The sequence below is a fragment of the Eulemur rufifrons genome, chromosome 28 (genome assembly GCF_041146395.1).
Source record: "Eulemur rufifrons isolate Redbay chromosome 28, OSU_ERuf_1, whole genome shotgun sequence".
NCBI lineage: Eukaryota > Metazoa > Chordata > Mammalia > Primates > Lemuridae > Eulemur > Eulemur rufifrons.
Window position 1 is genome coordinate 19,461,518 of NC_091010.1, and position 65,684 is coordinate 19,527,201.

General features: G+C 52.3%; 1 protein-coding gene across 1 annotated transcript; it reads left to right on the forward strand.

Moving 5' to 3' along the window:
• The first annotated feature begins 15,327 nt into the window (after positions 1-15,327).
• On the forward strand, positions 15,328-55,008 carry SLC29A3 (solute carrier family 29 member 3). Its single transcript, XM_069460257.1, has 6 exons — positions 15,328-15,339; positions 18,449-18,747; positions 38,246-38,328; positions 44,002-44,228; positions 48,410-48,572; positions 53,583-55,008. Coding segments are annotated over exons 1-6 (1,428 nt in total). The 5' UTR covers positions 15,328-15,338; the 3' UTR covers positions 54,238-55,008.
• Positions 55,009-65,684: the final 10,676 nt, after the last annotated feature.

A 65,684-nucleotide genomic window follows, 5' to 3' on the forward strand; every position in this document is an offset into this window, starting at 1 on the left:
CTTATTGTACCCGCTACTTGGGTTAGGGTCTTGGACTATCGTCTGGAACCTGGGTACTTGTGGGTTGTCCCAGCTCATTCATGAGCTGTGCGACAACAGAAGCAGTGTCACCCTCATCTCTGGGTCCTCTGTGCCTGGCACAGGAATGGCCACAGTTGAGTGAATGAACCATGTGAAGACCCAGACAGTACATGAAGGCTAACACCAGCCACGTTCAAACAAAGGGACTGTTCTAAAGCAGCTTCAACGTCCTGTATTTTAAAAGGCCATCTATGTCATTGTAAAAAGCAAAGCATAGTTCATTCTAGCAATAGCTTGTAGGACAGCATGACATGCAGAACTGCAAAGCCAGAGGTGACTGGTTTGTGACGTTACCACCGTTAACACCAACAAGAAAAGGACCGTGTGGGGCCGGGCACGGTGGCTTACGCCTGTAATCCTAGCACTCTGGGAGGCCAAGGCGGGAGGATAGCTTGAGCTCAGGAGTTCGAGACTAGCCTGAACAAGAGCGAGACCCCGTCTCTACTAAAAATAGAAAGAAGTTATATGGACAGCTAAAAATATATATAGAAAAATATTAGCCGGGCATGGTGGCACATGCCTGTAGTCCCAGCTACTCGGGAGGCTGAGGCAGAAGGATTGCTCGAACCCAGGAGTTTGAGGTTGCTGTGAGCTAGACTGATGCCACGGCACTCTAGCCAGGGCAACAGAGTGAGACTCTGTCTCAAAAAAAAAAAAAGAAAAGAAAAAAGAAAACAACCGTGTGGTCTCAGCAATGCTATAGAACTCTGCCTGGCAATGCATGGACTGTGAAGGTTTAGGGTCACGTGTTTTGACAGAAAAAAAATAGCTTTAAAGCATTGACTCATGACTGTGGGATCGTATGTATTATGCTTGCCATTTCCTAACCTGCGGAATACAAAGCCAAACCAAGAGCCACATCCAGACAATGTTGGGACTGAATAGACTTTTCTTCCCTATTACTTTGTTCTCTTAGAGTTAAGACATGTAAACTTTAGAAAAATTGTTGATCAAGAACAAATGAGGTCCCAGCCATTTTTGGGTAAATGCTTCATGTCCCTTTAATAGGCTGCCAAATATGTGGACTCAGGAAAACTCAGGATATGAACAAGTGCTGCTTCCACTGAAGACCTCTCTATTCTGGAGAGGAAATACTTGCTTCACTACAATTCTTAATAGCCTCTCTACAGATTTCTCACCTCCCCAGATTATTTCTGCTTTCATTTCCTCCTTACATCTTTCTTGTATCCTTATCCTCACTCAGGGCCAGCTACATCATTTGAGAGGCCCTGTACAAAAATTATTAAGAATTTCAAGACAGCCACAGAAGAGCATTAAACCAAGTGTGGGCCCTTTTGAGTGCAGGGTACCGTGTGACTCTGTACGTTGCCTGCCCGTGAAGCTGGCTCTGCCCCCAATCATCTCATGCATTCACTGAAAGAATTCTGGATGCCAGGGTCTGCGCTCCGCACTGGGGCTCCAGCAGAAACGAGACATGGCCATCCTCTCTAATAATGATAATAACAAATGTGGGGATGATATGGCCCTGAGGACAAAACTATCAAATGCTACTGAGTGCTTACGTGCCAGGTGCGGCACCAGGTGCTTTCTGTGAATCACCTCCATCACTCTCCACACGGTCACACAGATGCGGACACTGGCTCGGAGAGCCTAAGTGACCTGCTTGATGTTAAGAGCAACTTGGCAGGGGACTTGGGTCTTAAACCCAGGTCCATGTCTCTTGTGAGGTTTTGGCTGTCTGTAAGTTTGTACCCCTTCTTGCCCTTGCTCAAATGATTTCCCCCACTCTGGCGATCTGGGCTTTCCTGGAGAATTGTGGCTGTTTTCCTTCAAGGCTGCTCACCCTCTTTTGTAGCCTCTGAAAGCCCCTTCCCAGCCTCCTTCATGAGGCCACAGCTCCCTTTGGTCTCCTCCTGGATGGTGAGTGCTGCTGCAGAGAACATCGGCTTGGTTGACGCTCATGTGCTGCAGCCACTACCCAGGGCCCCACGCTTTGCCTTTCTCCAGATTCTGGACACCTTGTAAGCAGTGGCTGTATCAGCTTGAGTTGAGCGAGCAGCTACCGCCTCACCCAGACCATTCTCTCCACCCCAGGGCTCTCTTCTCAAGCCATGCTCAAGCGTCGTGAACACTTTTCTGTCCACCTTCAGGGAGAGGTGCACCCAGCGAGTGCATGCTCCCAGAGCTCTGCTGCCTGGTCCCTGGGACATCCCCCTGCTCTTTCTTGCATACGTCCTTTGCCACACAGGTAAACTGCACACTTTCAGCTGTTTCCAACATATGTGTCTCTGAGAGGACGTATTTACATTTTTACTCCAAAATCCATGTTTACATAGTGGGATAAAATATTCCATGGTGAGAGAGAGAGAGATGCTTTACAAAAGACTTTCTGGAACACTTTTATGTTAGAAACAGCTTAAAATGTGCAGGTTGTTTGGGTAGCAACAGATGTAAGTTTCACATAACACCTAGCCAGCAGCTCCTGCTGGGAATACCTAACTAGAGGGAAGCTGTCTCTAGGAGTTGAGAGAAAGCAAGCTCCTTTCATTGAAGGATAGTATGCAGTTAGGGATGTTCACAGTTAGTGGCATGATGATTTTTCTTCTTTCTTTGCTTCTGCCAAATGAAAAAAGAGAAGAAGAGTAAGAGGAAACCAGAGAATAGACACTTTTCTGTCCTTCCGATGGTGGCTTCTCATGCTAAGGAAGGAGACTGGGTGCAAAGATGTTCTGAGCAATGGTAGGACCCGGCTCGGAGGGGCTTCTGATGCATGTTGCTCTGAATCCTCAGAAATGTCACCCATTCCTTGATGAAACTTAATTTCATAATAAAATATAGGCTAAATTAGAAAGGGGCTGTGACAATACTTCCTCTACAGATATGGCCTCATTACTCCTTCCTTAGGTGCAGCCCCACGTCCCTGGTTTTACGTGCGGACTCTGTGCTGCTCAGACCCTGGGTTGGTCCACCCCAATAAGAAGTATGTAAAAACCCTCAGGTTAGGCCAAAAATACTCTTTATGCTCTTGTTGTCTGCTCTTTCTTCTGTCTGACTGCCCATTCTGACTTGCTGCCTGTCCTGCGGGCCCCTCGATCTCTGTTGGGCATATCTGGGTCTCTGAGTGCCAAGGGGCAGGTTCTGCTCTAGTCAATGGCAAAAATAGCCCAGAAATGCGTTGGAAGACATTGGAGCTGATTTCTTAAACATCCTCGTCAATGATCATTTGTGCCATTAATATGTGCTATATTTAGCTGTTTAATTTAATATATAGTTAAATAAAAGGGAAGAATGGAAAATCTGTAGTCAGGTTCTTACATCTGTAAGCCCTGTGATCACAGCACACTACTGGGGGATGCTAAGAGGTCAAAGTGCAGCCTTTTGAGTAATTCCTCACATGACTAATGTTTGGAGATGTCAGTGACATGGCTCCTACTTCCTGTCCAAGCCACTCATTCCGCGTATCCTCTTGAGCCAATGTTTTCCTCTCTGTTCTCCATGTCTTCAGTCTTCCCTCTTTGCTACCTTGTTTACTCACAGTTCATACTTCCCAAAATACCACTTTTATCCCCGTTACTCCTCATCAACATCAGCTTATGCTCTTTCCTATCTAAGGGGCCAAGCTGAACCCTCCAGGCTGTGGCCAGGACTTGCTGCATTGTGTGTCCAAATCAATCACCTCTGTCTCCTGTATAGGAACTGAGCCCTCAAGAGCTTCGAGAAAACTCGTGAGATCACCAGGCCTGCTGATTGTTCTTAGGCAGCCATGGGCTCCAAGTCTTTTTTACAAAGATTTGAATAATGCCCAGGAGGTTGAGCGACTTGTTTGGTTGAGCTGGGAAAAGTGTGAAAGGACCAGAGATTCCCTCAGAAGGAGGCTCGATGCTCACGTGCTCACAGTTGCTCAAGTGGCAATGGTCTCCTACAGACATTTTCCCCAAGTCAGCGCCTCTAGCATGGGTCCCCAGCAGGTGGCATGAGTCCTGCTTATCCTGACATCCCCTCAAAGAGTTAGGAATGCCCCGAGGGTGCCAGTCTTTCTCACCAGATCCAGTGAAGCCCTTTGAGCCACTGCTGTGGTCTGGCCAGTTGTCTTTACATAGCATAACCCGTAAATGCCATCACGCCTGCCTTGCTGCCTTGTGCCCCTTTGTGGCACCAGTGTCTGTCCCCACCTCTGCAGATTCAGATCTGACAGGTCTGGCTCAGGCTCTTCTGGGAGTGCCTCCCTGACCACATTAGCACACACTACTTACTCCTGGCTCCACATTCCTATAGCAGATCAGTCCGTCTCATGGGTCTCTGTGCTAGGGTACAGCTCTGTTGACAAAGGAAAGGGCTTGGGTTGAAGTTAGAATGACCTGGATTCAGAGTCAGCCTCTAACACTTACTAGCTGTGTGACTACTGACATGTGGTGTAACCTCTGTCTTCTCACCTGTGACCGGTGGATAATCCTGACACCTCTAATGAAAAGGTAATTGTTGTAAGCGTCAAAATGGGATAATCTATGCAAAGCAACCAGCAAGTGAATGGGCTTAGTAGCTATTTAAAGGACCAAAACAGTCTGAGTCAGTTAGGCTGTGCGGATCTCAAGTTGCTTTGTGCATGCAAGCTTGTCTCTTTCTTGTGTGTGCGAAGTGCTAAGAAAACGCTTTTTAAATAAAATTAGGCCAAATGCTCCCCTCAGTGTCACTTTCCCTGCCTTGCCACATAGGCACTTAACAAAACGCAAGTATTAACACTCATTTACTATTGAAAACATTTCCTTAGTTACACACAAATGATTCTTTATGCAAGCTCCCAAGGCAAATGGGGAAAAGAATGTATTATTCTCATTTTTCTGGTGAAGAAACTGAGGCATCAATTAAACTTACGCCCCTCAAACGATCACATGAAGGTGTGGCAGAGTGTGGGTAGAGCACAGATCTCCCTGTCCCCAGGCCATGTCTGATCCTTTTAACTATGCTGCCACTCGAATTAACTTCTTTGTCTGCCCATCAGCTCTGCCCACCATGATTCTTGAGATCTGGGCACTCCCAATGCAGGGGCGTCAGACCCTGTAGACCTGCTTGCTCTGCCCTGCCCTGGGTCAGGAATCCCATCATCTTGGTGGCAGCTCTATGACATTGGCCAAGCTGTGACCATCTTTGGGCAGGTTGCAGGGAGCAGAGAGGGAGACAAAATGAAGGTGCCAAAGGACTGAGCCATAACCACATCCTAATGAAGCTGCTGAAGACACACAGCCCCTTTCCTTGGGGGCCTCCATTCTCTAATGCCACAGGCCCACCCTTCTCCCTTGTCTGCTATTCTTCCCCCTGCCTCCCTCCCCCCACCCCCATTTAAGGGACATTTAATGATTTCCCATCTTTTTTTCCCCTTGGCAATGACAAACAACATTGTGATGATTATCTTTATAATTAGATGTCTGTGCATGTTTTAAATTATTTTCTTAGCCACATTTTCCACCTGTGTTGTGTTCCATTCCCATTTGGAATGGGGCATGGATCTGGGACAGGCATATTCAGCAGTCCTGTGCAGTCCTAAGGATGAAATCATGATGGGGACAAGCAGTGGGCATAGCAGGACTGAAACCAGTAACCAGATGTGGCCAAATGGTCTACATTGCCCACAGTGGGCAGTACAGACCAAGATCCAGGTGCAGGAAAAATACCACTCCTTCACCCCTGACTCCCACGCCAAGGCTGTAGGAACTTAGGGCATTGCAGAAAAATAGAACAGAAAGAGGAAGGAGGGTGTATGAGTTTTCTATTGTTGCTGTAACAAATTTTTGCTACAACTTCGTGGCTTAAAATCACAAATGTAGTGGCTTAAAACAACACAAATTTATTCTTTTATAGTTCTGGAAGTCAAAAGTCTAAAATCAAATATTGACAGGACTGTGTTCTTTTTGAACTTTAGGAAAGAACCAGTTTTCTTGCCTTTCCTGGTTTCTAGAGGTCACATGCATTCTTTGGCTTGTAGCACATCACTGCAACTTCCAGTTGTATCCTTACATCTTCTCTTTGATCTTCCTGTCTACCTTTCATATGGACTTACGTGGTTACATTGGGCCCACCTATATACTGCAGGATAACGTCTCCATCATGAGATCCTTAATCACATTTGCACAGTCCATTTTGTTACATAAGGTAATATATTCATAGATTCTGGGGATTAGGACATGGGCACCTTTGGGGGACCCTTATTCAACCTACCATAGTCCACCTTATGGTCACCCAAAATTCATGTCCATCCCACACTCAAAATACATTCATCTCATCCCAACATCCTCCAAAGTTTCAACCCATTACAGCATCCACTCATAGTCCAAAATCTCATCTAAATATCATCAGCTCGAAGTCCCAAATCTTGTCATCTAAGCCAACTAAATCAAGTGTGAGTGAAATACTAAGTACGATCCATCTTGAGTCAAAATTCCTCTCCATCTGTGAATGAGAAAACTAGTTATCTGCTCCCAAAACATGATGGTGGAACAGTCATAGGCTACCAGTTGTAGACATGGCTGGGGGATCCACCGTTCACACGCCTAATCTCTTCAAAGAATCCTCTGTGTAATTGAAAACTGTTACTTTTTGTTCTTTCTGAGGCATGAGAAAAAGATTGTCTAGGCCACTCCTGGCTTTTCCTCCAGAGTGTGCTTTCCTGATGGTGAATCTCCTAATTGGCGTTTGCAATCTAGACAGGCTGAGAATTTCCCAAATAATCAAGTCCTGGTTCCTTTTTCTAAACAGTTCTTCCCTCAATTTTTCTCTTGCACTTTACTATAAGACACAAGAAGAAACAAAGCCACACATTCAATACACTTTTGGAAATTCTCCTCAGCGAAATATCCAAGTTCATTACCTACAAGCTCTGCTTATCATATAACCACAAGGCACAATTCAGCTAAGCTTCGTGTCACTAGGTAATGGAAATCTTCCTTCCAGTTTCCAATAAGATGTTCTCATTTCCTTCTGAGCCCTCACCAGCAGCACATTTAATACTTACCTCTCTACAAACGTTCTGTTCAGGAGTTATGTATTCTCTAAGATGACATACGTTTCTTCTACCATGCTCCTCACTTCCTTCTGAACCCTTGTTGGCGGAGTCCTTAGTACCCAAATATCTTCTAACAACTTCTTCAAGGACAGCTAGCTTGTTTCTATCATGCTCCTCCAAATTCTTTCATCTTATGCCCATTGCTCAACTCCGAAGCTGCTTCCACATTTTCACATGTTGGTTACACAGCACCCCCCTTCCAGGGTCCAAAGTCTGTATCGGTTTCCAATTACTGCTGTAATAAACTACCACAAACTCCATGGCGTAAGACAACACAAATGTATTCTCTGACAGTTATGGAGTCCAGAAGTCCAAAATCAAGTTATTGACAGTGCTATGCTACTTCTGGAGGCTTTAGGGAAAAATCTGTTTCCAGTTTATAAAGCCCACATGCAGAGGGGAACCCTGAATTTGATAAATTTTCTCCTCAAAGGGTTGAGTTTTAAATTGGAAGTCACTGGTACTTTGAATTGGCGGGTGTAATTTTCTCCTACTGAGTGAAAATAGAGGCTCAGCAGTCACGTTAAAATATAGATAAATGAAGGTTATACTACTATATACCTAATTTCCCTTATTATTGTGACTTTTTAAATATCTGCTACATGCATACTGACAAATTGTCCTCCAGAAAGATTGTACTAGTTGGTGCTTTCTGCAATTGTGAGTGAGTAACCCTTTCTTTTAACATTTGCCAAAAATGCCCACTATTATTATTTTTTCTTTATTTTTGGCAATTTAATAGGAGAACATGATATCTCATTGTTGTTATATTTGGCGTTTATTGAATTACAAGTAAAATTAAATATTTCTCTCATAGGTATTTGAAAAATTTTTGAGTAGGATAGGTATTTCCTAATTACTCTCTCTTCTGTGTTTATATAAAACTTTGTACTTTGTACATGTCTGTTATTGTCAGAGATGGCTAATGTTTCTCCAAATTCTGTTACCTCCCCCTTTCTTGGCGGTAGGATAATGGCAGAGTGTATGGGTGCCCAGCTGTTCTTCTTTTCCTAGATATTCCTTGTGGGAAGGTATGGCCATGTGATTAAATTCCTTCCAGTGGATGTGAGTGGAAGGGCGCACGCCACTTCCATGTCTGGCCCATGAAATCTCCCATAGAAGAGCAGCCACTGTGACATGGCAGCCATATTTTGAAGATGGCAGACTTTTTAGCATAGTGGAGGGCTACCTGTCCTGGACTATTGCATGGGCAAGATTTAGCATCTGCTTTGCCTCAGCCAACTGCAATTTACTGTACCATAATATACAGCTATAACACATTTAAATCTTTATTTTAAATGAAGCTCTTCTCCTTTATTGCACTATGAACAGAGTCCTTGCTTTAGTCATCTCTGTAGCCTCATGACACGGAGTGTATTTCCAATAAACATAATTGAATGAGCAGATGAATGAATGAGTTGCAGGTTTACTTGAAAAGACTCCTGCTGCTTCTCCTAGTTCAGTTCTCAGAGACATTGTTTGTTCCCATTACCAGGGGAAAGAAAGGAAACTACATATGTGAATTGCATGTTGACACTCAAGCCAATCCCAAGACATGTTTCCACTTACAAAATGTGATCTGCTTTCTTACCTGACAAGTCAGAGATCAGAAGGTGCTGATTTTACAGTCTCCCGACCTCTCAGGAGATGAGGAAGAACATCTCTCTGGATGCTTGTTCATTGTGGCATGACCATTACCGCTGCAAACTGAGTTCATGTGAAACTTCAGGCCTCCTACCTGGAGGAGAACAATCTTCTATCCCATGCTGGAAGTTAAATGGGCCCAGTGAAATCTGAATTTAGCTTCACAAATCCTCTGCTTTGTCATAGTGGAGAACTTTCCCTAATGCAGGGTGTTCTCCTGCAGATGGCTTGGGGCCAGAAGATAGGCTGGGTAATCTTAGCTGCTCCTACTGCCCTACAGTGTTCACTGAACTGGATTTTTTGTCTGTGAAAAAAATGGACCAGAGCTGGGTTGGTTGCCATGGTGACTGTATCAGGAGCCTTTGGGCCCTCTATCATCCTCCACTGACAGCTCCTGTGCGATGAACCCCCTGTGGGGTGTGGGTACCTCAATCCACAACCTTATGGAATCACCTTCCCAGGAAGATACAGTTCATTATGAAAAGATGGGCCAGTTTGCAAGGGAAATGGGTTCCTTGTTACCCCTTCTGGGACATGGTTTTCCGGTCACGTGAAGCTTGCCCAGATTATGATCTTAGGAACCCTCATAAATTAGCTCTTCAGCCAAAGTCCCTCTGGACCAGGGATCCAGCCTTTGACTGCCTCATCTTCTTCAGCCAGCAGCTGTCAAGGCTTTCTGAGTCTGGGATTTGTTCTTTCTTAGTAGATTTGGAATTATGAGTCCAACCACACAGAGGCAAATTCCTTCCTCTTGGGCTCAAGGGCACTATGGCTTCAGCTGTCCCCTGGTGACAAATATGTCTTGCCTCCTTTGATCTTTTCCAGGGTTCAACTTGTGGCTCACCAAGGGCTTCCTGGAGGGGCCTCCGGGGCTCTTGGCTCAGCCTTCTCGTACTGATGAACGGGTCAGTGTGGTAACACCCTAAATGTTCCATCCACATCCACTCTTGCCCCTCCAGTTCATTCTTCACAGAAGCCATGGAGCCTCTGAAACGTACATGCGATTATGTCACAGGCTGCCCAGCTCCCGGGGGCCTCCCCTCGCTGTTGGGATAAGGACGGGGCTGGCAGGGCGCAGTGCCTTTTGCAGTGGTGTTGCACACTCTTCCTCTTGTTCTCTGCACTCCAGCCACGCGGGCCTGCAGCTGAACTTTTCGAATGGGACTCACTTCTGCCACAGGGCCTTTGTGCAGGCTTCCCTCCCAACGGATTTCTCTTGCTTCTCCCTTTATCTGGTTTGCTCTTAGACATCTGTCAGATCTCTAAGTGTTCCTTCTCAGGATTCGCCTCTGCGGGTAATGACACACCGATGTGTGGTTATCTCCCTGATGCCCACTTGCTTACTAGGCTGTGAGGGCCACAAGAACAGGGTCTGGGACTATGGAGTGAGTACAGGCGTCTTCACAATCCCTGGCAAACACAGATTATTATACTCATTGTACAGATGAACAGATTTACGGCAAAAACCTCTCAATCTCTGTTGACTGCCGATTAAAGACCACAAACATTTCTCTGACGGTAAAGCTCAAGGATCAATATTTGATAATTGCTATTTCCATTCTGTTCGTGAGATTCCAATGGCCAGAGCCCAGTAGGATGATACAAAAGAGCCACCTGGTGGCAGGTGAAGATCAGTGTGGCTGGGACCAGGAAGGACCTGGACTTCCCAGGCTGGTGAGAGCCGCAGATGCTGGCCTCTGCCCTAGTGCCCTTCAGACTGTGTCTCTCTCCAGGGAGGGGGAGGGCAGCAAGGCCAGCACCAGGGCTCACTGACTTTCCTGGACCGACTTTACCTTCAAAAGAATAACAACAAGATTTATAGCTAGCTTCTTAACAGAAGCCACAGAACGTAAAAAATAATGAGATGACATCTTTAAAATGCCAAAAGAAAATAATCACCCATCTAGAATTCTAGATTTAGTGAAAATATTCTTCAAAAGCCATTTCCAGACCAACAAGAATTGAGAAAATTTGTTGCTAACAGACTGACATTAAAAGAAATATTTAGCTGGGTGCCTGGAGTCCCACCTACTTGGGAGGCTGAGGCGGGAGGATTGCTTGAGCCCAGGAGTTTGAGGCTGCAATGAGCTATGATCAATGATCGCACCTGTGAATAGCCACTGCACTCCAGCCTGGGCAACAGAGCGAGACTCTCTCTCCACAAAAAAAATTTAAAAATTAGCCAGGTGTGGTGGCGCATACTTGTAGTCTCAGCTACTTGGGAGGCTGAGGCAGGAGGATTGCTTGAGCCCAAGACTTTGAGGTTGCTGTGAGCTATGATGATGCCACTGCACTCTAGCCTGGGCAACAGAGTAAAACCCTGTCTCAACACAAAAAAAGAAAAAGAAAGAAAGAAAAGAAGGAAAGAAAAAGAAAGTAGTAACACAAAAGTTAAGGTAGAGTAAGTGGAATTAAAGTGTTCTAAGGTAACTACAGTACTTGAGAAAGTGGAAAATGTACTAATTGATATTAGAGCCTAATAGATCATGTATGGTTAAATATAATCTCTAGAGAATATTTAGCATATAGAGATGAGAAAGAAATAATTGTTAAAATTGATCAATCCAAAAAGAGACAAGAAAGGAGAAAAAGGGAACATAGACCAGGTGGGCTAATAGGAAAAAAATAGTAGAGTTAAACTCAAATATATCTATCTACCAGTCGTTACAAAAGACTGCAAGGAAAAGGTAAGGGACATGGGGATTTAGGGTACCACTGAGGTCTTACTGACGTGATGCCCTGGGATCCCAGCTGGCTCAGGATGGAAGGAAAGACATGCTTGATGGATGGAGAGGAGACAGAGGGGGCGAAGGCTGGGGTCTCCAGGACGTTCAGAACTTTCCCAGAGGGAGCCATCAAACGAGCATGGAGAGGTCAGAGTGGGGCACTTGAATTAGAGTTAGTGATATGGGGGTAGAGAAGTTATGAGTCAACAGTGATATCTTACCTCCGATTCGTGTGCCCTGCTTGGTACCCAGTAACCCTGGAAGGGAGAGTCCCAGTGAGTGACCCCAGCCTGCGAGTGTGTGCAGTGAGAGAGAAGTGCCACGAGATGGCAGCATTGGCCCACAGTTCCGTGCACAGCACCCTGCCATCTACAAGGCTTACTGGGGCTGAAGGCACTGGGGTGATTAGCACCCTGCATGAACGGAGCCTGTGCAAAATCTTCACGCTCTTCCTGATTGTTTCATCGCTTGCAGGTCAGCAGACTCGGGTAAGGGGAGACAAGGGGAGCTTGCAGACCTCCAGTCTTGGAAGATGGAGGCTTGTACGACCCCTTACTCCAAACCCCTTTTAACGGAGACCCTGAGTGGGCTCTTGAAAGCAAAAAGGTATCAATTTGAATTTTGGCTCTGACGCTTACTAGCTGTGTGACTCTGAGCAAGGTACTAACCTCTCTGAACCCCCGTTTCCTCATAAGCAAAATGAGGCTGACAACAGTACCATGTGGTGGATTCACTGAGATGGTTCCTGTAGCAGCGGCAGAGCCAGAGTGGGAGCTTAGTGTCCCCAGGACTCACTTTCTTTAACAGCAGTTGGTACTATTATTGGGCACCTACTCTGTGCCTCATAGAAGGCCATTAGTTTGGTATTATCACGCCCTTTTACAGATGAGGAAACTGAGGCTTGACTTCCTAAGGACACACGAACAGCATCCACGCCCAGGTCTGTCTGGCTCCAGAGCCCAGTTCTGCCCACCAAGGCAGGGGGCTCCCCTGTCAGGCCTCCCAGGCCAGCCCTTGGCATCACATCCTCCAGTTCCCTGGGGCCAGGAGCAAGTCCTTCTGTAGCGGCAGGGCGCCTTCTGCCAGCGCTCAGAACCTTTCAGGGCATTCCAAACCAACGAGGGACACGGTGCTTTTTCAAAGAAAAAGAGAGCTGTAAAATATCAATGCAGTGGAAAGTGCTTTGGATGTTTGGGCTTTTCCTCCCTTTCCCTTTCTTCCTGACTTGCTTCCCTTCTCCTTCTTCTTCTTATCCTCCTCCTCTTCCTTTTTCTTCTTCATGTGTGTTTAGGGATAAAGATGCCTAATGGGTGTGTAGTACTTTACCATTTACAGATATTTTCCCTGACAATGCTTGCCATGCAGGTGGTGGTTGTCAACTCGACTCTGTGGCAATGCCCCACCCCGGCCCCATCCCAGATGCAGAGGTGGTGACCCTCAAGGCCACTCCATTCCTAAGCACTGATGGGACTCAGGACATCTCACCCCAAACTATGACTACAGGAGACCAGAATATGGCACCCCAAAATATGCCTCTTCAGCATAAGGAGTATTTTGAGCTGGTTATTTTGAGAAACTGCAGGCACAGAAGAAGATCTGACAGTAAGAGCAAAAGTTACCCTTTTGTAAGAGAAGTTTCTATCCATGGAAGAAATTTCCATTTGTCAGGGTGTCTCCAATTTTGCACCAGGAAGAGGAGGGCACTAAATTATCAATGGAGAAGGCACTGACCTCAATCTGTGCAAACCTTCCCCTTGTCCGCCTCCCCATAGCTGGCCTTCCCCACACCCTTCTTTCTTTGTTTCAGTTCAAGACTATGTAAGTCTGAACTCAAACCCATGGCTTTTGCAGATTTACTCATTTCTCTGAGTGTCTCCCATGTATACATGAAGTAACATGTTATTAAACTTCTGTTTTTCTCTTGCTAGTCTGTCTTTTGTTACCAGGGTCCATCCCAACTACAAACTCATGAAGGCTAGAAAAAATTATTTTTCCTCCCCTACAGCACTTATCAAAAGGGGCCTATATGGCCTGTCCAGGACAAGTCCAGGTGAGGGACAGAAGCCCAGCCAATCCTGGGGCCCACTCGCTCCAGCCCCCACTCCCACCCCACCCTGGTCCCAGCCCCAGAGCCTGGCTGCTGCCAAGTCAGCCTGGTGCAAACACTTGTGCTCTATCTCCTGCCGTCTTGACCCTGTTTCCCTCTTCTCTGATAATCTATAAGGGTGGATGTTTTTGTTATCTTGTCACTGAAGTGCCTGCAGGGAAGAGATGTGCTCAAGGTCACTCAGCTGGCCAGGGGCAGAGGTAGACTCAGGGCTCAGGGCACTGACTCCCACTTTCTCATGCTCTGCCTGTTTGCCACGTGGCGTGGAAGAAACAGACTTGGCTCTGGGGTCTGCCACCCCATCACTGCCAGCTGTGTGCTGTGAAAAGCCACTTTACCTCTTTGAGCCTCGGTTTACTCATCTGTAAAATGGGGACAACAGTCCCATTTCACTGGGTTGTGGGGATCAAATGAGAGAAGATTCATGAAAATGCTTTTTATATTTGAGGATGTTTTTTCAAATATAAAGAAGGCTAAAATTAAGGCCTGATAAATAAACTACCACATATAAACTACCACATTTTGGGGATGGGGTAGCTCTTCCTTGAATGTGAACGAAATTTGCAGTGAGGGCCTGGCATGAGTCTCCTCGTTTAATTCCCTCAATAGCCCTAAGTGGACCCTGGGTTTCAGAGAGGTTTAGTAATTTTACCACTATCCCTCAGCTTACAAGTGTGAAGCCAAGATTCACACGGCACCCCCTCCTCTCCGCTGCTGTTCCCTAAACTTGCCTGCTGGGGGAGCTTGTTAAATAGATCTATTTTGGAGCCCCAGCCCGGACCCACTGAATAACGACTGCATTCATTTCATCATGTATGTATTGAACATTTATCATGTGCCCAGTGCTGAGTGAGAAAGAACAAGCAAGGTAGCTGAAGCCCCACCCGCAGGGAGCAGCATTCTGGAGGGGCCTGGAAACTGGGTGTGAGCCCCGGGGCCTTTGTGATCAGGCCAGTGTTTGCGGGATGCTGGTGATAAGACGAGATGCTGTGGGATCCAGTGGGACGCTCCGACAACCCGTCCACACTACCACGGGCACGGCCTCGAGGGGCACGGCGGCTCCTCTGAGCCCTGGGTGGCCACTGCAAAGACCAGGACCGATGGCCGTAGATCTTCCTGCGCTGTCGAGTCATCCAGATGCCTGCCGCTTGGGCCAGGCGGGACCAGGGGTCAGGAAGGTTCCCGCTTTCTTACCGAGAGTACACAGCAGCGTTACGTCCAGGGGCCCGAGGGCAGGGTGCAAGTTCTGGGTCTCCTGAAAATAGCCGCCTGGCCTGGGAGGCCCGGCTCAGCCTGGGGGTGAGCCCTGTTCCACCGCTAGAGAAGGGGATCAGGGAGCCATGGGGGGTGCATCTGGAGGGGCGCCTCTACAGGGCACTGGGGGCGAGCTGAGAGCTCCTCAGGCTCCTGGGGCGAAGGCTGCGGGAGCTGGAGGAGAGGGCTGAGCCACTCCTGGGTGGAGAAGCAGCGGCCGCAGCACCCGGGAGGCCCGGCTTCACCGCGCACCCCACCGCAGGCGCGGGTGCCTCCCTTTCCCCACCTGTGAAATGGGCGCATGCTGCCCCCGCCCAGCGCAAGACGGGGAGGTGACATCGGCGCGCAGGGGGAAGACAAAAGGCGACCAGCGAGCTAGCGGAGCGGGAAGCGCGGCCGGGGCGGGGCGGGGCAGGGCGGGCCGGGGGAGGAGCCGGGCCTGCGGGCCGCCGAGCCCGACTGGCAGTGGCCGTGCGCCCGGAGGCAGCGGCGGCGGCGCGGCGGCGACAGTAAGTGCGGGCTCTCCCGGCTCCGGCTGCCCCCTGCCCTGGGCTCCCAGCGGCTCCTTCTCGGGCCCCTCGGGGCTTCCGCGGGAGCCGCAGGACCCCAGCCCCTCCACGGCGCCTCCGAGGTGGCGCTTCTCGCTGTGTGCCTCTCCAGCGTCCCTCCTCTCCCTCGCTGCTCTCTACCTCCACCTTCTCCCCCAGATTCTCTCCCCTCCTCCCTGAGACTGGACCTCACCGCTTGGATGTGGGGGCCTGAGTATGTTCAAGTCAGCCCAAAGTATCCGGAAGGTGGATGACTCGGTCCACATTAGGAAGCCCCAGGCTGGGGGTGTCTGTGGCCTCTGGGTGATGCCCTGTGCTTCCCAGCTGTGCTTTCCCTAGGTTAGCTTCACCGGCTCCCTACCCCCATTTCACAGATCGGGACATCGAGGCACAGAGTGGAGATTGACTTAGCCAAAGTCAGAAACCTCTTGGAACCAGCACCCAGGCTTCCCCGGCCAGATGGTGTTTTACGGTGGCCTCAGAGCCCACTAGTTTCTGCCTGTTTGTGCGGGGGGGGGGGGGGGGGGGGAGGGGGGCTGCCCCTTGCTCCGTGTCACCCATGGAGGGAGCTGGGCCAAGCCTATGGCGGAGGACTACACTCCAGGCCACAGCCAGCTGTCTTGGGGAAGCTTGAGCTCTTCCTTGCCTTTCTTTTTCTTTCTTTTTCTTTCTTTTTTTAATCCAAAATCCAGCCGCTAGCTTTTATAAAGACTAATACGACTTTGCTCACTCCAGTGCCCTGGCCTGTGACCCGGGTTAGAGAAAATTCCTGGCTCCTTCTTCCGAAGCTCAGTCAAGGCTGAGTGGTTCTCAACAAATAGATGCCAAGAGCTGAGAAGGGGCCCTGGCCAGGTGTGGTCCTGAGTGACCCAGGGCTTGGCCCCTGCACCCACCCCCATAGCTGGAGCCTCTGGGAAGAACCACTTGCCAGTTCTCTGTTGTCCTGTATGGGTCATGATTATGATTTATACTTTTAAACGCTAATTTTATAAGTGTGTGTGTGCGTGTGTGTGCACGTGCTGTCTGGTTAGCTTGTGAACACTGGTCTCCGCGTGGATGGAGGCTGGGAAGGGAGTTTAAAATAGACTTGCTGACTGGATGCTCTGGCTTGGGCATCCGGCAGCCTCCCGCCTGCTGGCTCCGGGGTGCGTGCCGCCCTGGTGGGGAGGATGTCCTGGTCGTACAGAGTCCACTCATTCAGCAAACATTGACAGGCAGCCCTACATTGCTGCCTTTGCCTCTGCCCACGGCTCACCGGCGTCCAGGCCTGCAGGAAGGGTATCTGTGCTTGGAACCAGCAGACACGGGTTCACACTCCCAGCTGGTCCGCCGAGGAGCCGGGCAAGGGCCCCAGACTGCTTAGCAGTGTAATTTCACTCTTGCTATCTGGTAGCTCTGTGACCTTGGGCGAGTTACCCAACCTTTCTGAACTCAGACCCCTCATCTTGAAATGGGTCATAGAGTAGTAGCACCTAACGTGTTAGGCTGTTGTCAAGCTCAGGTCCGACCTATGCCAACCACAGACCTTGGCATGTGTTAGTACTGGACTTAATTTTAGTTATTGGGGAATTCTTTCTATTTGAATGTGGGACAAAGCAAGGCCTCAGTCTTTCCATCTGAAAAAAGGGGCCAATAATTTCTGCCCTGTCTAATGGCAAGGGATGCTATCAGGTTCTCCTGAGATAGTAGATAAGGTTCTGCACCCATATGAGGGTGTGTTCCCATCCTATCAGGAAGAAAGGTCCCGTTGTTGAGTAAGGCTCAGCCTCCTATAGGAGCCGAGATGCATGTATTTGTTGATTTATTGGGTAGGGAGGAAGCTACTGCAGATGTGACTCCGGAGTATCCCACCCTCAGCATTATGGAAATATTTCCCATTTATCAAGCTGCTGCCATACCCCAGGTGCTATCTGGAGCATAGAAGTGGGCATGCTACTTCACAGCCAAATTCGGCAGTCAGCCAGCCAGGCGACAAGCCCAGGATGCCGGGGAAGATGCTGACGTTTGTTCAACAGCTGCTACAGGTCAGGCATTGCCAGCCAGTGCTGTTGCATAACCATTGTAAGAAAAGGCTTCCCTGGGTTTCTAATTGGGGAAATCGAGGCTCAGAAGCCTGGTAACTTTGCCCAAGGCCATGTAGGAAATAGTTGCTGGCAGCCCAGAGTCCTCAGTTTGTGTTAGGTGCCACCACGGATCGGGAGTGGCTGTCTCCTGGGGTGAGCCCCAGGCAGGAGCTGCAAACCCAGGCTTGGCCGATTTCCCAGCCCATGACCTTCCAGTCTTTGGACCTCTCTTTCCCCACAAAGGGAACAAGGGAAAAGAGGCCCCACGCTGGGTTTGGAGACAACTCTAGACACCATCAGCTTTTTAAAAATTATTGTTTAATTTGGATGCTTTTATTTTTATTTATAATTTTAATTATCTTTGAACAGGTAATAAATTCACATGTTTCAAAATTCAGAAGGCACAGATGAGTACGCAGTGCAGCCCCCCCATCCCAGGCTCCCTCCTCAGAGGCAACCACTGTTAGAGGTTTCTCATGCATCCTTCCAGAGCTGCTCTGTGCACATACGAATACATATGTGTGTAGATTCTCCCCTCCCCACTTTTTTTTACATAAATAGTAGCATATTTACACCCTATCCTGCTCCTTACTTTTTTTACATAAAGTTGAAAAGAGCTTAGAGGTCATTCTTGGCCCATCAAAAGTCCTAATTCCCTTTCCTATGGCTGTATAGAATTTGAATGCCTTTAGACCACGTCTCAGGCCCCACTATGACACAGTGTTCTACACCTAGCCTATCCCTCATGTTTATGCTGCCTCCATTGCTATTTCCTGGTACGGGTGACCTCTGGGTCACTTATAGTTCTGACATCCTGTCCTTCAAGTCCGATTTTTGTCTTTCTCCCTGATCCTTAAAAATGATGTTCTCCAACCAGTCTTTGGTGGCTTTGTGGACCCCAGGGTGTAGAGGTATAGTCATTTTGTGGGATAGGTGAGTCCCCAGCTGTCCCCAGCCTCAGTTTCAGCTCACCTGCCCTGTCTCTGTTTCCCTCCCTGCCCCAATAGTGGCCATTGTCCCTGAGGATGACTTTCATCACAGTTCAAACTCCACCTACAGAAGCGCAAGCAGCTCTCTCGGAGCTGAGCAGGAGGCCCTGCTCGGGAGGCAGCGGGACTGCCTGCCGCCTGGCCTGCAGAGGCCCGAGGACCGCTTCAACGCCACCTACATCATCTTCTTCAGCCTGGGCGTTGGCACCTTGCTGCCATGGAGCTTCTTCATCACTGCCAAGGAGTACTGGATGTTCAAACTCAGCAATTCCTCCAGCCCGGCTACAGGGAAGGACTCTGAGGGCTCAGACATCCTGGTAAGGGCATGTTTCTCCCTCGAAGCAGGTGGGAGCAAGCAGCTGTACAGGTGGGCTGTACTTGGGTGCACCATCCCGGGGAGGTTTGCAGCATGCTGAGATTATGGTGTGGATTAGGAAGCTGTGTGGAGCGTAGTAGAAAGAACTCCATTCAGTTCTAAGTGCTTTGTGTTGTGTATGAGGCCTCCCGCCTCGAGTGCCAGGGGAGGATGGGGACGGATGAGTCACAATCCCAGCCTTCATATTGCTTACTATTTAACATGGGAAGAAGACACAAATGATGGTTCTGTGCACTGTAGTGTGGTAAATCCAAGAATCCAGAGTCCATGCCTCCAGGGGTTTGAAGGTGTGGATTTAATACTATTAAGTTCAGCTGTGAGTTACAGAAAATTCTGAAAGAGTAGTAGCTGAAACAAGGTGGAAGGTCTTTTTTCTCCCTCATTAAGTCCCGTAGGGCCTGCCCGGGGCTGGTATAATGGTCTATGGTGTCAGGAACCCAGTTGCTTCACCACGTGTGGCTTTTACATCCAAGGCCACCTCACAGTCCAAGATAGCTGTCGGAGCTCCAGCCATTACATCAGTAGGCAGAAGAGAGGAAGGAAAGGCCTGTCACCTAAGAACACTTCCTGGAAGTAACGCACATGGCTCTGCTTACATTTCACTGGTCAGTGCTCAGTCATGTGACCACATCAGCGGCAAAGGAGGCTGGGAAATGGGGTCTTTCGATGTAGTTTTCTCCCAGAGAGCCACATGCCGGCTAAAATGCGAGGTTCTGTAGTTACGGCAGACTGGGGAACATAAATTCTTGGGGATAAGTAGTGTGGTCACCAGGGGAGAGGTTGCCATGACTCAAAGTGGGTAGACTTGAAGAATGTGGAGGAGAAATTCCAGCTAGAAGAAAAAGGCTGGGCAGAGGCAGGATGGGAGGGAAGTTCAGGTGTGTGGGTGGCACAGCCTTTGGTTTTGCTGCGTGTGAGGCACAAGCAAGAGAGAAATAAGGCTTGAAATCACGGCCGGGCCTTGAAGTCATTGCCTGGGCCTTGAATGTCAGGGTGAGGAGGCTGAACTGCGTGTGGTTGACAGGCTGCTCCCTTTGCCAATGACTTTTCCAAGGTGGGGGTGGCGGGGGAAGAGTGTTAAAGAGAACGTTATTCTGACACTTGTTAAAACAGTAAGGAGAAAACGCTGTTTAAGAGACATTGTAGGCTGGGCGCGGTGGCTTACGCCTGTAATCCTAGCACTCTGGGAGGCCGAGGTGGGTGGATCGTTTGAGCTCAGGAGTTCGAAACCAGCCTGAGCAAGAGCGAGACCCCGTCTCTACTAAAAATAGAAAGAAATTATATGGACAGCTAAAAATATATATAGAAAAAATTAGCCGGGCATGGTGGCTCATGCCTATAGTCCCAGCTACTCGGGAGGCTGAGGCAGAAGGATCGCTTGAGGCCCGGAGTTTGAGGTTGCTGTGAGCTGGGCTGACACCACGGCACTCGCACAGACAACAGAGTGAGACTCTGTCTCAAAAAAAAAAAAAAAAGAGAGAGAGACATTGTAGTAGGGGAGGGAGATGGAGATGGAGCTCAGCTCTGAATGGGGATTTACAGCCAAGGAGCAGGGTGGGGGTCAGTGGAGAGAAATTAGCAAGAGGCAGCTTGGGGGTGGTGGTTCTTGCTGAACTGGCCTAACAGGATTCTTGCTGAAAGCAGGCCAAGGCCTCACACAGTTGACTCTTAGACAACATGGGTTTGACCTGCGCAAATTCACTCATATGCAGATGTTTTTCAACAAACAAGTATCAAAAATACAGTATTCGAGGGATGCAAAACCTGTGCCTATGGAGGGCCGACTTTTCGTATACTCAGGTTCTGTGGGGCCGACTGCGGGACTTGAGCATGCTCAGATTTTGGTATATGTGGGGGGCCCTGGAGCCAGTTCCCCGTGTATAGGAGAGAGGACTATACGTCAAAGGTGGGGGACAAGGAACTTGATCAGATGTCAAGGGCGGGGGATTCTGGCTAATCTGACTTAGCAGGATTCTTTGCTAAGACTGGGTTGGGCAGGCTGCAGACAGGCTGGGAGGGGTCAGGGCCAAGGTCGAGGCCTTGCTGAGAAGAGGGCTCAGAGGAGCCTGACTGAAGTTTTGTTCAAGGAGAGTCTCTGTCAGGAGCCTCAGTTTCTGCAGCTGACCCAGGATGGGGTGTTGCCTGCCACCCTGGCTGTGCCCCTCTTCTCCAGGGGTGCCTCAGGGACAAGAAGCGAGTGTGCTAGCAGACCCCGCTGTACCCCTCACGTGGCCCAGGAGGTGGCTCACCACTGATTCCCTGAAAAGCACCTTGGACATCCCTGGCCTAACCCCAGGGACCTCTCCTCAATTCTGTGGGTATGAGTCAGACACACCGAATGAGGCATCTCTTATTGCCTGTCTCCAGGACTCTCCTGTGGCTACACATCGGAACCACCCAGGGAGCTTCTTAAGAAATACCAATCCAGGCTGGGCTTCCCAGCACTTTGGGAGGCCAAGGTGGGACGATCGCTTAAGCCCAGGAGTTCGAGGCTGCAGTGAGCTGTGATTGTGCCATTGCACTCCAGCCTGGGCAACAGAGCAAGATCCTGTCTCTAAAAAAAAAATTAAAAATGCCATTCCAGGCCACACCCCAAGGATTCTGATTCAATTAGTCTGAAGGGGGTGGGGGCATTGGTGGTTTTGACCCTTGCGAGGGCCTTCTCTGTTAACAGAGGAATTCGTAGCTGCCTCCAGGGGCCGCAGCAGTGGAGTACAAACCATTTCTGTAGCTGGAGAAGTACCACAGGAATGCAGTGTAGCAGCTGAGAGCCTTGCCACTCAAGGTGTGGTCCTTGGACCGGTGGCATCCCCCGGATCTCTTAGTGACGTCAGGATCTGCATGTTACCAAGAACCTCAGGTGTCTGGCAGGCACAGTCGAGTTTGGGCACCACCGTCCAGGTGCTCTATAAACACTACTATTGTAATTATCGTTTGAGGGGTGGGGCCCACGCTCCTAAGTGCATGCGGATCTGTGTATTTCCAGAGGCACTGGCTCAGCTGGGTGCTTTATGATCCACCTTTATTTACCAGTGACTCAAGCGTCCCAGCTTTCTGCTGGCCTCTGTAAATCACCCAGCCCATTGGGCCTCCCCCAGAAGATCCCTGCCTGTCTCGGCCAGCGCGTGTGCACCTGTCCACCTCCTCTGTCCACCGCCTGGGCCCGGGGGCAGGCTGCCTCGGGAGGGAGGGAGGCCCAGGCCAGTCGCTGGGAGCCGTGAGCGGCTCCCCCCGCAAGGCCATCCCTTCCCAGCTGCAGGCACTTAGCATTCCAGGCCCTGCTGCAATGCTTTATTGCCTCTCCGAGTGCTGGCAGGTGCGGATGTAGTACCTGCGGCTGCCCGGAGCTCCTGGCTCTTGGCATCGGAGATGAGAGACCTGTCACCCCTCGATTCATGGGCTGGGTTTGGGAAACAAGCATGCTGGGGCGTTTCTGCATTTTGCGGGCCATTTTTCTTTGCCTCGTTCCTCATTCCTGCCACCCACCTCCCCAGCTCTTTCCCCCTCTTCCTGGCTTCCCTGGGAGAGGTGGCTGGTCTGCCCTGTCACCTGAGGGCAGCTTTGGGGGAAGGAGGGGAAGAGTTGGATGGGTCTGTCTCTAGTCATTACCTGCGACTCAATTAGCTGTGGGTCTGGATGTTTAGTTCTTTTCTGTTCTTTCCTTTGAATGTTTTCCAGGGATGGATACCATTTGTTGGGGAGTTTGACCCAGTAGCAATGTTTACCCGGACACCTCCCCCCCAAATTATGTCATTTTCAAGGTTATTCCCTTCTACCTGGACACATTTTGGGATGGTTTGGAAAGCATCCTGCCTGCCGTGCCCTCTCGTCTCTGTTCTCTGGAATAGGAACCTTAAATAAAGCCACCACAGGTCTGTTGGCCCAGGGCCCAAAACTTAGAGCACGAACGGGGAAGTTGATGTGAAAAGATGGCGCAGGGGAGCCACAACAGCCGCCAGTTCCTGAGCCGACTCTGAGCCCGCCAAGCTGGCGGGCGGTGCTGACACATTGTCTCTCATTAACCCTGCAAGGCAGATCTTAGTAACCCTTTTCTTCAGTCAAAAAGCCAGAGGCTCAGAAAGGTTAAGTAACCTGCCCAAAATCACACAGCGGGGAAGGGCTACAGAGAATTTCACAGGGCATTGAGGTGGATAGATGATTACTGATTACAAAATTGGAAACATACTCAGAGAGTGGTGAGTAGGCGACTGTCCTGAAGACCGGGCCGCCCCACATCCTGACTCCACGAACACCAGCTTCCTCCTATGGAGAGCCTGCCCTTAGTCTGGCCTGCTTTTCTAGCCTGAAAGCCCAGGCGCTGGCTGGGGGGAGATGCTACTCTTGGCATTTTCCTTGCGTTATCCCATTTAGCCCTCCAGCACCCCCGTAAGGCAGGAACTGTTATCATCCACCACAACAGGTGAGGATGCCTCCCCCACTAGTGAATACAGCTCTCTTACTGTACATCCCTAGATGTGCCCCCAGAATGTAGTAGCACATAATAAATATTTTTTGTATTAGTTATCGAATGGCTCCATACACCAATCCAAGTGATGGCATGGCTCTGCAAGGAAACAGAAGAAGATCTAGGGGTCACAGTGGCTACCTTGAAAGGAATTTTGCTCTTTCAGCTGGCCTGGCACAGATAGGAAGTGAGGTTCCTGCTGTAGGGAAGGAAGCCAGGTTAGCTTGGTTCAGCAAGTGGGTGGCCTGGGCATCCCCTCCCCTAATTTACAACCCGTTGGTCCTGGCCCAATCCCTCCGCCCTCCAAAGAAGCAGGATAGCATAACTTGGGCGCTGTCCTTACGACTAAGGGCAGGCATCCCAGTCCAGGGAGGAAGGTTAAAAGGAGTGAGGAAGAAATAGTTTGAAGAAGAGGAAACCAGATGACAGGTTATCAGAGGTCTTGGCAATGACCTGCTGACTTTACCGAATCCCTGCCACGCATCCCGAACCCACCCACCACTTGACCCAGCATTTTCTTTCATCCACAGGATGTCCTGGTGAGTTAAGTACTGTCAACCCCAGTTTCCAAATGGGGAAACTGAAGCTCGTGGGTTTTAGGCTACTGACCCAAGATCAGTGACAGCTGGGATTTGGACCACTTTGGAGGTCGGCAGAGGCCACGCTTGTACCCAGCACTCTCTCTGACCAGTCCACCCGCCTCGGTATTCTCTGCCCTGGCTGCACCCTGGGGTCACCTGCCCCACCACCCAGTTCTAATCCAGTCCAAGGAGGGGCCTGGGCACAAGCATTTTAAGTTCTCCAGATGAGGCTAAGATGCAGCCAGGTAAGAGCCCAGTAAAAGGTTACCACATCAGGGGTAAAAGCAGCTGTTCTCTGCCTCTACCAGAGCACCTGTTAAATGGGCTTAGGCTACATCATGATAGACTAAGGTGAGCCTTCTGGAAGAACTTCCTGCAGTGCAAGTCGTCACACCTGGCAGTTGAGGGAAGTTTCCTCCTTGTAGGGTTAGGGCAGGAAGTCCAAGGAATTGGCCTAGTCCACCTCAGAGTGGGGGGCTCCTCACGGGACCTTACAAACATAGGTAGGTGGCTAAAGGGTTTGGCGCTCGTACATGCTGTCGCTTGAGCGGGTGCCTTCCCCCAGCCCGCAGTCCTGCGCCGGCCAGTGATGGCCCCTGGGGGCCTTCGCCCTCCCTCTGGGTAAATGCTGCCCTTTCCCGGGCCTGGGGAGCCAAGTGGAGGTGGTTAGGGGACTGGAGGGCTCCGTAGCTGCCTTCCTCTTCCTTCCCATTTCCCAGCCTCCTGGAAAAGGAGCAGCAGGGCCTCAAGGTGGGTGTCTTAGTACCTGGGGTGTCTTAGTACCACAAAGCAAGAGCAAGTCAGCCATGACAGCGTAAGAGAGGCAGTCCTGGCCTCTGCTCCTCCAGGCCGCCGCATCGCAGCCCGGTCCTGGCCAGCCGGTGACCTCTCTGTGCTGTGTTGGGAGCCGAGTTACCTGCTCCGGGAGCTTTGAGAGTCCGGGGTCATCTGTTTCTTATAAGCTCCACCCTGGGAGAAAGCTGGGTCTGTTCTGTCTCACGGGACCACAGGGTAGCTTGGAGGAACGTGGATTTGGCAGCAGAAGGACTCTAGTCCTGGCAGTGCCCTCCCCTGCTGTGGGGCTTGGGAGCAGGCTCTGTGGCCCTGAGCCCTCTGCCCGCAGACCCCCTGGCAGCATTCACGCAGCGCTGCAGGTGCGGGGAGGGAGGGAAGTCTGACAGTCACTGCACAGCTCCTCCACGGCAGCTGCTGTGCGAGGTCCTCGCTGAACCCCAACATTCCCTGCCTTTACTAAGCTCTTACCATGGGCAGCCACTGGGCTAAGGGCACTGATGTGTTCATTAACGCAATGATATTTATTATTCAGCCTACTGTGTGCCAGAGGCTTTATTTTCATGATCTCTTTTGGTCCTTACTATCGCCCAAAGACATAGGTATTAATGTATTATACCCATTTGACGGAGAAGGAAACCATGGCTGAAAAAGTTTGAGTCATTTGCTTCCAGGTGCAAGGTCAGTGACAACTGGGACTCAGACCTGGGCCCTCTGAGCCCATGTTGTCCACGCTCTTAACCCCTGTGCTTTATGTCAGCATTTTCAAATGTTTTCAAACTTCTTTTGACCACAATCAATATTTCACCTGGCAAGACATCCGTGTCTATAATGGAAAAAAGTTCTCCATGAAGCAGCACCTACGCTCAAAAAAAGAAAACCTATCTGGATGCAGTTTTCAAGGAGGAGCAAGTGATCAATCAACAGGGGCAGTGCTGGTTGCAGCCATGTAGGGTGAGAATGGAGAGTTTGCCCTTGGGTTTGACCTTGTGCGGGTCCTTGGTGACCTTGGGGAACGGCACCGTGGTTGGGGGGCAGAAGCTGGAGCAGAGGCTGCGAGAGAGCATGGCGGGGGCAGGGGGGAGAGACAGTGGAAATGACAAACCTAGGGGACTATCTCAAGGAATTTTGCTTTAAATGGGAACAGGGCAATGAGGCAAGAGATGCAGGGAGCTGTGGTCAAGGAGGGTGAGAATTTTCTCTTCTTTTATTTTTACGAGGGGAGAAATAGCAGGCGGCTTCTGTGCCGAAGCGAGTGATCCAGCAGAGAGTGGGAAACGGGTGAGGAGGAAGAGGGAGCCCAGCTGAGCGAGGTCCGTGAGCAGGCCAGAGGGCTCGGGAGCACCGAGGAGGCAGGTTCCAGAATAGGATGCAGACAGCGCACCTTTAGTGATAGAGAGGAAGGCAGCAAAAGATTAAATAGAATAAAATAAAACTCTGGCTGTGACCCATCAAATGGATTTCATATCCTTTAATGGGCTGCAAGCTGTAATTTGAAAAGCCCTGCTCTGCCTGATTGGCTCTAACCTCCTAGCCATCCATGAGGATGCATTATGTCCTCACTCTACGGAGCAGGAAAGTGAAGACGCTAAGTGACGTGCTGGTGCTGTGTCGATACTAGGACGAGTGGGGGCTGCACCCCAGCATCAGAGTTCCTGGGGTGTTTGCCAAATGCCCAGACCCCCAGACCCTGCCCTGCTGACTGCATCCCCCGAGGCGGCCCCGATGTGGCCAGCCGGCAGGGGAGCAGTTATCCAGGACCCCTCCGTGTCACCGGCTGCTGCTGGAGGAGCGGGCACTGTTCTGGACGTGGACCACCTTGGTGCTCGAGTAGGCAGATCTTAGTGCCACTCAGATCTCTCTCCAAATCGAAAAGGTGTTTAGACTCCCTTTGGCAACCTACTTTTTAAGAGCAGAATTCCAGAGAGTGGTGCTGGGTGAAACTCCCCTCCCCCCACCATAAAAGCGCATTAAGGCAGGATTTAGGGTGAGCTTTGTCACCCCAGAGAAGGAGCTGGGGGTGGTCTGGGAGCCAGGCAGGGTGGGAGGGGCCCCAGGCGTCCTGCCACAGGGTGTGGGCGAGTGGCTGCCAGTCGCTTGGGCTGACATGGGTGGCTGCTCTAAACCATTTTTTAAAAATTAGAACCAAAAGTGAGTCATTTTTTTTTATTCCCTTGTCCACCCTCTGATTCTAACTGCACACCCAGCCAGGGTGCCTTTCCCAGTAAATATACCTGTGATGGCTTTTTGTTCTGTTTTTAACTCTTCCTGCATCCTTCCAAGGGGGAGAAAAAGCCCAGCTCGAAACGCTACCAGTCATGCCTTTGGTGGCCTCGGCTTCTCTGCTTATTTTCTCCCACGTGCTCACGACCCCCTGGCCCCACCCGCGCCGTGTTCCCTGGCCCTCCGGGCTAGCGACTTGCCTTCCATTTCATTTCTTCCTAAACGCGTCCTTAGAATCCAGAGGCGATTTCCTCGACAAATTAGAAGATGCCCCGGACCTTAGGTGTCCAAGCGTCTCTTTAACGTGATTGATTGATCACCATGAATACCCAGAGAGCAGGGCCCACGTTAGAGTCTCCACTGAGAAGCCCAGCGCCTTCACTGCAGGAGGTCAGTCTGGGACGGGTCCCTTGCTGGCCTCCTGCGGGTCCTCGCTGGCTGTGTATGTCCCTGTAGCCTGCTGTTTCAGCCCTCGAGCACCTCCAAAGGGAAGCAGCCTCCCCAAGGCGGAAACGGCACATTGTTGAGGAAGTGCCTGCTGGGGCTGAGGACTCCTCTTCCTGGTGGTCCCCGGGATTTCTTCTGCAGAGAGTGGCTGGAGCACCCCCAGACCACCTCCTCATTTTCGCCACGTCACAGGGCATGGCCCGTGTCCCCGGTTGTCAGTCTTGTGCTGCTGATGCATGGGGATCTTCTGGGGGCTACAGAAACTGTCAGGCGAGGGCTGTGTGGGTAGGTGGGGAGTTTTCTTGGAAGGCTTTCTTCCTCCTTTCCCCGGCCACGTGGCAGAGGTCAGGCTGCAAAAGAGGAAGGACAGGCTGGCCTGGGTTTCAGCAGTGAATGAGCCTCGAATCAGCTCATCCTCCGGGACCTCAGAGTCACTTGTGCATGGGTTTCCGAGACTCCCTGTTTCTCTGGTCCTCCCCCTGTGTCTGAGCCTCCTCTGCCTATTATGTCTCCAGCCTGAGGATGAGTAGAATGAAAATGAAAGAGGCCAGCTTGCCCCAGGTTAGGGGCCTAGGGAAAGTTTGGCAAAGGAAGGGCGTGTAAGAGTTGAGAGAAATGATGTTTCCATTTTCTTTGCTCACCCTGCATGGCAGAAGAACCCTGGGACTCAAGAGAGCTGACTTCTGTTTCTGACTGTTTCGTGCTTGCTGGGCGATTTGAGGCTCTGTTTCCTTCTTTAAGAAATGAGGAGGTTAGACTGCGGAGATTGGAGTGGCCAACTTTTTCTGCAAAGGGCCCCATAGTAAATATTTTAGGCCCCGCAATCTCTGTTTGCCACTCAGCTCTACCCTTGACAATATGTGAACAAATGGGCGTGACCCCAGGGCAGGGTTCCAGCATTTACAAAAAGGCTGTGGGCAGATTTGGCCCAAGGGCTGTCCTTTGCCTACCCCTGGTCTTGGGACACTCCCTTACGGTCCCTTCCCTTGCTGGTGTTCTGTTACAGAGGTACCTACCCTGCTTAATTTTTCTTCAAAGCACTTGTCATTGCCTGGCGTGTTATCTGTTTGTTTATGCTGGCTGTCTCCTTGACTACACCAGCAGTTTCATGAAGGCGGGAACTTGAGCCAGATCTCCCATGTCTAGAATATCTAGTGAGCTAAATGAACGTTTGTAGAAGGATTCCCCCGTGTCCATACGATCTGGTGAGCTAAGTGAGTATCTGCGGAAAGATGAATTCATCTCTAAGTGTTTGTGGAAGGGCTGTCATGTCCGTGCTAGGTGGGGTGGACGGGAGGAAGACCTGCCTCGTAGGACTGTATGCCGTGGTCCCGCATTCGGGGGGTTTGGAATCTCACTGTGGAGTTTCCCATGGTGGAGTGGTTATTTTGCCCAGAATGCTCCGATCACACCAGAGCAGACTCGCTCTCCCTGCCTGGTCAGCAGCATACCCTGCCCAAGTGTGCCCTGTCCCTCTAATTCTCCCCCGCATGGCCGTCACCCCAGCCTCAGCCTGTCGGGCCCGTGGGCATCCCCTGCCATCCATTCTCCATGGAGCCCTGCAGAGGCGATCTCTTTAAGACATAAGCAGATACAAGACACGGCCAGTGTACCAGATAAACGGGCCTGAGCTCTGGGGACAGAGGCCTGGGTTTAAGCTGTGTGACTTTGGGCAAGTTACCTGACCTCTCTGAGCCTCAGTTTCCTCATCTGGAACATGAATCTCCCCTCAGAGGGGTGCATGAGGTAAAGAATGCTCAGAACAGCAGAGCATGGGGAGGAATGGCCCAGGGAATGCACGCTGGTACCAGGTTTCTCAGCTGCTTCGAGTCCTGCAGTGGCTCCCATTGCCCTCCCACCACAGCCTGCCTGGGCCCCGGCCTCACGTCCTGCTCCCCCTCCCCATCCATACTCCACGCTCACCCCCATGGCTGCTTGAACACACCCAACTCATTCCTGCCTCAGGGCCAACAATACGCTGTTCCCTCCGTCCAGAATGCTTTTCCCCTCACACAGCTTATCCTGTGGGTCTCAGCCCAAACATCTGCTTTTAAGAGGCGTCTCTCACTACCCTTGCCAACATCAGTCTCCCCCGTTAGGTTCTAGTTTAGCCAATTATTTGGTTTTACTTTTTATTGCATTTATCCTAACTTGCAGTGTTTCCCTCCAATTGCCGTCGACTCACTTTTTGGCCTCCGTCGCTGGAGCTCTGGTGCCCCCAGCCCGGCGCACACTGGGCACACGAAGGTGCTCAGCCGTTAGTTGTCCAATAAGTGATTGAGCGCCAGAAGGTCAACCGCCATGCACTTTTGGGTGAATAAATGAACGGACGAATGAGCAGCCACTGCCACCTGCCCACCCCTCCGCTCAGTCCACCCACCCACTCTGTGCCCAGCCCCGAAGGTACCGTTTGCTGCTCAGCAGCCCCCCGGAGGCCCTAGTCCCTTCTGAAACAAACCCCTCATTGGCCTGCTGCCCGAGACCCTCCCGAGCCTCCCTCGGCTTCCCTCGCCTACACAGGCCCCATCGCCTAACCACACTGGAGCCCCCAGTGTGTCCTGAAAAGGGGCCGGAGGCGGGGGACGGTGCGCCGAGGTGCTGGGTGGGGGTGCTGGAGGCAGGGCTCCAGGGAGAAGAGGGCGCAGCGCTGGACCTGCCAGGAGGCAGATGAGGTGGCGCAAGGGTGGCCGGGCCCAGGGAGGAGCTTGAGCAAAGGCGGGAGGGAGGTGGGAGCTGGGGGCGCGGCTGGGCCCAGGGTGGGCAGGGGGGCGCGTGCAGGCATTGGGCGGGAATGCGAGTCACAGTCAGGTGATGGGGAGACGGGGCCAGCAGATGGGATTGGCCTGGGGTGAGGGCGAAGGAGGAAGCAAAGAAACTTTTGGGCTGAGAAAGGGGGGGGTGCGCATGGGGCCGTGGGAGGGGTTGCTGGGGGTCTTCCTTGAAGGCCTTCGATTTGGGACTGTGACCGAAGGCGGGGAGGAAACTAAGGATGGCGCTCAGGAGGCGCCTCAGGGTGGCAGAGCCAGAGGTGGACTGAGAAGATGGGGGTGGCTTTGGGACTCCAAGGAGGGGCACGCTGGGGGGCGGTGTGTGGGTTTCTCGTGGCTGCCGTCACCAAGTACCGCAGACTAGGGGACTAAGAAGCAAGGGTCGAGGGAAGAATCTTCCTTGCTTCTTCCAGCCTCTGGGGGCTCCCAGCGATCCGCGGCACCCTTGGCTTGTGGCAGTGTCACTGCAGTCTCTGCCTCCGTCCGGGTGTGGCCTGTCCTCCTCTTAGACAGGCACCCGTCCTTGCATTTGGGGTTCATCCTACTCCAGTGTGATCCCATCTTAGTTACTATATCTGCAAAGACCCTGTTTCCAAGTAAGGTCGCACTCTGAGGTCTGGGTAGGCACGAATCCAGCCCGCTATAGACGGGGTGGCGTGCGGCACCAGGAGTGTGAGGACCAGGCCTTGGTTGTGGCAGGCTGCAAGGAGGCCCCTGGGGTCCCTTTGAGGAAACGTTTCTCCAGGGCAGTGAGCAGGACGAGGGAGGCCCGGCAGTGTGGACGACGTTTTCAGGAAGTCTGGAGTGGAGGAAAGGAGGGGCCCTGTGGCTGGAGGAAGCAGAGTCCGAATGGTTTTGGTTTTTTTAGCCAAAGGGAAACCTAAAAGAGCCTCTTGGCCATCAGAGAAGGAGCCACCAGCAGTGAAGGAGAGAGGAAATGCAGGCAGGAAAGGTGAGAATTAGTGGTGCGAGTCTCCTACAAGTCAGCTCAGGCTGGAGGAAGAGCTCGGGGAGGGGAGAGGTCTGCTCTAGAAAGTCACACAGGGGAGGGAAGGTGGGGAAGCTCATTCCAGAAGACTCGGAACTTTGCTTATTTTCTGGCAGAGATTCCAAAGGAGGTATGAGAAAGGATCGAGGCTGGGAGGGCCTCCGAGGCTCAGCGAGCGAGAAGCACAGCGGCTCCCGTGAGCCAAGGCCGGGGCCGGTGTGGGTGCTGCGTGCAAAGGTCTGATGGGGGCTCCCCATCCCTAGGGTGGCTACAGTGGCTTAGTGTGTCTGGTCAGCATTTTTCCAGGGCTCACCTATGTGATTCCGACCACCGCTTTCTTCTGTCCTCAGGCCCCTGGCCACCCCACCCAGCCTAGGATCTCTGTGGCCCCTGCTCCCTGTCCAGCCAGCCCTCCCAGCCAACCACGCCCGGGGCCACACGCTCATTAACTCGTCCAGGCAAGTGCCCCAAACATAGGGCCTTGGGACCCGCAGAAGGGACACCAGCCCTGCCCCTGATGGGGACACCTGCCCTCTCTGCTCACCTCCCAGCCTGCTCAGGAATGATCTTAGCTGATGCCCAGGGTGAGGGCACCTTCCCTGCAACGTCCCAGGCCACGGAACTTGGCGATCCGAAGGCAGCGAGCTTGCAGTGGCAAACTATTCTTGGCTCAAGCCTGCTCGCTGCTGCTAATTTCATGCCCCTGTGATCCAGGTAACGCTCTGCTGCCTTGAGCTGCCACCCCCAGGCTTGAATCGCGTTTCCTCGCCCCACAGGAGCCCAGCTGCCTCTGCCGCCACGTTCTGGAGGTGGGGGCTGCGCAGAGCTGCCTCGCAGAAGCCGCGCGGTGGCACGGGCATCGGGTCTGCCGCAGCTCGTGACTAATTTGCTGCACTTATTTCAAAGTGCCCAAATGGCATTCAGGGGAGAGGAAGCTTAACCAGGGCCTGCCAGAGATAAACGGGCTCATTTCGGGGCCTCCCTGCCTGAAGAAACCTCTTTACCTGGACTCTGAGCCCAGAATTAAATTCTTCCAGAAGAGATGCTTAGCACGGAGCCTCTCAGCGTGGCGGAGGAGAGAAAATGTTCCCCGTCGTAAAATGGGCCTCACATCTGGCCAGCTGGCTCCGGTGGGTTTTTAAATTGTGTTTGAAGAGTGTTTTCCCCTTTCCTGGTGTTCACAAACTGGGCCAGAGTGTGGCAGATGAAAATGAGTTTCCTTGTCACCAACACGAGTGACTCCAGTGCCCCAAGCCCAGGCCGGATATGCCTTGTCCATAGTGACCTGGCTTCTGGGGGGCAGCGGGTGCCTGGCACCCCTGGGCCAGGGTCTGTCCACAGGCTGGATTATAAGCCCCACCCCCACCCCAGCTTGCACGGCCGGGACAGAAGCTGGGAAGCCTGCCCGGTGCTTCCTGACCACACCGCCCTCTCCCACTGGTCTGCGCTCAGCTGCCGACCACGTCCATCTGTTTCGGGTGGCTGGCAGGTGGGGGCTTCTTTCTTAATCTTTTTTTTCTTTTTAACACTACTGCAATCCATGGGCCCGTGGAAATGCCCTGGGGTTTGGGCGGTGGGGGTTGAGAGAAGAGATAGCCCTTCTGCGCCGCCCACCCTGAAAGAAACATGTGTCTCGTTGATAGAACCTCAGATCCCAAGAGCTGGTACCTGCGTGCTGTTAGGAAGGCACGGTGGCTGCCAGTCCCGGCCACTGGGGCATCCTGATGACACGCTGCGGCCCCAGTGAGTGTTTGGGCTGGTGCGTTTTACCTTTGTAGAGTGATGACAAATATATCTCCACCTGGTCCCTGCCCCACCCTGCGTCCCAAGGTCCTGTCACCAGCATTGCCCAGGTGTGTGCCTCTGGGATTAGCCTCAGGCTGCTTCTCTGTAAAATGGGAGCGATTCCAGCTGTGCCGTGCCTTACAAGCTGTGGTGAGAGCACGCGGGCTGGGGTCTGTGCAGGCCACGTGTAAGCGGTTTTGCTCCTGGTCACAGTTAACTAGCATTCCGCAGGGCTTCGTCTCCCTCCCTGGGTTACCTGACGGGAGAGCTCTGATGTCACTGCCGCCGGGGTCTGGGGGCTTGCAGGGTGCAGGTGGAGATAGTGGAGCTCCGGGGAGACAGTGCAGCTCTGGGAGGTCAGATCAGACATTCAAGGGTTGGAGCTTTTCCTCTGTTCCTCAGCGCTGGGCCTTGCCCCACATGGTTTGGTTCGACAACTCAGAGTGGCGATTGACAGGCCTCTCTCATTAGCACCCCGGGGGACGGGTGCCTTGGCTGCCTGAGGTTCCCCCAGCCCTCGCCACCTCTCCCCCAGTCACATGCGTTGGGTGAGGTTTGTTTCAGCTCAGCAGATTCCTGTTTGTGCGAGGAAAGGCTCAGAGGTCGGTTGCAGCAAGTGGACTTGAGTTGGCGTCCTCGGTGTGCCTGTGCGCCTGCCATTACCTCCTGTTGGCACGCCCGTCTCTCTCCACCTCCGTGTCTGTGTGACACGCTCCCCCGATCTGTCCAGCTGTCCTCCTCCCGTCCTCCCAGCACACCGCGTGTCTGCTGTGCCCAGCTCCAGGTTCACACCCGACTCCCGAGGGCACGCAGGTGCCACAGCTTCTCCGTCATACCTGCCCAGCTGCCGGCACAGTGCGGGCACACACGGGCCTGCCATGGGATTGCCAGCCGGCCTCAGGGTCTCCTGCCTGGGGCCCGCCTGCTGGAGCAGGGAAACCTGCGTGGGGAGGCGTCATGGGCTCGTAGCACCTCTGCCCTGCATCCCCCTGCCTTCCTCCCCTGCCTTCCTGCCAGATCACCTGCATCTTTAACCTGCAGATCTGTAAGGCCCAAACTGACCCCCAGGGCCTGCGGGTTTTCAACAGGCTACGCAAACGGCTGTTGCACAGCTCTGAGGGGCGCCGTGCAAATCACAGCCCCCGGGGTTGTGCGAAGCACAGCCTCTGCTGTCCAACACCGTGGCCCGGTGCTGTCTCCCGCACAGTCCTCCATCCCTCCACTCCTCTGTGGCTGCAGCTGCCTTTGGGGTCCACCTGTTCACCTCTAAAAATGCAGATAATTTCAGGGAACCTGCTGGGACAAAGAGCTGTTTGAAGGAGCTCTCAGGAATCAGGCCCAAGTGGAGGTGAACTCTGTGTAAATGATCCCCAAACACTGATTCTGTGCAAGCCATCTGTTAACCGCATGGACATTACGGGTTGCTTTGGAGGGGGCAGTACTGTTACCATCCTAGTCACAAATGTGTTCAAAGGTTCTCACATTTCCTTAAGCAAAATGGGAGAAGGTCGCCCCAGCACCCCGTGGAAGCCAATGAGATGATCCCAGGAGGGCAGTGCCAGCTGCAGGGCCGCAACGCACAGTCAGGAGTGGAAGGCGGGACCTTCACTGCAGGGTCCCGTGCAGTAGTCCATCAGGGAGGGAAGAGGGAAGCGAGGCAGGGGTGGAGACAGCAAATTCAGGGAGCTACCCCGTGACTGAGCTGGCCACAGCCTTGCAACAAAGCACACGTGGGACGTCTCCAGGGAAGCCACATGGAGCCACCACATTTCAGAGCAGTCGCACAGGGACAGGAAAGGCAAGCGGTTTATCTGTTGGCTCCTTCTACCTCCTGCCTCTCATCGGTCAAAGTCCACCTCATGGGGCTTTGACCCCCCCCCCCCTTCCAGGAGTGTGACCTGACCCTTCTCACAACCACTGGCGCAGCCGGCAGTGCGTAGGCCCAGGGGTCTCTCACTGGCAGCTGACTCCTCTGGTGGCAGTGGCTTTGTGACAGGGAGTCACTGGAGGGGCAGGGTGAACAGGTCTGGAATGACACGTAAACTAAATCCAGTTTCCTGAAATCAGCACATGTTGGTGAGGAAGGGCCGGGGGACTGATGTGCCCATCGAGCGTAGCCTCTGTCCCCAAGTGGGCAAGCACACTGGTCTTCCTGTCCGGCAGGAAGTGGTGTCAGCTGTCCCTGCTTTTATCGAGGAACTGACTGTAAGTTGAAACAGGAAGGCTGCAATATTCAGCACAACCCTGATGAGCAGGAACCCAGCTACCTGAAACCCTCATGAATTGGGAGTCTGTTTTGGCATAACAAAATACTACAGACTTAGTGGCTTAAAACAACAGACATTTACCATCACAGTTCCTGGGGGCCAGGAATCTGGGCACACCCTTAGCTGCGTCTTCTGCTTGAATTCTCACAAGGATGTCATCTGAGGTCTCATCTGAGGCTCAGTTGGGGAAGGACCCCTTCCATGCTCACTTGAGTCGGGTTGTTGGCAGAATCCAGTTCCCTGTGGTCTAGGCCTGAGAGCTTTGGTTTACTGCTGGGTGTTGGCAGGAGAACGTCTTTGGTGACTTGGGGCCTCTGAGCCAGCAAGGGAGAAAAAGCGAGTCCAGCAGGGTGGCAGCGGCAGCCTCATATTATATGACATGGTCCTGTCCACCCGTCGCCTTTGCTCTGCTGTCTCGGTCGGAGCAGTCACAGGTCCCGCCCACACGCAGGGTAAGAGGACAGGGGACAGAGATCGTGGAGCATCTCAGAGTCTGCCCTACCACACCCCACTTCACTAGAACTTCCTCACAGGCAAAAGCAGCCAGTGATTGAATAACCCGCCACGTGTTTATATCAGGAATTAAGTTTTGTTTTTGTTAAATTCCACGGGCGGTGCTGAGGCAGCCCACGCCACGGCTCCTGATCTGTGCGGATAGGACAGCCCAGCCCCGCGTCCGTTCCCCCACTGCACGTTCTCTGTAAGGGAGAGACACGGGCCCAGTCAACAGAACGGGACTCAGAGTCTTATCCAGTTGTCAGTATTCAAAATGCATTTCAACATTAAAAAACACGTTTTTCTGCTTATATATCAACGAACCAGAGCATCCAGTTACCTGGAAAATCCTCACTCCTGGAACATTCAGGGGGCCTGAGCCGGCTCAAAGAAACAAAAACAGAGATCCCTCGTCCTTCATGACGGCCGGTCACAGATTGAGCGACCACTGAAGGAAGGGGCCTTGCTGGGGGCTTGGGCTGGGGTGGTCTCTTCCCACGGGCCTCTCTCCTTTGCTCCCCCTGCCCCGAGCCCACCCGCCTCACAGAGGCCCAGCCACTGTGGCAAGGTGTAATTGATGCCCCAGAGCAGTCCAGGCTGTGCTGAGCCCGTCAAGGCAGGAACAATGAGGTGCACCTCCAGGCGGGAGGCTATTTCTAAGGCTCATGGTTGATGGACCACACTAGCTGCGATTATCATTTTAATTGCCAGGCCTCCATGGCCCTCTATTCAGGGTGCAGATTTCAAAGACCACAAAACACTCTGCAGGCTTAAAAGGGGACGGTAGAACGGCCTGTGCCTCAGACTAAAAGGGGCCCAATACAACATCTTTCTTTCTTGGCCTCTAGGTTGCAATCACACTCTCCCAGAAAGGAGAACTCTGGCCCTCCCTTTCAGGTCAGACTCACATCCCACCTCCTCTGGGACCTTCCCCAAACCCATCTCATCCCATTCTCTCAAGCACCTAGCCTCCCCTCCCCCCACCCCGGCCGTGCCCTGACCTGGAACCTCCCGCAGGTCCTTTCTCGGATTTGGCAAACAGCACGGGATTCTCACGTTTTGTCTTGTGGTGTTTTGACCTGTTAAAAAAACCTTCACGTTCCATCTTACCCTCCCGGTGGGCCCCGCTGTGTTCCACACGGGCAGGAGCTACACCATGCTCGGTGGGTTCTTTGGACTTTGCCAAGTGCTTTGCACTGATCGTTCTTTGTGCTTGGCACGTTTGTACTCAAAATGTTTCCTCGGTTAACTTTCTGAAGCTATCCAGAGTGGGAGACTCACACAGCTTCTTTTTTTTTGCTTGTTTATTTGTTTATTTTTTTGTTGTTGAGACAGAGTCTCACTTTGTTGCCCAGGCTAGAGTGAGTGCCGTGGCGTCAGCCTAGCTCACAGCAACCTCAGACTCCTCGGCTTAAGCGATCCTCCTGTCTCAGCCTCCTGAGTAGCTGGGACTACAGGCATGCACCACCATGCCTGGCTAATTTTTTCTATATAGATTTTTAGTTGTCCATATAATGTCTTTCTATTTTTAGTAGAGACGGGGTCTCGCTCTTGCTCAGGCTGGTCTCGAACTCCTGACCTCGAGCAATCCACCCACCTCGGCCTCCCAGAGTGCTAGGATTACAGGCGTGAGTCACCGCGCCCGGCCTTGCTTGTTTATTTAGGGTTAAACAATATAATTTATATAAAGTCCTTGTATTTGGTACATGGTAAGTGCTGACTACACACAGGCTATTATTGTCACAGCTTCGAACCCGTCATGACCTACCTGGTTCATGGTTTGCCCGTGAACAATGACCAAAGCCAAGAGACATCAGCCCTTTGCAGCGCTGTGCTGTGTTTTGAAGACGGGTTATCAAGGGACACTGCACCCATGGTACAGTCCATCTCGTGAGTGGACGTTCTCCGGGTTTTGACGTACGCAGCTGCCACGCTGCTGCTTTCGCTGTGAGTTCCAGAACGTTATAATCAGGAAAGTCTTTTCCTTTCAGTGGCCTCATGCGCTCTCTTTCATATCCCTGAGCTGCTGCTGGGAAAATGCCCTTTTTCCACATTCCGGCCAGTCCAGGAGCCGTTTCCCAAGATGGCTTTGACCTTCTGTAGCTGCTCTATCGAGAGAGCAAATCCAGAGTCAGAACAAAGTTTCCGTCTAGGGAGCAGCGCCTGATGCATGTCTAAGAGGTTTTACTTGGTTGCAAGAACGTGAGAATATGGTTGGGTCATAAAAAAACCCATGTGGGTAATCCCGCCCTTGGGCACTGGGCCAAGGAGGCTGATGGGCAGAGGTTTTCTTCTCAGACACATGCTGGGTCCTGCCCCGTTGCCTCAGTCTGTGGGTGGCAGCCTGAGCTGCAGGGCATCAGGGCTCACTGTGGACAGGGACGATGTCCTTATGTCACAGCAGTTAGTACAACTGACATCAACAGCTGTTTGTTGAGTGACTGAGTGAGTGGTCTTAGGCTGGAGACAGGCTGGGACCGTGTCGTCCTGTGGTGGGCTTACTCACGGCTCCTAGGTGTCTGAAGACAGCAGGGAGAAGCCCCCCGAGAGGGGCTCTATCTCTGCTCTGGGGTGGGCCCTCGCCTCCATCCGGGTGACCTCGGCAGCCTCTCGCTTGTGTGCTTCCAGAACTACTTTGAGAGCTACCTTGCCGTCGCCTCCACCGTGCCCTCCGTGCTGTGCCTCCTGGCCAACTTCCTGCTTATCAACAGGTAGGCCGCCCTCCTCCACGGCCCCACCCTCGCCCCTTGCCTCCGAGATGCCCCCTCATCCACACCTGCTTTCTCTCTGCCTACTGTGATGGTGGCCACCAAAGTAGGAGGCAGACAGCTCAGACTTGTCCACAAAGATTGAGAGGGCAGACCATCTGCCTGGGGCCACTGCTGTGACATCGTGGCAGCAGCCAGTGGGAGGTGTGTGGGGATCCAGAGGACTTCGTCCCTCCTCTTCTCAGGGGAGCCTGTCTCAGTGGCTGCAAGGCCTGTGGCCCCGAATGGTGGCCTACTGTTCAGTGCTAAGCTGGTAACACCAGCTGATGGGTCAGCCACTCACAAAGGAGGTCAAGGGGGAATTTCTGACGTTGCATTGGTGAGGGCTAGGAGAGGCTCCATCTGGATGCACCGTGGAAGGAGTTATTTAGAAGCTAGCCAGGCGAATTAGCATGACCCCCAGGCCCCACTGGGTGACTGTTGCTGGTCATTCTCGATTTGAGTTTATGTGGACAACAGTCCTAGCCCCTTTGCCTGCACTTCCCCTGCGCTGCTGCTGAGTGATAACAGCGGTGGTTATGTTATGGTCCAGAAACCTGACCTCTCCTGGGCATGGCCTACTGAGACCTTAGATCCCTGATGGCAAATCTATTTTTCCCAGCTCTGGTCCATTTGTAGTGACTGCCAGACCTCTGGTTGAATAGGATTCAACTCTGGTTGAAGCAGGTCTGGCTTCAGGGAGTGTGCTGTGGTTGATTAGTGATGTCTGCTCTAGGTACAGGAGTAGAGAGGGTGGCACCAGTGCCTCCTGGGTACCAAGCCTGAACAATAGATCAGTCTTTCCAAACATATCATGCTATGAGGCTGTTCCAGTTATCTGTTATTAAATAATGTGATCCCAAAACATAGTGGCTAAAATCAATAGCGATAGTTAGTATTTCTCATGTTCTGGGGGTTATCGAGGCTCAGCTGGCAACTCTGGCTCATTGTGTCTCCTACAGTTGCAGTCAGACAGCAGCTGGGGCTGGAACCCCTTTGTCTTCATATTCTCTCTCTCTTTCTCTCTCTCTCTCTCTCCCCGGCCCCCCACCCACCCTTTCCCTTTCTCTCTCTTTTTCCTTCCCTCCTGCTCCCCTCCAAGTCTCCCTGCTGGCCTCAGGGTGCTAGGACTGCTCACGTAGTGGCTGAAGGGCAAATGCCCCAAGAGAGCAGGGAGAAGCTGTGCTTCTGCCAGCCTCGACTGGGCGCGGCAGTTACAAAGCCCACTCAGTTTCAAAGTGACATGGACTCCACCTCCCGACAGAAAGAGTGTCAAAGGATTTGCACCTGTCTTAAAACCAAAGTGCGGTCTGGAAGAGTGAGGAGAGCGTTGCTCAGACGGGCCTGAGGGCCTTGCAGCCCCTCTTCCAGGCTGCAGGCTGCCGGGCAGGAGGCGGGTGGTTAAGCAGGGCTGCTCTGTCTCCAGCGAGGCGTGGGCTCCAGGCCAGCTGCCCTCCCGAGGATGGGCAAGGATAGTTCAGCAGTTATGGGACAATCTCCAGGGGACTAGCCCGCCCGGCCTGCCCTTGACTCTCCTGGGCTCTAGGGCAGGGGTGAGGGCAGCGTGGGGAAACGCTCCCAGGCCTCCGTCTGCCTCCAGGCTGTGGGAAGACGGTTTGGGGCTAAGTGGTTTTGTATTTAATGTGCGAGATTGAAGCATCTCCTTTTCTCCCCTCCTGGAGAACCCTGGTTTTCTCCGACTGGCTCATCCATAATCGCCAAGTGTTTTATTATGTTAAATCTGCAGCATCATAAATACTTATGAGGAGGATTTACATTTTGGAGACTTATGAAGAAATCAGTCCCCTGGGGTCCTGTGCCCTCACTGGTAAGGGGGTGGAGGAGCTGACAGCCCCCTCCTAGGATCTTCCTGGGAATGTGACCTGCCCCAGGCTCGGGCCTGGAACTGTCGTCTAGCCGTGCCTGTCCCCCGGGCCACTCTCCCTGCCCGGATGAGAGAAGCAGAGAGGGAAGCCAGTGTCCCCCATTAATGCACGCAGGACAGGCTTGCACCTGGCACGTGTCCTGAAGCTTGAGGAACGTTGGAGACAGCCCCGGCACCCATAGATGGAGGCTCTGGTCGAGAGTGGTTCATGCAGCAGGTAATTAGCAGGTGAGAAGGAGACCCGCCCAGGTGAGGGGCCTTGTGGGTCCAGAGCCAGTGTTCCAAACTGCAGGGCCCTTGGAATGCACGTGGCGTCTGCCCTCGCATCTGCCTCTCCTCCCGCCCTGGGTGTGCCTGAGCGAGAGGTCCCCCAGCTCTCTGCAAGGCCACCTTCCTGTCCAAGCCACTAATTACCTTGTAGTGACAGCACAGGGGAGGGCTCCTGCTGGACTTGGTCCTTACCTGCGGATGTCTCCAGCCACACCCCCCACCACGCCGAGGAGGGGGCAGGAGGCAGGAGGCAGGCAGCAGCCCCCACACCGCAGACCCCCACTTGTCTATTCATACTTCCAGCATTACCACGTGCCCGCCAGGCCCTCGGCTGGTGCCAGGGGAGAACAGGCAGGGCCCTGCCCTTGTACCCAGCATGTCCTTTGCCACCTCTTTGCCCCAAGGAACTGGTTAAAACTTTTTGATATTTGTCCCCAACCTCTCTGTCCACTTGAATTTCTTCAGATTCAGAATTATTAGCTGTTAGGGAACCTTAATATAATATTATCTTGTCAAGTCTCTTCTTTTTAGAGATGAAGGGACAGAGGCTCAGAGAGGTTGGATATTTTCCTGGGATCACACAGCAAATTGATGACAGAGCTGGGCAGGGCTCTGGTCTCCTGCCTCAGGCTCTCTGCCCTTTTTGGCTCTTATCTTGGGCATGGGGGCAGCTCCAGTTGCTCGGAAAAGGCGGGGGACCCTGTGTGACAAGAGTTGAGGGTGTAGGATCACCCCAAGCATCAGGGGTAAGGCTTGACTGCCGACCTCCAGGGCCCCTGGTGTGCTCTTACAGCTGATGCTGTAGGTCCCCAAGGCTCCAAGGGCTCCGCCCAGCTGCCCACTACCTCCTGCCCAGGCCCGAGTCCCCTGCAGACCCTGAAACAAGGATTCGAATGCAAGTAGTTTATTCGAGAGGTGAAGGTGGGAGAGTACAGAAGCCAGACAGGGAAGAAAAGGCAGCCAGTAGAGGATGCCCGATCCAGCCAGCTCCCACAGAAGGTGACCAGAGCTTAATCCATCCGGGGAACTCTGGGAGCCAGTGTGGACCACACAACCAAGCGGGGCTGGGGTACGTACCCCCCCACCTCCCTAGTCATGACTGGAGGTGCTCTCAGGAGGTGTTGCTTACCTGTCAGTTCCAGCTGCTCCGTGGACCGGTGTGTCCTGAAGTGGTAGGAGGGAGGGCATGTGGGCAGGACACCAGCAGCATCCCCTTGGTTTCTGACCATGTCGTTCCCCAGCTTCAAACCCTGGGCACTCTTGGTAGCAAAAGACACAAAAAAGGATTTTCTCATTCTTATAACTGGAAATTAAAGGCCGGTCTGCCTGCAGGCATCATTGGGTCTAGGGAATCTCCTTTTGCCCAGGCTCCATGTCCCCAGGCTCCACATGTCTCCACGTGGCTTTACTCTGTATGCAGCGTCACCACACACAGCTGGCACGATGGCAGCCAGCAGCTGCAGACACGGTCACAGCAGAGAGCTTCTCCCCACCAGCTTCCGTGCAGCAGTACCGGGGAGACTCACTGGCTGTGTGGTCACATGCTAATTCCTTCCTCAACCCCAGTGGCCTCGAGCATGGAACATTCTGATCCATGATGAGCCAAGGCTGGGTCATGTGCCCGTTGTTTGTGTTGCTGGTGTGGGTGAGGTGGCCGGCCACCGCCCCGGGACCTCCCGAGGATGGCTGGGATGGAGGAAGGAGTGTTCTCCCAGGGGGAGGGGTGTGGCAGAAAAGATACACACACACAGCCCCCCCCCCCCAGGACGTGGCTCCATGTTTCTCTCCAGCCTCATTTCAGCTCCCTGCACATGCCTCGCTCTCTCCAAGACATGCACAGTTATGTCCAGATGTGCTTCCTTGTCATCTTCATGGCCCAGCTTAGGTGTTGCCTCCAGACAGCCTTCCACAATGCTCGGGGTGGGTTTTGTGCCCCTCGGATGTGCCCCATGGTGCCCTGTGGCTTCCTGATGGAGCACTGAGACAGTGGAATGAATACCTGTTGCTGCTCTGTCCTGCGTCCCGGGCACCCAGCACCGTGCTTGACACACCGGCGTCGCCAGAGCGTGTTTGCAGGGCGAGCATGTTGCTGGCGGACTGAGCAGTGGCCTGGGGCTCCGCACACCTGGGTCCCGCCCCCGCTCCCCACAGACTCGCTCTGCAGCCTTGGACTGTCCCTTCTATTCCTCGGGCTCCCTCCGGCCTCTAACAGCGGCGGCAGTGCCTGCTCCGAGGACCAGATGGAAACTCAAAGTAGCCCGGGGCCACCAAAACACACTGAAAAAGCCTTTCTTGCTTCTCATGCTCATCATTTCACACCTACTTATGTACATAGATATTTTTTCTACCTTTCAAGTTTTTCTTTTTTTAGCCAAAAGAAAATTTATGTATATGAAATCTGGCTTTTTCCCAGCCCCCTACCCACTAGTTAGCAGGAACATTAACTAAACATCCAATGTGGTTTAAAGCTTAGTCTAATCTGATGATTTAAACAGCCCCTTGAGATGATGCTCTTGCTCCCTAGAATAAAAATGTGTGGTTTCTCAGCCAGCCTCCTGCCCTGCCTTTCCCCCCAGGCCAGTGTGGGGGCTGGGAGAAGTGAATGACTTGTATGTAGGCATGGGATTGTGGGGGTGGGGGCGGGTCCCCTAGGCTTGGGCGGCACTCAGGCTCAGCTGCTGCCATGACAACTGAGACCGTCACGTCACGGGAGAGTCGCCTGTCCTGGCCACCTGTTGTGTGCCACCCACATTTCCTTTATTCCAGAGGAGGCATAGGGCATCATTCTGAGACATCAGACGGGAGCCAGAGCTCCTGGGTTCACAGCTGAGTGACCTTGAGCAAGTTCCTTAACCTCTCTGACCTCAGCTTCCTTATCTGTATGCTGGGACAGGTAAGAATACCTGTCTTACAGAGGCAGTGTGAGGATTAAACGCATTAGCATATAGAGAACACTTAGCAGAGGGCCTAGCGCAAGTTAAGTACTAGTGAGCGTTTGCTGGGATGATGAGGATGTTCTTCCCCGTCCCCCCAGAGGCCCTGCTAAGTTTCAGGGGAAGGAAGCCCAGTGGGTAGTCGCTCTGTTTAGACACCAGACAAAGCCGGTGGAAGCTCAGCCGAGTGGCAGGAGAAGCAGGGCCTTGCCTCAGAAGTCCTGGCATCCTGTCCCTGAACCTCGCAGCAAGGTGAAAAGCAGCATTGTCCACTAGCGCTGGCCCTGAGCCAGACACTGCTTCCTGCACCCCCGACTATTCACCTCCCCAGAGCCCCACCCCCTCCCCGTTGTACAGGTGCCGAAGCTAACACCAGAGCCGTGGAGTCACTTCCCCAAGGCCGCACAGCGAGCGAGCCGGGAGGGCAGGATTCAAACGCAGGCCTCCCAGCCCCCAAGCTCTCCTGCTTCCCCTAAAGTCGTTCACCAGCCCGGCCCTGCGTGGGGGGCCCCAAGGGGTGTCTAACTACTTCTGGCGTCCTCGCCCCAGGGTTTCGGTCCATGTCCGCGTCCTGAGCTCTCTGACCATCATCCTGGCCATCTTCATGGTGATGATCGCGCTGGTGAAGGTGGACACCTCCTCCTGGACCCGCGGCTTCTTTGCGCTCACCATTGTCTGCATGGTGATCATGAGCAGTGCCTCTACCGTCTTCACCAGCAGCATCTACGGCATGACGGGCTCCTTCCCTATGAGGAATTCCCAGGCACTGTTATCAGGTGAGAGCCAGGACCTGCCACCTGGGAGTCACGCACGGGAGCCAGAGGTGAGCATGTGGTGGCTCTTCCAGAAGAGGCGATGATCGGTGTGCTGAGTGGGTTTCAGCCATCTGCCATTGTGTGACAAGCCACCCCAACACTGGTGGCTTAGAACAACAACAGTCATCATATTACTCACAAATTTGCAGCTTGGACAGGAGTTGGTGGGGACAGCTCTTCTGTGCTCCACGTGGCGTGAGCCGGCGCAGCTCGACCTGGGGCTGGAGGATCCACTTGCAAGACGGTGTGCTCTCCCGGTGTGCTGGAAGCTCAGCCAGGGCTGGCTCGGGCCAGGGGCCAAGGTTCCTCCCCCACAGACCTCACCATGCAGCTTGGGCATCCTCGTGGGGTGGTCTTTGGCCTGCAAGAGCGAGCATCTCAAGAGATCCAGGCAGAAGCTTTATTTCTGACTCAGTGACAGAAGCCACATGGGGTCACTTCCACCATGGCCATAAGCTCACCTAGACTCAAGACAGATGCACACATCTCGGTGGGAGAGTATGACAGTCGTGCTGTAAGAGGAGCAGGCGGGCGGGGAGACGTAGTCACAGCCATTTTTGCAGCCATGGTCTGGCCAGAGTGCAGTTCCTAGAGCCGGCCGCCCTTCCCTCCTTCTCCCCATGGCCCCTGCTCCCAGTCCTCTTCTCTTCTCTGTATCTTTCCTCCCCCTTATCTTTTCTCTCCTTCTTTTCCCCTTTCCTTCCTTCCTTCTGTCTTTTCTTCCTTCCTGATTTTATAGAGGACCTGCTATGTTCCAGAGATTCAAACATGAACAAGACTCCGTCCTCTCGGAGCTGATAGCCTAGTGACTGGACTCCTCGGTCCCCCAAACTTTGGCACTCCATGGGTGAGCCGTGCATGACGCGGGCCGACCCCTCCAGCTGACGTTTGGGTGCTGGAGCGATGAGCCTGTTATGGGGAGGCCTTGGCAGTGTTGCTGTCTGAGCTGGAGAAGCACATGTCTCTCACCCTGAGGGCCCTACAGAGCGAAAGAAGAGCCGGGTCAGTGGAGCCGGGTCAGTAGATAAGCAGGTGCTTTCCTGGTGAGCGCGCTCCCTGCAGCCAGACCGGAGGCTCAGCTGCTCTCTCTGTGTCCCTGTTGTGCAGACAAGGGCCCTAAACATTTGCCCACTTGGGAGGAATTTCGCAAAGAACCTGCGCCGTGCCCGTTAGTTAATAAAGCCAAGTAGTTTGTGGCCAGGATGACAAATACCTTGACAGGGGTATATCCCTTCCCCACTCGCCAGACATCACTAACAGATCCTTATCTTCCCTCCTGAGCCTCTAAATCCTTCTCAGCACAGCACTTGAGGCAAGTGCTCTCAACGGATCAGAGTCTAGATGTGAGCTTCAATCTGTTTGCCATTTTTGATATAGGATTAGGCTTCTGGCTCTATCCTGGGAAGGCCCTGGGCCCAAAATAAAATAAAATGAAAATGCACTCATTGCTAAGTTTCTCTAGTAAGGTCAACATGCCCCTAGCAATGCTTCAAGAAGGGCCACCGCAGGTTGGATTTAATCCTTCTGTTACCCCTGGCCTCAGAAAGAGGTTCTGATCCCCTCCTCTCCCTCCAGCCTGCTGGAGGACGATTTTTCAACACAACTTGAGCCTTGCTGGCCACCTCTCCAGGAGCCAGTGACAGACACACCACGTGTGTTGGCAGATGGCTCTGAGGTCCATCTGGCCACCTGTGGATCTTCTAGGGAAGGGGAGTCTCCTGTGAATTTTTCAGAAAGTCCATTTTTGAAAAGGCAGGGAAATTTAGTACTTATGCTCCAGTGTTAATGTCCCTGGGCCCTAAACCATTGTCACCCTTGTGCAAAGCCCCCATGGGTGCCCAGCGCCACCTTGCCAGCCCTGCCTGTTTGTTGTCCAGGGGAGCCCATCTGTGAATTCTGTGTGTGCTGGCATCAGAGGAACAATTCATTCATTTGGTGCTGATGTTTTTTCAAACCGCTCATTTGCATGTATTTCCATAACTGATGAGATAAAAGTAGGGAGTCGTGAAGGATGAGCTCCTGGAGGCCTGGCTTGTTGCTGATGATAATATTGTAAATTCTCTGCAAGTCGGAAGGAGAGAGAGGAAATCAATAGGCAGTGACGTTAAGATGTTAAGATCTCCCCCTCGGGGCGGCTGGGGAAAATCTTACTGAGTTTAACCCCAGTTCTTACAAACCGTCCAGGTGGGGATTACAGCTTCTCAGAAGTGGGCATCCTCTTGGCAAGGGGTTTACCCCGTTGCTGCTGCTTTGATGTGGGAAGGACAGAAATAGCCAGATACCTAACTGGGAATCAGAGTGGATTTGTTTGGTATTTGGCACTTCTCTGAGTGCTTTGCATGTAATAATCCTTTTAATCTTCATAACAGCCCTAAGAGGTGGGATTATTAACATCTTCATTGTATAGATGAGGAAACAGAGGCACAGAGAAGTTAAGGGACTTGCCCAGGGTCACACAGCTAGAAGTGGTAGAACTGAGATTGGACTGGGATGGACATTCTGATTCTAGAGTTCTTAATCATTATGCTAATTTTCATACCCTTGCACTTCCTCAAGTCCCACTGTCTAGCCTCACCTGAGCTAACAGAACTTGTGTTGGGAAGGTTGGGGGAAGAATCGTCCACAGAGACGTCAGGCAGAGCATGGGGACGTTGCACAGTGATGGTGCACCAGGGTGGACGGGGCCTGAACTGTCCCTCTCCCACTCTGCCCGTGCCACAGTGAGCGGGAGAGCGGTGCCCGGAGGACAGAGCAGGCATGCCGCGTGCACCAGCGTGTGGTTTGCTGTGCAGCCAGCCTTCCTCCCGCCTCGCTGGGAACAGATATTCTCATGCTCTGAAGTGGCAAAGTCGTCCAGCCAGTCAATCCAGCATCTCCGCCAGGCCCGCCCGTGTGGATGAGAACGGTCCTGGCCCGCAGCAGTGACCTTCCGCTCATTGTCCCTTTTCCACCGCAGTTTGGTGTCTTGTGATGGGTAGGACGAGTATTAGCCCCGATTTCCAGGCAAACAAACACAGGCCGAGGAGAGTAAGTGACATGCCCTCACTCATCCCAGCACTCCCAAGCCACTGCTCTCTGTTAGGTGAGGTGTGGTGGCCATACTGTCACTTGGGGTAATGTGTGTCAAAGCCCTAGGCAGGAACATGCCATGTGGCAGGGTGTTTGCATGCTCGTGTGTGTGAGTGTCTGTAGGTGTGTGGTTGTGTGCGTGTGTGTGTGTGTACTGTGCGTGTGCACGTGTGCTCACATGTGATAGTGCTGCAGCTGCCTGGGGGTGCAGGATAAGTTCTGTGAGCTCATGGGAGGGTAATGCAGTGGGGGTTTGTAGCCAGTGAGGGCTTCCCCGGAAAGGACAGCCTCAGGGGTAGCGAGTAAACCTTTGCTAGAACATTCCCTGAGCTTCTTTTGCATTGGTTGGTGGGTGCTTTGGGCCAACTGCAGAGAGGAGGAAATCCAGAGCTCTTTGGTATTTCCTACCCCTAAATCTAAAATTTCAGACCCCACTAGAAGGACAGCAAAGGTCAAGGGTCAGCCAGAGTAGCTCACACCTGTAATCCTAGCACTCTGGGAGGCCAAGGCAGGAGGATTGCTTGAGCTCAGGAGTTCGAGACCAGCCTGAGCAAGAGCGAGACCCCGTCTCTACGAAAAATAGAAAAATTAGCTAGGCATGATGGTGTGTGCCTGTAGTCCCAGCTACTCAGGAGGCTGAGGCAGGAGGATGGCTTGAGCCCAGGAGTTTGAGGTTGCTGTGAGCTATGATGACGCCACTACACTGTAGCCAATGTGATAGAGCAAGATTCTGTCTCAAAAAAAAAAAAAAAAAAAGGTCAAGGTTCAGAGGTGAAACTAGGAAGGGAAGCAGACTGGTGGGGCACCCCAGAGGCCGGGAGCCACCCCAGGCAGCAGCCTCTTAGCGAGTCGGATAGAGGGAAAGGAAGTCTGCACCCTGGAAAACTCCAGAACGCAGGGCTGCGGGATGCCTCCGCGTCTCCACGGCTTCGGGATACTGTAGGAACTATGGCATTTTTCACATCAGGAAATTTTGATTTTGGTCTGTTAACCCAAACAGAGAGCGACCATGGCCACTCACCTCCTCCTCTCCCACCCCTCACCGTCTCTGCCTTGTCCTCTGCTCTCTGTAGGAGGAGCCATGGGCGGGACCGTCTGCGCTGTGGCCTCGCTGGTGGACCTGGCAGCGTCCAGTGACGTGAGTGACAGCGCCCTGGCCTTCTTCCTGACGGCTGTCGTCTTCCTTGGGCTCTGCATGGGGCTGTACCTGCTGCTGCCCAGGCTGGAGTACGCCAGGTGAAGGGCCCGCCTCGCGCTGTCCACCCGTCCTTCTCTTGTGTGCAGAGCTGTGTGGTCTCCACTGGCACCCTCCTGTCAGCTAAGCAGGCTCTGTGCTGGTGGCCTTGTCTGTGGCCCGTCTCCCACTGGAGGATGCGTTCCACGAGTGCAGACCCTTGTGAGAGCTTTGCTTGCCGCTGTGCCCCAGCGCCTCGAGCTGTGCCTGGCTCGTAGCAGTTGCTCAACAAATTGGCCCAGCCAGCGGCCCCGAGAAGCTGGCTCCATGCTGTGCCCCGCAAGCAGCTGAAGCCTGCAAGTTTTAGGACAGGGAAGCCAGGTGGTAGAAGTGGGGCGTGAGGAATAGCAGTAATAAATAATAGTAACAGTGCCCATCACAGAACACCCCCACTCCGGCATTCGCTCCTGCTAGCAGGACATGTTGCATCCCATCCAATGCTCCTGCTCCCCTTAGGGGACAGCTCTGTTATTTATTATTTCCATGCACAGCTTAGAAAACCAGGGTTCAGAGGGGCAGCCAGTGGGCAGCAGAGCCAGGATTTGACCGTGACCCCAAACCTGTGCTTTTACCCACCCACTGCCTTTTGGGGCTTCTTTCCACTCTCCGGGGCCTCTTTTCTTGCGTTGAGTCTCTCTTTTGCTTTCTCTCCCCAGTTCCTCTTCCTTTCTTGTTGTTCTTTACAAACACATCCCTTGACTTTCTCTGCTGTTTCATTCTTTCCAAAGCATTTTCCTATCCATTATCGTATTTGATGTAGTAGAGCAGGTGTTACTGTCCCCATGTCGTAGGTGAGGAAACTGAGAACGACAGAGGCCCAGTGACTGGCCGTGGTCCCACGGTGTGTGAGCCGCAGAGCTGGGCAGGGATCTGCTCCGGACTCTGCCCTGTTCCGGGGCGCCCGTGTTTTGCGGTGGCACTGAGCTAAGCCATTTACGTATGTATTCTTGGCTCATTATTTACGACAACTTGTGTGGTTGTTATTGTGTTTTCCCACTTTACAGAAGAGGAAGAGTGTGGCTCAGGGGAGTTCACAGATGGGCCTGAGGTGACTCACCTGGTGAATCACAGGCAGGGATTTGAACTTGGAGCTGCCTCTTCCCAACAGATCACACTGCTTCCCTGGCTCATGACTGCGAGGGCCTTTCCTCATCGTTCATTCCTCCTGTCCCTGTGAGGAGTCACCTTGCTAAGCCCCAGGACCCCGATTCCCAGGCTGGGTTACTTTCCCCAGTGGTAGGATTGTCCGTCACTTCAGCTGGCCGCAGCAGCAGCTTCAGGGCTGTCATCAGAAATTGTCCAGTTGTGGCTCCACACTGACATCCCCATGATTCCTGGGCTCTGCCTGGCTCACTGTGCCCCCTAAGCACCCTGGCGCCTTGTCGTTACTTATTAAATTATTTTTGAGCTGGATGCGGTGGTGCGCGCCTGTAGTCCCAGCCACTTAGGAGGCTGAGGCAGGAGGCTGAGGCTGTAATGAGCTATGATTGCACCTGTGAATAGCCACCACACTCCAGCCTGGGCAACATAGTGAGACCCCACCTCTAAGAATAAAAAAAAAAAAAAAAAATTATTTTTGAGACAGTGAATGAGCAGAGAGGCAGGAGGGCCCCCTCGCTCCTTGTGCTGTTTCTCTGTGTCCTGCTTCACAGTGATTTGGGTGGGTCTGTTTCCAGTAGGAGGGCCAACATTCCCTATTTGCCTGGAATGGAAGGAGCTTCCAGGACAAGGGACTTTTAGTACTAAAACCAGGACAGTCTCAGGCAGACCAGGACGGTCAGTCACCCTAGTTTCCAGTTTCATTTGGGTAGGCCAAAGTCCTTTCCAGCCAAGCATGTGAGACCAAGAACACCCAGGGCTATGCTATCCTGTGGAATTTTCCATTTCTTTGCAGCTTGAAACTTAGGTCAAGATTTCTAAGTTTATAGATGCTCTTCTGAGGATGGAGCTCATGGAGAAAGCTCTGCCCCGAGGACTGCCCAGACTAAATCTTACATAAAAGGCTGCTCTTGGTGCTGTACTTGGAAGGGTGAGATGAGGCAGTAAGATTTGGAAGAACTTAGGAGGAAGAGTTTTTTTTTTGTTTTTTGAGACAAAGTCTCACTTTGTTGCCCGGGCTAGAGTGCTGTGGTGTCAGCCTAGCTCACAGCAACCTCAAACTCCTGGGCTCAAGTGATCCTCCTGCCTCAGTCTCCCGAGTAGCTGGGACTACAGGCATGCGCCACCATGCCTGGCTAATTTTTTCTATATATATTTTTAGATGTCCATATAATTTCTTTCTATTTTTAGTAGAGACAGGGATCTCGCTCTTGCTCAGGCTGGTCTCAAACTCCTGAGCTCAAGCGATCCACCCGCCTCGGCCTCCCAGAGTGTTAGGATTACAGGCGTGAGCCACTGCACCTGGCCAGGAGGAAGAGTTTTGACTGGAGAAATTGGTGGAGAGCTTCTCAGAGCAGACTTAAGACAAGGATCTAACCCTGAGTGGAGAGGGAAGTAAGAATATTCCTCTCCCTAGATAGTAATTGTGAAACTGGACAAGGTTCAAGGCCAAAGCACCCCATGCAGCATCGCACGGAAGAGCCATTCTGGGGAGGAACCCTCCCACCCGCTTGCTTGTTGTCTGTCAGCTCTTAGGATGGGGGGGCTGGCAGGAGCTCCAAAACCCCATGGCCCTGTCAAACCTCCCTTGCACAGAAGAGGGATGAAGCCCAGAGAGGTGCATGCCAGACCCAAGGTCACACAGGGAGGCAGAGGCAAGGCTGAAACCAGAACCCAGCTGTCACCAAGCTACTGTTTCCCACCCACACAAACACCAAGTCCTTCTGTTTGAGCTAATACAGTGAGTCTGTGTCTCTTGGTTGTCAGATCCTTGAGGCCCAGAGAGGTTGAGTGGCTCAAATAAGGTCACACAGCAACGCAGAGCGATCCACGCTTTCTCACTGGTCAGAGTAGCAGAAGGTGAAAGAGTCGTGATATTCAGTGTAGAAGATGTGGGGGGAGGACACTTTTATAGGTTATTTATCAGTACTTTCAAAAATTATGTTTTGAAGAGCGCTCTGTGCCTGGGGATTTAGCTAGAAACAATCAAATGTGGTCCTTGCCCCAGGGACCTGTCTTCTGTCAGAGGAAACAGGTGACAAACCAGTAAACCAATGCAATGATTGTAGATTGGAGTCAGTTTTTGTAAAGAAACAAGTGCTCTCGTGGAGATTAACAGAGCAGGCAGGTTATTCATTTAGGGTGCGTGAGTGGTCTGGAGCAGAGATAAATTGGTAGTACCTATTTGGAGAGAAGTTGATCGATACCTATCAAAATTTTAAAGCTGCAAACCTTTTAACCCAGCAATTTCCTCTTCTGGAAATCTGTCCTACCAAAATACTAGTGTGTGTGTGTGCAAAGATTTATGCATAGGGATATTCATTTATAGTAGTGAAACACGTTACATTATTTGTAGTTGTGAAAAGTTGGAGCCAACCTAAATGTCTGTCATGAGGGGAGCAGTTTAATCGCATATCCATACAGGGAACTGTCATGCACAACACAGCAAAGAGACAGAGCTGTACATTCCCGTGCAAAAGGACGGCTACGAAATATTGTTCTTTAGGCAATTCTGTGTATGCATTTACATATAATAGTTATTCATGCTTTAGACTTATATAAGGTATATATATGTATTATATATTTAGGCATTATTTTATTGCAGGAAGTTTTATAATATGTATAGTTTGATCCCACTTTTGCTTAAGAAATATAACCGTGTGTGTGTGTGTGTGTGTGTGTGTGGTGTTTGCATGTATTTTTTTTTTTTTTTTTTTTTGAGACAGAGTCTCACTCTGTTGCCCGGGCTAGAGTGAGTGCCGTGGCGTCAGTCTAGCTCACAGCAACCTCAAACTCCTGGGCTTAAGCGATCCTACTGCCTCAGCCTCCCCAGTAGCTGGGACTACAGGCATGCGCCACCATGCCCGGCTAATTTTTTGTATATATATATTTTTTAGTTGTCCATATAATTTCTTTCTATTTTTAGTAGAGACGGGGTCTCACTCTTGCTCAGGCTGGTCTCAAACTCCTGACCTTGAGCGATCCACCCGCCTCGGCCTCCCAGAGTGCTAGGATTACAGGCGTGAGCCACCGCGCCCGGCCGTTTGCATGTATTAAATACATGGAATGATACATACCAGATTGTTAATGGTCATTACCACTAAGGAATGAGATCAGAAGTGGGAGGAAATGAGAGCTCTCTTCCTACTTTGTCGTTTGTCTTTTGTGTTACTTGGATTCATTGTATCAAGCGTGTATTACTTTTGTAATTCTAAAGTTTTGTGTTTTTAAAAGCTGTTTTATCTCTGTCTCCCCTCTGCAAACATTACAAAAACAGGTGAGCCATGGCCAGTAACAGTGTGGCTCACGACTGTACTCCGAATACTCTGGGAGTCTGAGGCAGGAAGATCGCTTAAGCCCACGAGTTTGAGACCAGTCTGGGCAACATAGGAAGACCTTGTCTCTACAAAAAATTTAAAAATTAGCCAGGCATGGTGGCACATTCCTATAGTCCCAGCTTCTGGGGAGGCTGAGGCAGGAAGATCATTTGAGCCCAGGAGTTCAAGGCTGCAGTGAGCTATGATGCACCTGGGTGATAGAGACCCTGTCGCAAGATAACAAAAGTAACAAAAAAAAGAAAAAAAAGCAGGTGAGTCAGGACTCGAGCCCAGACTTACCATGTGGTGGTCATTGCTGGTTTCCTCTGTCCCTGCTCATGGTACGGCCACCCCCCAGAACAAGGGACAGGAGTCCAGCCTGGCAGGTAGGCCAGGGAGAGTGCAGGCCTCCTCTGGCCACCCTGCAACAGTATGTAGCATGTAGGAACCCGGGCCTGGTGGGCCATGTGGGGCTAGGGCTTTACATGCTGGGCCTGAGCACCCACCCCTGGCTGTGCTGACTCTGAGGTCTCCTGCTCCTCGTCCCTGGAAATCCCAAGTGACCTGCTTTATGGTGGCCCTCTCTCCTCCCTGCAGGTACTACATGAGGCCCGTTCGTCCAGCCCGAGTGTTTTCTGGTGATGAGGAGCCGATCCAAGACTCCCCCAGTGCCCCTTTGGTGGCCCCTGGATCCAGTGACTCCCACATACCACCCCTGCGCCCCATCCTGAAGACGACAGCTAGCCTGGGCTTCTGTGTCCTCTACGTCTTCTTCGTCACCAGCCTCATCTACCCCGCCATCTGCACCAACATCGAGTCCCTCGACAAGGGTTCAGGCTCCCCGTGGACCACCAAGTTCTTCACCCCCGTCACCATCTTCCTCCTGTACAACTTCGCTGACCTGTGTGGCCGGCAGCTCACAGCCTGGATCCAGGTGCCCGGGCCCAAGAGCAAGGTGCTCCTGGGGCTCGTGCTGCTCCGGACCTGCTTCGTCCCCCTCTTCGTGCTCTGTAACTACCAGCCCCGCATGCACCTGCAGACGGTGGTCTTCCAATCCGACGTCTACCCCATCCTCTTCTGCTCCCTGCTGGGGCTCAGCAATGGCTACCTCAGCACCCTGGCTCTCATCTACGGGCCTAAGATCGTGCCCAGGGAGCTGGCCGAGGCCACGGGGGTGGTGTTGACCTTCTACTTGTGCGTGGGCTTGCTGCTGGGCTCGGCCTGCTCTACCCTGCTGGTGCACCTCATCTAGGAGGGGAGCTGGAGAACATCAGTGCTGCCGGATGCTTCGGAGCCTCTGCAAGATGGGGCAGGAGAGCCCGGACGGGAGGAAAGGGCTGGAGTTTCACTTGGTGCAGAGGGCAGAGCACATTCAGGCCTCATCTCTCCCAAGATGCCAGCAAGCCATGTCCATGCCCGTCCCGTGCAAGGCAGAGGCATTGCAGACAGGTTAACAGAGCACTCCTGCAACATTTGAAGAAGACACAGTTACAAACCAGGGGTATCACCTTCATAGCTGATGGTTAACATTCCACCTTCTCCATAGCCCCTCAGAAAGGTATGGCGGCCAGTGTTGGACTCTGAGTTGTTACAAAGCCAGTGCCAAAACCCAGGCGCAGGCCCTGTGCATTCTTCCAGCCTTGCTCTTTCCAGCCGACAGCAGGATGTGAGAGAATCCTCAGCCCTCCCTACCCTGAGGGGGCCCCCTGGATTGGAGGTCCCCCAAGATGGCCAGTATTCAGGCCCCATACCCAAGTGTGAGCAGACCCCTGCATTCTGCGGGTGAAAGACCACACACCAACCAGCCCGGAAAACCCAGAAAGACAGGTCTTCTATAAACAGGCTTCATTCCAGAGGGTCCAGAGGGACCAGAGGGACCAGAGGGCCTCCCTGTGCTGGGAAGCTAGCATGGCAGGCCTGGGTTTTCAAATGGATCCTATGGCCTGGCAGTCAGTGGCCTGGGTCAGGGCAGGGTCTTCTAATCTTCATGTTTACAGCATAGAGAAGTTGACCCTTGAACAACAGGTCAGACCACTGGTTCAAGGGCATAATAAATACTTGAGTATTCAATGTAAGCCTCAGCGACGCCTATTTTAGTCAGGGTCTTGGCAGGCAACGGCATACCCAGATTGAGTAATTGGAGAATATTCTAAGAGCAGGTGAAGGAAGGCCAAGGGGCTATATATTCTGTCTGAGAACTAGTCATAGTGAGGCCATTCTAGCCCAGGCCTGATGTGGGGCGGGGAAGGAGTCCTTCTAGAGCCCAGAGATGTGACCGTGCTTGGGGATGCAGTCCAGCCTGCTGTCACCCCACAGCGGGGAGCTAACGGAACAAACTCCCTCCCTTCCTCCTCTGATCCCCTCCATGCCCTGCGGCTTACACCATGGCCAGGAGCAGGTGGGGGGTGGACATGGGGGCAGGGAGGTGTCTGGCCCAGGGTCTCATCCTTCATGAAGCCAGCGAGCACCTTGGCTTTCATGGGTTTCTTTGTCATAAAACATCAGTGGCGCTGAAGCAGCTTTGATGGGCAGGACCAGGTGTTGCTCTGTTCCGGTTTGTTGTGGGTAGTTGTGTGTGATGAAGCTGCTGTTTCAAAGGATGACTCCCGGGCTCTATGCCCCACCCGGGAGACTCGGGCCCCCGAACATTTGCCATCCCCTGATGCAAATAGCAATTTACATTTTTTCAGGTGCCTTGAAGGCTCCCACAAGGCTGCTCCTTGGGGCAGCAGGCTGGCTTGGGAATCAGAGAGAAAGATACCAGATCGGACCGGGAGTTCTTAAGAGTCTTGCAGGAAGAACAGAGCTTGCCCCCAAGAAGCGGTAACCCGGAGAGCTGCAAATCAGCCCGCTCCTCCTCTGCAGGAGCTCGCTGGCTTGGTGGAGTCCTGCGGAGGCTGATTAAGCCGGGAGACTGTCAGTAATCCACCCAGTGGCAGCAGCTGATGTTCCCCACCGTCTCAGTCTAGTACACACTCCCTCTCTTCGGCTCAGAGAATTGAAGAGGACACCCTTGAAAGGGTTTCTGTAACTTGATGCCTACAAAAAAAAAAAATTCTCCCCTCCCCCCTTCACAGCAACCTAAAATCTCCCCCTTGGTTTTTTCACCAACTTTAACACTGCAGGTGATTGGGCATCGGTCTCGCTGGTGACTCCGTTTCAGAGATGGGCAGCGTGCCCGCTTTCAAGTAAGCCAGCAGTGTCTGGGCTCGGAGCTGGGGACCACCCTGAGCTATGAGGAGGGCGTACTGGGGGTCTCAGGCTCTGCTGACAGGGAGTGGCTTTCAGAGAGGGGGGAGGCATCCCTGTGAGAGCGATGATTTGAAGTTAGCGTGAGTGCAGCGGAAGAGGTTGGTGGTGATGCTGTGACGCTGAGTTGGGGACTAAATCCCACCAGCTTCGCTGGGGGAGGAGAGGCCGCTCTTAGTTGGGAGGGGCTGGCTGCTCGGCTGGTTGGGGGGACCCTCTGGGCTTTTGCCCATACCCCCTTGTCACTCGCCTTAGTGGGCATGTCACGAAGGATCATGCCCTCCCAGGGAGGAAGGACAATGACAATGCATGTCCAGGCGGAGGGGTGGCCAGGGGAGTTCGGGCATCCTTGTTCCCTTCGTTGTGAGAGCAGCTCTTGGGGACCAGCTGCTCTGGGTCTCAAGTCTCACGTGCCCCCTCGCGAACTCGCTCATGCGTTTGGCGGGTGAGCAAAACTCAATATTGAGGAGGGGATTTTTCAGTGAGGGAGCTAGACGGGGTGCCCTGGGAAGCTGCCTTTGTCCAACAGTTCTCTGATTTAGTCCCAGGTGGCGGTTTTTGGGGCACCCCACACACTTTCATTTTCCTCCTTTTTTTCAACAAAGAAAGCCAGAGGCAGCCTCATGAATGGACTCTTCAACTAGTGGATGACAGGGACTTCTAAGAAAATGCTCATTCCTAGGTGCTTGGGGACATGAGGGGACTTGAACCAGGGATGGCATTACTAGCAAAGACCCCTCGCCTGGCTGCCTTCCACCCAGCGCCCCGGGGAGAAGACTTGAGCCCCCTAATCAAGCTTGGAGGCCACGTGGGAGGTGGAGCCCGGCTTCTGAACCAGTGTCACCCTTTTACAGAGAGCGCCAAGTAGAAGAAGGGGGCAAACCTGTCGACATATTTTATTCCAGTTGAGTTTAACCTTAAAGCCCAGCGCTTGTCTCAACGGTGTGGGCTTTCTGAGTGGAAGCATCTAGTGTCTGTTTTACCATGATCACTTCCTTGCTGGCAGCGTTGTCAGCCCCAGTGTTGCCCAGGCCCGCGTCACTGTTGCCCTTCACCCCCTGGCTGAGGCCAGCCAGGTTCCCAGTCCAGCTTTGACCCCGGCAGGATCCCAGACGGAATTTCAGCCTCACCAGCAGGTGGAAGCTGAGACTAGGCATGTAGCCACAGGGCCAGAGGCCAGGACAGACTTTCCACCCTGCTGCCCACATTTCCTACCCTGTGCCGGGCTGTACCTACATCATTTCCCCATCTGTAGATAAACACAGTGAGGCTCAGAGAGGTTAAGTAACTTTCCCAAGGTCACTCAGCTACCAAGTGGGAATCAAACCTAGGTTTTCCTAAACTCAGAAGTCCTCACCCACCCTGCCCTCTCGCCCTCCTAGTTGAGCCTGGACTTCCTCCTTGGTTCTTTATCCTGTCACCCCTTTTCCTCAATGTATGGCCTGGGTGGAGTTTTGTGCTAAGTTGATGTATTACCCAGAACTCTGCCACTGGCCCTGGCCTGAGTTGATCTGCCTGGTGTAGCTGGCCAGGCCCCTGCTGGACTGTGCCCCATGGATCCTGACCCTGGCCCACGTTGGGCCCACACACAGCTCTCCTTGTTGGGCACAGGGTCTTGTTGCTCCTTGTCCAGTCCCCAGACCCTGCCCCTCCCAGCCCCACTTCCCCCTCCTCCCCTGCACCAACCCCTGCTACTGAGTCACCCCCACATGGCATGCTGCTGCTGATGGACCTGTCTTGGGACAGCAGCGTTGGGGGACACAGTTTTGAAGGTCAGGAAGTCTTGCTGCCAGGCCTACCAGGCACTGGCTGTGTGAGTCAACCTTTCTGAGTCTCATTTCCTCATCCATAAAAGAGGGATAATAGTAAGTCCCAGAGCTGTGACCATCTGCTGTGCCACTGAGCCAGTGAGTCACCCCAGTCGTGCCCACTCCCCAGCCCACGCAGGCGAGAGCTGCCCCAGGGCTCACAGCCTTGGCAGCAGGTGACTCAAGGGCACAGTGCACACCCTCTGCTCCCACCCAGGCTGCAGCCACTCAGGAGGTGTGAGGCAGCCTCAGCCTGAGATGATGACCTCAACTTTGGGCTGGACCCCGAAGGAGAGTGACAAAGACGGCCATTGCTCTCTGCCCCTGCAAGACTCCAGCCAACTGACCCACTGGCCCTATGCACCCCACTAAGAACAGTTTCTGCCCTTGACTGGAAGTCAGAGGAGCTCCAGGGCCACAGCATGGGGCTAAGGAATAGCCAGTCATGGCTCCAGGTGCCAGGATGAAGCTGGAATGCTGGTCTGCCACCCTCCTGGCTGGGTCATTTTGACCAAGTCTTGCTGATGCCTTTTTCTCACGTCTAAAATGAGGAGCATCTCACGGCTGTAGAAAGGATTAACTAAGCCTCAGTGTTGCATGTGAAAGTCCCTGACGTACAGAAGATCCTCAGAAAATTTGTTTTTCTTCCACTCTCTGCTGCTGCCTGGACAGTTTGTTGCAATGCCCAGTTGCATTTCTGTGGCAGGTCATACCCTGTACCCGCTGTTCAGCACACCTGCCCGGCCCCCAGGCCTAGTACCTGATGCCTGTTGACACCCAGGCCCCCTGCCTGGGTCTGCCTGCCCAGACATGCCTGACCTGGGGGCAGGGTGCACCAGGCAGAAAGCGGAAAGTCTAAGACCCCACACCAAGCTCTGCTACTCACTTTGTCCTTTGGGCGAATTGCTTTACTTTTTTCTATGCCTCAGCTGGAAAATTGGGCGCCCCAGCCCTATCCTAGCTCCATCATGAACACACAGCCATGAACACGGATGCCCTGTAGAAACTGGTCAGATTCCAACATGGTTACAATGAGAGCCTGGGCTCTAGAGTCAGCCTGCTTGGGTTTGAGTCCTCTCCACTTCCTGGCTGTGTAACTGAAGGCAAGTCCAATCCCTGCCGCCATTCTCTCATCTGAACAATAGGAGTGATTGTAGTACTGGCCTAATATCCGGTTACTATGATATACTGGAATGCATAGAGAGCATTTACAGGAAAGTCTGGTGCTATACACTGAATGTTTGTGTCCTCCCAAATTCACATGTTCAAATCCTGACTCCCAATTTGATGGTATTAGGAAGTTGGGACTTTGGAAGGTGATTAGATAATGAGACATGGCCCTCATGAATGGGATTAGTGATCTTATCAAAGAGGCCCAAGAGAGATCCTTCACCCCTTCTTCCACGTGAGAACACATCATGAAGATGGTCCTCTGTGAACCAAGAGGTGGGTGCTCACCAGGTACTAAATCTGCTAAGGCCTTGATCTTGGATCTTCCAGCCTCCAGAACAGTGAAAAATAAATTTCTGTTGGGCATAATCTACCCAGTCTATGATACTTTTGTCATAGCAGCCAAACAGACTAAGACAGAAATTGGTACCAGGAGTAGGGTGCTGATATGACAAATACCTAAAAATATAGAGGCCTCTTTGGAACTGGGTTATGGGTAGAGGCTGGAAGAGTTTTGAGGTGCAGGTAGAAAAATCCTACATTGCCATGAACAGGCCTTCAAAGGCTGGTGAGGGACCAGAAAGAAAAGAGCAGAGCTTAGAGTTTAGAGAAAGCCTCAATCAGAGAGTTCCTGAGTAATCCCCAATAGACTATTAATACAAGTATGGACAGTAAAAGTCCTAAATCACAAACAGAAATGAGGGACATGTTATTGGGCAATGTAGGAAAGACTTGTTATAAAGTGTCAAAGAACTTGGCTGAATTGTGTTTGTGTCCCAGTATTTTGTGGAAGGTAGAACTGGAGAGCAATGAAATTGGATGCGTACCTGAGGACATTGCTAAGCAATGTTTTGAAGGTGTGGCTTGGCTCCTCCTGACTACATATAATACAATGTGAGAGGAGAGAAATGACTTAAAGATGGAAAGGTTAAGCGAAAAGGAAGCAGAACTTGAAGATTTGGAACATTCTCAGCCTATCCAAACTGCAAAAAATGAGAACACGGAGGGTGTGGCCAAGTGACTCTTTGATCAGGAGATGAATGTGGGTCGGCCGCCTGCCCTGGGTGAGAGGTCAGAGACTACAGCGCTGAGGCTCTGCAGGTCACTGCCGGCTGTGAGCTCCTGATCAGGCCCTGCTTCTGCAGCAGGACAAGGGCGTGGTCTACACCGCAGTAGAGGGAGGTGGAGTCGGTGAGCGCCTGCTGTGGTCAGGCTATGCCCGTGTTCAGTAACCCTGCCAGGTAGGGTCCGTCATCCCCACTTCACAGAAGAGGAAACAGAAAGAGGCCATGTTGGAATTCAGACCAGGGCTGTGAGACTCCAACACCTGTCTTTCCTCTCCACCCTGCTGCCTTAGAAGATTGAGACAAGCACTTCCAATTTAAATGGTTTGTGGATCTGGAGACTTCCAAGGCACACCCTGGGTGGGCGGGGTAGGGAGGGGGAGAGGCAGGGTCTGGATTAACTTGTCCAGTGTGAGTGACAGAGGCCACTCAGCCTGCCTCACTGCCTCTGTAGTGGCACTGAGGAGTCACTGGTCATCAGTAACCAAAGCTGCAGGTGTAATAGCCACTTGAAACATAAGGGTGACAAAGGCAAGGGCCGGGCATACGGAGCCTGTGATCCAGGTGGAAAACTGGACCTCACATGCCAGGTGCCTCTAGTGTGTCCTTTCTGGCATGCCAGGGAACCATGGTGGGACCCACCTTCTCAGACATGGAGAGAGGTAAAATATGAGGTCTTAAAATGAACACATTGCCTATTCCGGATTTAAAATGCATGCCTTGAGCTGAAGGGGGCCCTGAGGTCACCAAGTCCAACCTCTGCCTCTTGGCAGGACCACACCTGGGCCCCTGTAGACCGGCTGGCACTAGGCCTGTACTGACCAGCAGGTCCTTCCAGACTGAGTCCCGGAGGCCCAGAGAGACTGAGCATCCTCAGTGCTGTTCTTCTTTCTTTTTTCTTTTATTTTTTTAAGAGATAAAGTGTCACTCTGTCACCCAGGCTGGACTGTAGTGGCTATTCACAGGCGAGATCACAGCTCACTGCAGCCTCGGATTCCTGGGATCAAACGATCCTCCTGCCTCAGCCTCCCAAGGAGCTGGGACTACGAGTGTGCACTACCATGCCTGGCCTTTTTCTTTTAATGACATAATAACTATATTTTCCAAAACAAAATATTAGTGAAAAGAGCAGCATTGTTTTACATTTTTTATTGATATATAATAGAGGTACATAGTTTTGGGGTTCATGTGATAATTTAATATGTTCATATAATTTGTAAATATCAAGTCAGTGTAATTAGGATAGCCATCACCTTAAATACTTTTCTTTAGGCTAGATACATTCGAATTATTCTCTTCGAGCTATCTTGAAATATACAACAGATTATCGTAAACTACAGTCGCCCTACTGATCTGTCAAACACTAGGTCGTACCAGTGCTGTCCTTCCTCTGCTGGGAAGAGCCCCACGTCGGCAGCCCACTTCTCACACCGACTCCAGCAGGACGCGGGGCCTCCTCTGCAGGGATCTCACCCTGCAGCCCCCACCGCTACTGCACTGAACTCAGTCCCGCTCCCTGGAGCTTCATGAGGGCAGAATGTTCTAATGCTTCTGGATTTCCTGTGTCCTTCCTACTTCCTCCTAAGACCCTTACACAGGGCTTAATCTGGTGTCCCTGGGTGGAATGAGGGGTTCATGGAACCCCCAAGACCATATGCAGAAGTTTGCATGCACTTCCCCTGGGGAAAGGAGCTATCGCCTTCATCAGATCGTCAAAGGGGTCTGTGTTCTAAGGTTTCAGAGCCCGTGGGTGCCAAACTACAGTAACCTGTCCCTCTACAGAGCACAGTGCTTAAGAGCAGGGACTCTGAAGCCAGGCTGCCTGATTTTGAACCCTGACTCTATCCCTTGTTAGTCAGTGACCTTGGCAAGTTTCTCAATCTCTCCATGTCTCAGTTTCCTTATCTGTAAAAGGGGTTGACAGAGTGTCTATCCTCATGGAGTTGTTGCGGAGATTAAATAAGCGAATCCACATACAGCTCTCCCCCAGGCTAAATGATTACTTCTCCTCCTCGCTGCCCTGTGAGGCGGGCAGGGCAGGGGTTATCCTGACACTTTTCGATGCACCTGACGCAGGTGCAGCAGATCCTGCCAACTGGCCGGTGAAATAAATGCAGACAGGAAGCCTGCACGCTGCTCTCAGAGGTGGGAGGATGCCCTTTCGACAAGCTGGGAGATAAACCAGATCTTCCAACAGTTTCAGTCCTGGTCAAGTAGTGAGAACCAGTCATAGGCCCACAGGATGCAGAAGGTGGCTTGAGGCAGGAGTCAGAGGCCACACATTTGAAGGGCGCTGCTAGCACCTCCACGACAGCCTCTTCAAGTCCACTGCCAATCTTATTTCTAGAGAATTAGAGGAGCTACTGCTTAGTGAGCATTGTGAACCAAACATGTTACTCTTACTTAATCCATTTGCTCACACTATGAGGAAGCATCATTATCCCCATGTTTTATGTCAAATCTAAGACTCAGACACACAACTGTTAAGTGGCAGAGCTGAGATTCAAACCCAGGTCTGTCTGACCTCAGGACTCAAGCTCCTGATGACCATTACTATAGCAGCTGTCCTCATCACAGCCACCTGGAGCACTTGGATAGCATAGATTGCTGTACCCACCACCAGACTTTCTGATTCCCTAGATCTGGGGCAGGATCCAAGAATTTGCGTCTCCAGCAAGTTCTGAGGTGGTGCTGACGCTGTTGGACTGGGAACCCCACTTTGAGAACCACTGTGCTGGACCAGCGTGACGAGTGGTTGTCAGGAGCTCACACCTGGCCCAGGGAGAGAAAGTGGAGGCTTCATCTGCTGCTGTTCCAGTTGAGGGCTCAGGACTGGAAAGTCTTTAATGAAGCTAATGCATTGTGGACACTCAGCCTTGCTTTAAAATGATCACGGATTCAGGGCAGAGCCTTTGCATTCTAAGAGCCAAGCTCATCTTCTTCACCACGCACCGCCCTCCACCCCAGGTTGGCGCCCAGCGGCTCCACTCCTCACTTGCAGCTTTCCCGCCTGCTCCCTTCAGCTGAGGCCCAACACCAACAGTACTCAGGCGGGAGTGGGAGGGGGTGAGAGGGAGCGAGGGCTGGGGGGCAAGTCTCCAGGCTTGGAGGTGGCAAGCTGGGTGCTGTGTTCTTACCCCTCCCAGGCATCCTTGTAACTGGGGAACAGTGGGGTGGGGTGTGAGGTGGCCTCCTGCCAGAGTGGGGTCACACCTCCTACCTGTTCTCAAGAGCTCATTAGCTGCTCAGGTGATATTCACTGCTTTTCATTTTGCTGAGTCTTTGCTGAGACTCAAAAAGGGAAATGAGCCATTACCAAACAGCAACCCTTTTCTGAAACAGAAACTGAACTGACTGCATTTTCTTTTTCTTTTTTTTTTTTTTTTTTTTTCTTGAGACGGGGTCTCACTCTGTTGCCTGGGCTGGAGTGCTGTGGCGTCAGCCTAGCTCAGAGCAACCTCAAACTCCTGGGCTGGAGCAATCCTCCTGCCTCAGCCTCCCAAGTAGCTGGGACCACAGGCACGCGCCACCATGCCCGGCTAATTTTTTCTATATATATTTTTAGTTGTCTATATAATTTCTTTCTATTTTTTTAGTAGAGATGGGGGGTCTCGCTTTTGCTCAGGCTGGTCTCGATCTCTTGAGCTCAAATGATCCACCCGCCTCGGCCTCCCAGAGTGCTAGGATTACAGGCGTGAGCCACCGCGCCCGGCCGACTGCATTTTCTAATAACGCTTTATGAGCTAAGAATGCAGAAGTCTGGCCTTGCTTTATCAAAGTTGCTTTCCAGAAGAAAGCTGTGTCTGGCTCACCTTCTGCTTACAAAGCTCTGGGAGAAGGGGACAGGAGGGGTTAAATGCCAACATGGCCAGGCCCATGGGTGCCACACCAGTGGGAATTTAATAACTGGTCCTAGCCTGCAGTGAAGATGGCTGGAAATTTCCTTGCTTTTTGCTGTCCAAGATCCTCAGGCTCTCTCTGCGCTGTTGGGTAAGGATCAGCCACCTCCATTCTTTTTTTTTTTCCCCCAGCGACGAGGTCTTTACTCTGTCACCCAGGCTGGAGTGCAGTGGCATGATCAGAGCTCACTGCAGCCTTGAACTCCTGAGCTCAAGTGATCCTCTCACCTTAGCCTCCCAAATAGCTGGGACTACAGGTGTGAGCCACCACACCTAGACTCGAAACTTGAAATAGGAAGAGTCAGGATTTCAAGATTGTTCTTTTTTACACACCAAAGGAGGCAAGAAAAGCTTCATCTTTCTCTGCTGCACCCCTTTTAATAAAAGGATATGTTTTGTAAAATTTAGTCAAAAGGCCACACTTAAGGACTTAGAAGACCACATGTGGCCTTAAGGCTGCAGGTTCCCCACCCCTGGAGGGACGCTGGGCAAGTCACTAACCTCTCTGAGCCTCAGTTTCTTCATCTGTAAAATGAGCTTATTAATCTTGTGAACCACAAGATTCTGATCACGTCAGAGTGCCTTATAAACTGCAAAAAGCCTATAAAATAGCATAATCACTCTTGTTATAATTACATTGCCCTTAGATCTATTCACAGATTATCCCATGTAGGACCAAGGGGACATGACAGCCTGGAGCTCACAGTCCTTTCCCCTCCTGGACCATGTTCTGGGTACCTGGGACACCTAAATCCCTTGCCCACGTGGGCTCGAACCTGCAATGAGGGCCTGGGCAGCCTTTTCCTAGATCCATGCCCCCGAGGGCAGACTGCTCCAGGCACTCCTAGGCTTGAGGGACGGCTGTTGCAAGCGGTGCAGAGTTGAGACATACGGGTTGGCGATCCTCATTTGTGCGCAGGAAACCCCTCTAGATGTAGGCCTGAGCAGAACTCTGAGAAGTCAGAGAATTCTAGATTCAAACCTGACCTCCAGGTTGTTATAAAGGTTATCTGTGGCAAGGTAGAAAAAGAACATATTTTAAGTCTGTTACTTGATTCATACCTTATTAATATATATTGAGACACATTTGTACTCTTGTCCTAGGTCCCCAAATGTTTTTTATTACTGGAAGTTTGAATTCACTTCCTTTGAGCCAGGCAGACCTCTTATTTTCCTCTTTATCTGTGCCTTTCCTCATATTTCCCTCCCCTCTGTCTTCCCAAATATTCAAAGCTGAGCCTTATAGGATATATAGCCAGGATTAGTGGAGAGATTAGTAGAGACATCAGCAGCTCCCTTCTTCTCTCCCTTAAACCATTTCCTACCCCCTAAGGCTAAGGAACATGCAGGACAGATCACGGGCAGGGGCTGTGGGTCCTCCCTGGTCAATGGCTGCCTCGTTTTTGCCTCCTAAGCAGTTTCCAGATGGTGGTATCTGTGCAACTTCATGGTAAGAAGATAGAGCTCCACTGCTGTCACCGTGGTAACCCCTAAGGCAGGGGACTACAT

Excerpts from the sequence above, each read along its gene's own strand:
- SLC29A3 (XM_069460257.1), top strand. Across the intron at positions 18,748-38,245 it reads CTGAGGGCTCAGACATCCTG|AACTACTTTGAGAGCTACCT; the intron begins GTAAGGGCATGT and ends GTGTGCTTCCAG. Across the intron at positions 48,573-53,582 it reads CCCAGGCTGGAGTACGCCAG|GTACTACATGAGGCCCGTTC; the intron begins GTGAAGGGCCCG and ends TCCTCCCTGCAG.